General features: G+C 44.5%; 2 pseudogenes across 1 annotated transcript; one reads left to right on the top strand and one right to left on the bottom strand.

Moving 5' to 3' along the window:
- The first annotated feature begins 9330 nt into the window (after window positions 1-9330).
- Window positions 9331-25538, top strand: LOC124000868 (annotated as a pseudogene).
- Window positions 25539-27583: 2045 nt separating this feature from the next.
- Window positions 27584-36370, bottom strand: LOC123998670 (annotated as a pseudogene). The gene is made up of 11 exons (XR_006832312.1): window positions 36168-36370; window positions 34600-34727; window positions 34393-34488; window positions 33699-33894; window positions 32188-32492; window positions 31849-31979; window positions 31579-31763; window positions 31290-31381; window positions 30977-31089; window positions 30737-30847; window positions 27584-30474 (listed from the first exon to the last, which is right to left on the bottom strand). The product of XR_006832312.1 is annotated as a glutathione hydrolase 5 proenzyme-like (transcript).
- Between the last annotated feature and the right edge of the window lie 24578 nt (window positions 36371-60948).

Genomic DNA, 60948 nt, shown 5'->3' with positions numbered 1-60948 from the left:
ATGTGGCAGGGTCTACAGTCAATCACGGATTACAAAAAGAAAACCAGCCCCGTCGCGGACCAGGATGTCTTGTTCCCAGACAGACTAAATAACTTTTTTTTGCCTGCTTTAAGGACAATATAGTGCCACGGACACGGCCAGCTACCAAAACCTGGGGACTCTCCATCACTGCAGCCAATGCGAGTAAAACATTTAAACTTGTTAACCCTCGCAAGGCTGCAGGCCCAGATGGCATCCCCAGCCGCGTCCTCAGAGCATGCGCTGACCAGCTGGCTGGTGTGTTTACGGACATATTCAATCAATCCTTATGCCAGTCTGCTGTTCCCACATGCTTCAAGAAGGCCACCTTTGTTCCTGTTCCCAAGAAAGCTAAGGTAACTGAGCTAAACGACTACCGCCCCGTAGCACTCACTTCCATCATCATGAAGTGCTTTGAGAGACTAGTCAAGGACCATATAACCTCCACCCTACCTGACACCCTAGACCCACTTCAATTTGCTTACCGCCCAAATAGGTCCACAGACGATGCAATCGCACCCACACTGCACACTGCCCTAACCCATCTAGACAAGAGGAATACCTATGTGAGAATGCTGTTCATCGACTACAGCTTGGCATTTAACACCATAGTACCTTCCAAATTCGTCATCAAGCTCGAGACCCTGGGTCTCGACCCCGCCCTGTGCAACTGGGTACTGGACTTCCTGACGGGCCGCCCCAGGTGGTGAGGGTAGGTAACAACATCTCCACCCCGCTGATCCTCAACACTGGGGCCTCACAAGGGTGCGTTCTGAGCCCTCTCCTGTACTCCCTGTTCACCCTCAACTGCGTGGCCATGCACGCCTCCAACTCAATCATCAAGTTTGCGGACGACACTACAGTGGTAGGCTTGATTACCAACAATGACGAGACGGCCTACAGGGAGGAGGTGAGGGCCCTCGGAGTGTGTCAGGAAAATAACCTCACACTCAACGTCAACAAAACAAAGGAGATGATTGTGGACTTCAGGAAACAGCAGAGGGAGCACCCCCCTATCCATATCAACGGAACAGTAGTGGAGAGGGTAGTAAGTTTTAAGTTCCTCGGCGTACACATCTCGGACAAACTGAATTGGTCCACCCACACAGACAGTGTTGTGAAGAAGGCACAGCAGGGCCTCTTCAACCTCAGGAGGCTGAAGAAATCCGGCTTGTCACCAAAAGCACTCACAAACTTCTACAGATGCACGATCGAGAGCATCCTGTCGGGCCGTATCACCGCCTGGTACAACAACTGCTCCGCCCACAACCGTAAGGCTCTCCAGAGGGTAGTGAGGTCTGCACAACGCATCACCGGGGGCAAACTACCTGCCCTCCAGGACACCTACACCACCCGATGTCACAGGAAGGCCATAAAGATCATCAAGGACAACAACCACCTGAGCCACTGCCTGTTCACCCCGCTATCATCCAGAAGGCGAGGTCAGTACAGGTGCATCAAAGCAGGGACCGAGAGACTGAAAAACAGCTTCTATCTCAAGGCCATCAGACTGTTAAACAGCCACCACTAACATTGAGTGGCTGCTGCCAATATACTGACTCAACTCCAGCCACTTTAATAATGGAAATTGATGGGAATTAATGTAAAAATGTATCACTATCACTTTAAACAATGCCACTTAATATAATGTTTACATACCCTACATTACTCATCTCATATGTATATACTGTACTCAATATCATCTCCTGCATCTTGCCATCTTTATGTAATACATGTATCACTAGCCACTTTAAACTATGCCACTTTATGTTTATATACCCTACATTACTCATCTCATATGTATATACTGTACTCTATACCATCTACTGCATCTTGCCTATGCCGTTCTGTACCATCACTCATTCATATATTATTTTTGTAAATATTCTTTATCCCTTTACACTTGTGTGTAAGGTAGTAGTGGAATTGTTTGGTTAGATTACTCGTTGGTTATTACTGCATTGTCGGAACTAGAAGCACAAGCATACACTCGCATTAACATCTGCTAACCATGTGTATGTGACAAATAAATATGATGTGATTTAACAAGCAAAAATAAAGCAGGAAACACCAGTGACTCAGTCAATAAAAAAGTGTCCAGATGAAGCAGATGCTACAGCACTGTTTTGCTAGCACAGACTGGAATATGTTCCAGGATTCTTCCGATGGCATTGAGGAGTACACCACATCTGTCATTGGCTTCATCAATAAGTGCATCGATGACATCGTCTCCACAGTGACCGTACGTACATACCCCAACCAGAAGCCATGGATTACAGGTAGCATCCACACTGAGCTAAATGCTAGAGCTGCCGCTTTCAAGGAGCGGAACTCTATCCCGGAAGCTTATAAGAAATCTCGCTCTGCCCTCCGACAAACCATCAAACAGGCAAAGCATCAATACAGGACTAAAAGTGAATCATACTACACTGGTTCCGATGCTCGTCAGATAAGGCAGGGCTTGCAAACTACATCGTCGAGCTGCCCAGTGACACAAACCTAGATGAGCTAAATTACTTCTATGATCGATTCAAGGCAATTGACACTAAAATGTGCATGAGAGCATTAGCTGTTCCGGACGACTGTGTGATCTCGCTCTCTGTTGCCGATGTGAGTAAGACCTTTAAACAGGTCAACATTCACAAGGCCGCATGGCCAGATGGATTTCCAGGACGTGTACTCCGAGCATGCGCTGACCAACTGCAAGTGTCTTCACTGACATTTTTAACCTGTCCCTGACTGAGTCTGTAATGCAAACACGATTCAAGCAGACCACCATAGTCCCTGTGCCCAAGAACACTAAGGTAACCTGCCTAAATGACTACCGACCTGTAGTGCTCACGTCTGTAGCCATGAAGTGCTTTGAAAGGCTGGTCATGGCTCACATCAACACCATTATCCTGATCACCGACAACTATGAGACAGCCTGTAGGGAGGAGGTCAGAGACCTGGTTGTGTGGTGCAGGACAACCTCTCCCTCAACGTGATCAAGACAAAGGAGATGATTGCGGACTACAGGAAAAGGAGTACGAGCACGCCTCCATTCTCATCGACGGGGTTGTAGTGGAGCAGGTTGAGAGCTTCAAGTTCCTTGGTGTCCACATCACCTACAAACTATCATGGTCCAAACATACAAAGACAGTCGTGAATAGGGCACGATAAAACGCTATTCCCCCTCTGGAGACTGAAAAGATTTGGCATGGGTCCTCAGATCCTCAAAAGGTTCAACAGCTGCACCATCGAGAGCATCCTGACTAGTTGCATTACTGCCTGGTACGGCAACTGTTCGGCCTCCGACCGCAAGGCAATACAGAGGGTAGTGCGTACGGCCCAGTACATCACTGGAGCCAAGCTTCCTGCCATCCAGGACCTCTATACCAGGCGGTGTCAGAGGAAGGCCCTGAAAATTGACAAAGACTCCAGCCACCCTAGTCATAAACTGTTCTCTCAGCTACCACACGGCAAGCGGTAACAGAGCGCTAAACAGCTTCTACCTCCAAGCCTTAAGACTCCTGAACAGCTAATCAAAGGGCTACCCAGACCCCTCTTTTATGCTGCTGCTACTCTCTGTTTATTATCTATGCATAGTCACTTTAACTGTACTTACATGTACATATGTGAGCTGATTCAGGAAACTAGGCGTATGTCGCAAGTCACAACATCACAGGAGAGCAGTTTGAACTTAAACATTTTTTAAAATAAAAATGTGTTTTTTGGCAGAAATGTCTTCTTGAACATGTGTACTTTCATGTGCCTTAATAACAGACTTGTATGCCATCTGTAAATATACAAACAGAAATTACGAGCCTTGTTTAAACCACCTAAAAAGACAGCAACCTTCCCACTAGCTATGATTGGCTGACATAATGAGTGGGCTGGACATGCTGAGAGATGAGTTCTAATTGGTCTGCCATATAGAAGGCTTTTGTTTATTTGAGCTGGTCAGTCTCTGTCTTTTTAAATGTAGCTGCATAAATGTTGCTCTCCACTTTCTGGAGGATCAAATTTAGAAATCAATTGAAATAGAGTACGATAGCTAAAGAGATGGGAAAACACCTGTTTCCAGATTACGCTTTCAAGCTAAGGACGTTTGTGGCATGGATCCGTGACAGGGAGGGCCAACCATGCATGATGATGATGTATGTAAGATAGTTTAGCTAGCTACATTTATAGATAATACACATTTCTAATTTTGACAGAAAGTTGTTTAATTTCAAGCTAAAGTGTACTGTTAGTTAGGTGGCTGGCTCGTTAGCTAACGTTGTGACATGATGTGTGTGATATATATATATGCCATTTAGCAGACGCTTTTATCCAAAGCGACTTACAGTCATGTATGCATACATTCTACGTATGGGTGGTCCCAGGGATCGAACCCACTACCCTGGCGTTACAAGCGCCATGCTCTACCAACTGAGCTACAGTTGTACCTAGCTAGGTTAATCGTTTACCTAGCTAGCTAAATTTCTTAAGCTAAAGTGTACTGTTAGCTGGCTGGCTCCCTGGAGAACGTTGCGTGTATGACATTATTATTATTGTCATTATTATTCATGCACGGGTAGTAATGACATGATTTGGCAGTGTTCATTGTTGTTTAACTAGCTAACTTTAGATGGCGTGACGTGATGTGTGTGAACGTACATGTTGTTTACCTAGCTAGGTTAATTGTTTACCTAGGTAGCTAGCTACATGTCTTAAGCGAAAGTGTACAACACCCGTTGAATATGGTCGGTGTCAGTAAACGTCGGCAAAAAAGCATCATGAAATTGTTGCCAGCAGAGCTGGTTAGGCTGTTTTCATGTTATCCAGAGGTAAACAAATTATCGGCAAGAGCGTCAAGCGTGCGCTCTGAATGCAACAAGATATGTGGGGCTAAAGCTTAAGAGGGTGTGAACGATGCTGAATGGGTGTAGACAAAGAAGAGCTCTCTCACATAAACACTAAAATGCCATTTACTCAAAAGTGTGTTTACAAGTGTATCAACTTTCAAAGCAGAATTACTTACCCATTGTTCCTCAAAAATGCAAAGTATGATATACCATTTGGTAGCTCTGAGTCTCTGTTTTACCAATGTAAAAAACACAATTAAACATTTTGATACATAAGACCAAATCCAGGTAGAGTCACATATTACCTCAATTACCTTGACTAAACCTTGACATTGACTCTATACCTGTACCCCCCCTGTATATTGCCTCACTATTGTTATTTTACTGCTGCTATTAAATTATTTGTAACTTTTAGTTTCAATTTTTTACTTATCTATTTTTTACTTAACACTTATTTTTTAAAACTGCATTGTTGGTTAAGGGCTTGTAAGTAAGTATTTCACTGTATGGTCTACTACACCTGTTGTATTCAGCGCATTGATTTGATCAAATCACAATTGATGTAGAAAATATGGATTCATTAATGTTTTCATTTGATGAATTTATTTTTTGGACTCTCTTTCTCTCTCACATTTAGCCATCAGAGTATTACAGAGTATTCTATACTTAAATAATATACACTACCGATCAAAAGTTTTAGAACACCTACTCATTCAAGGGTTTTTCTTTATTTTTTTACTATTTTCTACATTGTAGAATAATAGTGAAGACATCAACACTATGAAATAACACATATGGAATCATGTTGTAACCAAAAAAAAGTGTTAAACAAATCAAAATATGTTTTATATTTGAGATTCTTCAAATAGCCACCCTTTACCTTGACAGCTTTGCACACTCCTGGCATTCTCTCAAGCAGTTTCACCTGGAATGCTTTTCCAACAGTCTTGAAGGAGTTCCCACATATACGCTGAGTACTTGTTGGCTGCTTTTCCTTCACATTGCTGTCCAATTCATCCCAAACCATCTCAATTTGGAGGCCAGGTCATCTGATGCAGCACTCAATCACTCTCCTTCTTAGTAAAATAGCCCTTAGACAGCATAGAGGTATGTTGGGTCATTGTCCTGTTGAAAAAGAAAATGATAGTCCCACTAAGCCCAAACCAGATGAGATGGTGTATCGCTGCAGAATGCTGTGGAATACATGCTGGTTAAGTGTGCCTTAAATTCAAAATAAATCCCAGACAGTGTCACCAGCAAAGTAACCCCACACCATAACACCTCCTCCTCCATGCTTTACGGTGGGAACCACACATGCTGAGATCATCCGTTCACCCACACCACATCTCACAGAGATACGATGGTTTGAACCAAAAATCTCAAATTTGGACTCCTGACCTAAGGACATATTTCCACCGGTCTTGCTCATGTTTCTTAGCCCAAGCAAGTCTCTTCTTCTTATCGGTGTCCTTTAGTCGTGGTTTCTTTGCAGCAATTCGACCATGAAGTCCTGATTTACACAGTTTCTTCTAAACAGTTGATGTTGGGATGTGTATGTTACTTGAACTATTTGAAGCATATATTTGGGCTGCAATTTCTGAGGCTGGTAACTAATGAACTTATCCTCTGCAGCAGAGGCAACTCTGGGCCTCCCTTTCCTGTGGCGGTCCTCATGAGAGGCAGTTTCATCACAGCACTTGATGGTTTTTGCAACTGCACTTGAAGAAACTTTAAAAGTTCTTGAAATGTTCCGTATTGACTGATCGTCATGTCTTAAAGTAATGATGGACTGTCGTTTCTTTTTGCTGATTTGAGCTGTTCTTACCATAATATTAACTTGGTATTTTACCAAATATAACTATTTTCTGTATACCACCCCCACCTTGTCACAACACAACTGATTGGCTCAAACGCATTAAGAAATTAAGAAATTCCACAAATTAACTTTTGAAGAACGCACACCTGTTAATTGAAATGTATTTCAGGTGATTAAATGAAGTGTCCAGAGATGTTACATGCATTGAACACTGTTTTGACAGGCTAAGGAATTTGCATGGCAGTAAATACATAGCACTGAAGGGAGGAGGTATTATCTGATTCCAGTCTATTGTGTTGTTGGTTTAATTTTGTTGGCATCAGGCAGGATGAGCTTCACAGAGGAAGGTTATCGTCTTTTGTCATGTTCTGGGATTTAGTGATGAATGTGACACACAATCTCAATTCAAAAGTGCTGCGGACCAATGTTCTTTAAACACATAGAGAAACCAAATGAAATACCTTGGGAATGGGCACAGGACAAAACCATTATTTATTTTTATCAACACTGAACAGAAATATAAACGCAACATGTAAAATGTTGGTCCTATGTTTCATGAGCTGAAATAAAATATCCCTGAAAATTTCCATACGCACAAAAAGCTTGTTTCTCTCTAATTTTGTGCACAAATTTGTTTACATCCCTGTTAGTGAGCATTTCTCCTTTGCCAAGATAATCTATCCATTTGACAGGTGTGGCATATCAAGAAGCTGATTAAATAGTATTATCTTTATACAGGTGCACCTTGTGCTTGGGACAATAAAGTCCACTCTAAAATGTGCAGTTCTGTCACACAATGCAAATTTAATCACCATTGTATTATTCGTAGGCCTATGCATGTCTCTACGGATAGCTTTAATATTTAGACTCATGGAATAAGTCCGAACAGTGCTACTGAAGTTGTAGATTCCTCAACATTACTGGGTGTGGTTAGGCCTTCCCCAAACTCTTTCATTTGGAGGTGTCTTCGTTTTGTCGGCGTCATTTTTAAAATAAATTTAAAATGTACGCTTACAATGCTGCACCTTGGTCCAGTCCTTCAGCCAGCCGTGACAGAACTTCCCACCACCAATGGACCAAGCAGCATGGTAAGGTGGACTTCTGGACATGGGAGGACGTTCTGGACGGCAAGGGAGTCTACACATGGGAGGAGATCCTGGCGGGAAGGGATCGCCTTCCATGGGAACAGGTGGAGGCAGCTAGGAGAGCAGAGGCAGCCGGAGAGAGGAACCAGCGGTACGTGGGAACACGGCTGGCAAGGAAGCCCGAGAGGCAGCCCCAAAACATTTCTTTTTGGGGGGGGCACACAGGGAGTTGGCAGAGTCAGGAAGCAGACCTGAGCCAACTCCCCATGCTTACCGTGGCGAGCATGGGACTGGTCAGGCCCCGTGCTATGGGGTGATGCGCACGATACCGAGGCGGAGTATTCACAGGCCGGTATGCTCGTGCCACCGTCTTGCATTTGCCAGGGGGAAGCTGGCATCCAGCCAGAATGGGTGGGGCCAGCTCTGCGCTCGAAACCGCCAGTGCGCCTCCATGGCCCTGTGTATCCGGTGCCTCCACTACGCACGTGGCCTCCGGTGGCAGCCCCACTCACCAGGCTGTCTCTCCGTCTCCTCCCTCCAGGTGCTCCCGTCTGTCCGGAGCTGCCAGAGCCGCCCGCCTGTCCGGAGCTGCCAGAGCCGACCGCCTGTCCGGAGCTGCCAGAGCCGCAGCCCCTCAGTCCAGAGGCGCCCCTCAGTCCAGTGACTGAGGTGGAGCGGGGTCCACGTCCGGTACCCGAGCCTCCGCCGTAAGAAGGCCCACCCGGACCCTCCCCTTTAGAGTCAGGTTTTGCGGCCGGAGAAGGTCACGCCCTGGCCATAGAGAGGCTTTTTATTCCCTATTTTGGTTAGGCAAGGGTGTGACTAAGGTGGGCATTCTATGTCCTTTTTCTATGTTTAGTATTTCTATGTCTTGGCCTGGTATGGTTCTCAATCAGGGACAGCTGTCTATCGTTGTCTCTGATTGAGAACCAATCACTTAGGTACCCTTTCCCCCACCTGTTTTGTGGGACTTTAACTTTGTAGTTGTTCAGGGCACATAGCCCAAAGCTTCACGGTTGTTTTTTTGTTCTTTGTTTTGTCGTCTTCATTTTTAAATAAAGTTCAAATGTATGCTTACCATGCTGCACCTTGGTCCAGTCCTTCAGCCAGCCGTGACAGTACGTTTACAATGGCAGACAAAAAACTTTCACCAGTAATTGGTCTTCTGACCCAGATCAGATTTTTTGCCAATAAAGGGGCACAGAAATCAGAGTTGGGCTGCTTGTGTAAACACAGTCTCAGGTTTCAACAAAATAAACTAGTTCGGAGGTAACTGTATCTTATTGGGTTGAAATACCAAAGGATTACTATCGAGTTTACTCTCTAGATAAGGTTAGGAGGACACACTGTTGAATGAGGTGAGTTGTAATGGCCTGGTTTTATATCTGAAAAGAATGTTAGAGAACTTAGCCACAACTCACATTTTATAATTGTGATACACATGTTTGAAAAAATCGTCTTTGCTGTTTTTCTATTTTGAAGGTATATTTGTGTGGGGGTGTTTCTGTGTGTTTATACTTGTCTAACTCTTTTCAATTGAGATTGACTCTACTGTGATGTCCTGTGTTTCCCTGATAGAAAGATGGTCCATAAGTCTATAGTGGTGGTTCTGGTGGTGCTGCTGGTGGCAGCCGTGAGCACCTTTGTGGGAGTTTTCTTTGGTTTGGGAAGCAGGACGTCTTCGAATGGCCATTCCTACTCAAGGGCTGCCATGGCAGCCGATGCTGGCCGATGCTCAGAAATCGGCAGGTTAGAATTCTCTTTCACACACAAACACAAACATACTATACATACAGTACTAGTCTCAAACGTTTGTACACCGGTGAAATGACTAATTTAAATGTTTTTGTAGACATTCAGATACAATTACAAAGATCCCTGTTTCAAAACACGCTGTCTCAAGTAGGCCGTTAAATAGCAGATACCAGGCTCAAATGTTTCTTTGTCTGAACATAAAAATATGCTCCTTCTTCTGAGTGTATGTATATTCATCCATCATCCCAAATCCTTCTGATTTTGTCATCATAATTCATTCTGTCTGTGTAAACTGCCTGCTGTTTCTTCACAAACTAGCGCTTGTGTATGCAAATCAGGGCCACTGAATATAAACTTTTGTCTGTGTGTTTGTGTGTCCAATATAAATCTCGGAGACACGTTGCAGAAAGGGGGCTCTGCAGTGGATGCATCTATTGCTGCCTTGCTGTGTGTTGGGCTGGTGAATGCCCACAGCATGGGCATTGGAGGAGGTCTCTTCTTCACCGTCTATAATGCCACAACTGGTAGAGTCTGAGCCCTAATCCTTGACTTAAAGCTAAACCAACTGTATCTTTAATGATGTCAACAAATCAAACATTGACTGGCACAACTGAACTAAAAACAGGAAATGTAATAGCTCACACCATTGTAACTTGGTGTGATGTAATGATTCTGTCTTCCTTCACAGGAAAAGTAGAGACCATTGATTCCAGAGAGATGGCTCCCGCCAATGCAACAGAGGACATGTTTGGGAATAGCACCCAGTTAGCCAAGAAGGGTAATATTTGATCAGTTACCTAACAAAAAGATGAAAGTTGCACATTTACAATGAAAGATGGCCTTGCAAAGTTTTATTGTCACATCCACTAGTACAGTCTTTCTTGCTAGCTCTTTCCCAACAATGCAGTAATCAATATCAGTAGTACTATTAAATAAAGTAAAGTACTATACTGAACAAAAATAAAAACGCAACATGCAACAATTTCAAAGATTTTACTGAGGTCCAGTTCATATGTGAAAATCAGTCAATTGAAATCAATTAATTAGGCCCTAATATGTGGATTTCACATGACTGGTCAGGGTTGCAGCCATGGGTGGGCCTGGGAGGGCATAGGCTCAGCCAATCAGAATGAGTTTTTTCCCCACCAAAGGGCTTTATCCTCAGCCCGCCCCCATCCCCCCTCAGACGCTCCCACAGGTGAAGAAGCCAGATGTGGAGGTCCTGGGCTGGCGTGGTTACACATGGTCTGCGGTTGTGAGGCCGCTTGGATCTACTGCCAAATTCTCTAAAACGACATTGGATGCAGCTTATGGTAGAGAAATAAACATTAAATTCTCTGGCAACAGCTCTGGTGGACATTCCTGCAATCCACAAGCAAATTGCATGCTCCCTCAAAACTTGAGACATCTGTGGCATTGTGTTGTGTCACAACTGCACATTTTATAGGGCCCTTTTATTGTCCCCAGCACAAGGTGCACATGTGTAATGACCACACTGTTTAATCAGCGTGTTGATATGCCACACCTGTCAGGTGGATGGATTATCTTGGCAAAGGAGAAATGCTCACTAGCACTAAACAAATTTGTGCACACATTTTGAGAGAAATAAGCTTTTTGTGTGTATGTAACATTTCTAGGATTGTTTATTTCCGCTCATGAAACATGGGACCAACACTTTACATTTTTGTTCAGTGTAGAATAAAAACACACAAGAAATAGAAATAAGAAGAACACAAGACAGTAAGTAAGCGATATTGACAGGTTCAGTGCCAATACCATATTAACAATGTGCAGGGATACTGGAGTGGTAGGGGTAGATACTGTATGTATAGGGGTAAGGTGACAAGGCATCAGGATATGATAAATGGAGTATAAGTAACTTATATAATGATTGTGTGTGAGTGTGTTTGTGTGTGTAGTGTCAGTATGAATGCGTGTTATGTGTGTGAGCCAATGAAGTGTGTATGTGTGTTGAAGTGTGAGTGAGTGTGTAGAGGCCTGTGAGTGTGCATAGAGTCCATAGCAGGCAGTGATGCAGTCAAGATGCTCTCAATGGTGCTGCTGTAGAACTTTTTGTAGAACGTTTTGAGGATTTGAGGTCCTATTCCAAAACTTTTCATCCTCCTGAGAAGGCGCTGCCGTGTCCTATTAATGACTGTGTGTGTGTATGGACCATTTTAAGTCCTTAGTGATTTGGACACCAAAGAATTTGAGGCTCTTGACCCGCTCCATTACAGCCCTATCGATGTGGAAGGGTGTGTGTTGGCCCCCCTGTTTCCTGTAGTCCACAATAAGCTCCTTGGTCTTGCTGATGTTGAGGGAGAGGTTGTTGTCTTGGCACCATGCTGCCAGGTCACTGACCACCTCCCTGTAGGCTGTCTCATCGTCGCCGATGATCAGGCCAACCACGGCCGTGTCATCAGGAAACTCGATGATTGTGTTGGATTCGTGGTTGGCTACACAGTCGTGGGTGAACAGGGAGTACAGGAGGGGTCTAAGCACACACCCCTGTGGGGCTCTCGTGTTGAGGGTCAGCATGGCGGAGGTTTTGTTTCCTACCCTCAGGAAGTCCAGGATCCAGTTGCAGTGGGAGGTGTTCAGTCCCAGGGTCCCGAGCTTGGTGATGAGCTTGGAGGGGACTATGGTGCTGAACACGGAGCTGTAGTCAATGAACAGCATTCTCACATAGGTATTCCTTTTAACTATTGTACGTGGGTGAGGGCAGTGTGGAGTGCAATTGAGATTGCATTGTCTATGGATCTGTTGGGGTGGTATGCAAATTGGAGTGGGTCTAGGGTGTCTGGGATGATGGAGTTGCTGTGTGCCATAACCAGCCTTTCAAAGCACTTCATGATTACAGATGTGCTACAAGGCGATAGTCATTGTGGCAGGTACCCTTAGAGTTCTTGGGAACAGGAATGAAGAGTAGTACATTAGAGAAGATCAAAAGCTGCACTCCAACCTATCATCTTCCAATATATCCTTTCACAATCTGTTACATTACATTAAGTGTAATGTTTGGCAGGAAGGTTGTCCATCGCCATACCAGGGGAGATCCGTGGGTATGAGATGGCACACGATCGCCATGGAAAATTGCCATGGAGAGAGCTTTTCCAGCCTGCAATCCAGTTGGCACGGAAAGGCTTTCCTTTGGGCAGGGCATTGGCCACCGCTATTTCCAAGAACAGGGAAACCATCATCTGTGACACAGCTTTATGGTGAGAATGCCTACAAGGGAGGGGTAATATGTGTCTCGTATGTTGTCTCTGACATGACATCTCTTTTTTTGGTCTCTCTTTCAGTGAGGTATTTTGTGACAAAAACGGTGGCATCCCTAAGGAAAATGACATCATCACCTTTACTAAACTCGCTGACACCTATGAAATAATAGCAAATGAGGGACCTAATGCTTTTTACGAAGGGTCGCTGGCAGAGAACCTTGTGAAGGACTTTCAGGCTTCAAGTTGGTTTCACCCTTATATCTACCAAATATGAACAAACTGCAATTTTGATATAATTTCATTCAGGGTCTGCTGGCTGTACGTGCTACAGAATGTGTTTATGTGTATGTGTTTCAGATGGTACAGTATCATCACACTGGATGACCTAAAGAAATACAAGCCTTTTTTGGATGAGAATCCTCTCAATGCTACTGTGGGGGGGTACACCATGTTTGTACCCAACGCCCCCACCAGTGGCCCTGTCCTGTCCCTCATACTCAACATTCTGGATGGTAAGCCTTCCCATTGATGCCACAGAGTTGTATTCAATATCAAACTGTGGGTCACATTTGGACAGCCTATGCTACATTATAAATGTATAAGGACCGAAGATAATTGTTTTCCGAGCCATCACACCTGAGGCGCTCTGCTTTGCAGGCCTGATGCTGTTCACATAAGAAAAGTATCCTGTTAATTTACATTATAGCAGTGCTGGTTTACAGTGGCTTACGAAAGTATTCACCCCCTTGGCATTTTTCCTATTTTGTTGCCTTACAACCTGGAATTAAAATTTATTTTGGGGGGGGTTGTATCATTTGATTTACACAACATGCCTACCACTTTGAAGATGCAAAATATATTTTTATTGTGAAACAAACAACAAATATGACAAAAAAAACAGAACTTGAGCGTGCATAACTATTCACCCCCCCCAAAGTCAATACTTTGTAGAGCCACCTTTTGCAGCAATTACAGCTGCAAGTCTCTTGGGGTATGTCTCTATAAGCTTGGCACATCTAGCCACTAGGATTTTTGTCTCTTCTTCAAGGCAAAACTGCTCCAGCTCCTTCGAGTTGGATGGGTTCCGCTGGCGTACAGCAATCTTTAAGTCATACCACAGATTCTCAATTGGATTGAGGTCTGGGCTTGGACTAGGCCATTTCAAGACATTTAAATGTTTCCCCTTAAACCACTCAAGTGTTGCTTCAGCAGTATGCTTAGGGTCATTGTCCTGCTGGAAGGTGAACCTCCGTCTCAGTCTCCAATATTGTCACGTTCTGAGTTATTTTATTATGAGAGATCAACATCCGACGAGCTTCTCCTTCACGTCTCTATGGATTAAAATGACAATTTTATTTTATTTTATTATGTCTTTGATTTAGTATGGTCAGGGCGTGAGTTTGGTCAGGGCGTGAGTTGGTTGGGTTGTCTATGTTAGTTTTTCTATGATTTGCTATTTCTGTGTTTGGCCTGGTATGGTTCTCAATCAGAAGCAGCTGTCTATCATTGTCCCTGATTGAGAACCATATTTAGGTAGCCTGTTTTCTATTGTGTTTCCTGGGTGATTATATTCTGTTGTCTGTTGTGTGTCTGCACCAGTCAGAACGGTTTTCGGTCGTTTCTCTTAGTTATTTTGGTTATTTCCGTGTTCATTCTAATACAGTGCCTTGCGAGAGTATTCGGCCCCCTTGAACTTTGCGACCTTTTGCCACATTTCAGGCTTCAAACATAAAGATATAAAACTGTATTTTTTTGTGAAGAATCAACAACAAGTGGGACATAATCATGAAGTGGAATGACATTTATTGGATATTTCAAACGTTTTTTAACAAATCAAAAACTGAAAAATTGGGTGTGCAGAATTATTCAGCCCCTTTACTTTAAGTGCAGCAAACTCTCTCCAGAAGTTCAGTGAGGATCTCCAATGTTGACCTAAATGACTAATGATGATAAATACAATCCACCTGTGTGTAATCAAGTCTCCGTATAAATGCACCTGCACTGTGATAGTCTCAGAGGTCTGTTAAAAGCGCAGAGAGCATCATGAAGAACAAGGAACAAACCAGGCAGGTCCGAGATACTGTTGTGAAGAAGTTTAAAGCCGGATTTGGATACAAAAAGATTTCCCAAGCTTTAAACATCCCAAGGAGCACTGTGCAAGGGATAATATTGAAATGGAAGGAGTATCAGACCACTGCAAATCTACCAAGACCTGGCCGTCCCTCTAAAATTTCAGCTCATACAAGGAGAAGACTGATCAGAGATGCAGCCAAGAGGCCCATGATCACTCTGGATGAACTGCAGAGATCTACAGCTGAGGTGGGAGACTCTGTCCATATGACAACAATTAGTCGTATATTGCACAAATCTGGCCTTTATGGAAGAGTGGCAAGAAGAAAGCCATTTCTTAAAGATATCCATAAAACGTGTTGTTTAAAGTTTGCCACAAGCCACCTGGGAGACACACCAAACATGTGGAAGAAGGTGCTCTGGTCAGATGAAACCAAAATTGAAGTTTTTGGCAACAAAGCAAAACGTTATGTTTGGCGTAAAAGCAACACAGCGCATCACCCTGAACACACCATCCCCACTGTCAAACATGGTGGTGGCAGCATCATGGTTTGGGCCTGCTTTTCTTCAGCAGGGACAGTGAAGATGGTTAAAATTGATGGGAAGATGGATGGAGCCATATACAGGACCATTCTGGAAGAAAACCTGATGGAGTCTGCAAAAGACCTGAGACTGGGACGGAGATTTGTCTTCCAACAAGACAATGATCCAAACATAAAGCAACATCTACAATGGAATGGTTAAAAAATATACATATCCAGGTGTTAGAATGGCCAAGTCAAAGTCCAGACCTGAATCCAATCGAGAATCTGTGGAAAGAACTGAAAACTGCTGTTCACAAATGCTCTCCATCCAACCTCACTGAGCTCGAGCTGTTTTGCAAGGAGGAATGGGAAAAAATTTCAGTCTCTCGATGTGAAAAACTGATAGAGACATACCCCAAGCGACTTACAGCTGTAATCGCAGCAAAAGGTGGCACTACAAAGTATTAACTTAAGGGGGCTGAATAATTTTGCACGCCCAATTTTTCAGTTTTTGATTTGTTAAAAAAGTTTGAAATATCCAATAAATGTTGTTCCACTTCATGATTGTGTCCCACTTGTTGTTGATTCTTCACAAAAAAAATACAGTTTTATATCTTTATGTTTGAAGCCTGAAATGTGGCAAAAGGTCGCAAAGTTCAAGGGGGCCGAATACTTTCGCAAGGCACTGTAAATATGGACACATACCACGCTGCCCCTTGGTCCTCACCTTCTTCCACCAACAACGGCTGTTACAGAATCCCCCACCACAACTGGACCAAGCAGCGTGGTATCTGGCAGCAGGGAGATCTGGACTATGTCACAACTTGAGACAAAATTGAAAGGTGGTCGGTCGACCCAGGGAGAGTGCCGGAGCCCGCCTGGGATTCGCTGGAACAGTGTGAGGAGAGATACCGGCGTATGGAGTTGGCACCACGTACACGGCAGCGCAACAGGCACGAGAGGCCATCCATCATTCCTTCAATTCTGACCAGTTTCCCAGTCCCTGCCGAGGAAAAACATCCCCATAACATGATGCTGCCACCACCATGCTTCACGGTGGGGATGGTATTCTCGAGGTGATGAGAGGTGTTGGGTTTGCGCCAGACATAGCATTTTCCTTGATGGCCAAAAAGCTACATTTTAGACTCATCTGACAGAGTACCTTCTTCCATATGTTTGGGGATTCTGTCATGTTTTGTCTTATATTGTCTTGTCATTTTGCTTTTCCCTCTGTTCGTTTTCCCCCTGCTGGTCTTTTTAGGTTCGTTCCCCTTTTTCTCTCTCCCTTCCTCTCTCTCTTCTCTCTATCGTTCCGTTCCTGCTCCCAGCTGTTCCTATTCCCCTAATCAATCATTTAGTCTTCCCACACCTGTTCCCTATCTTTTTCCCTGATTAGAGTCCCTATTTCTCCCCTTGTTTTCCGTTTCTGCCCTGTCGGATCCTTGTCTATTGTTCACCGTGCTGTGTCTGTGTATCGCCCTGTCGTGTCGTGTTTCCCTCAGATGCTGCGTGGTGAGCAGGTGTCTGAGTCTGCTACGTTCAAGTGCCTTCCCGAGGCAACCTGCAGTTCATGATCGAGTCTCCAGTCTGTTCTCGTCATTACGAGTGGAATTGTGCTTTATGATTGTATATTTACTTTACTGGATTAAAGACTCTGTTTTCGCCAAGTCGCTTTTGGGTCCTCATTCACCTGCATAACAGAAGGATCCGACCAAAGAATGGACCCAGCGACTACAGACGCCTTTCGTAACACTGCCGTCGAGATCCAAGGAGCCATGCTCGGCAGACACGAGCAGGAATTGTCTGCTGCTCGCCATGCCGTGGAGAACCTGGCCGCTCAGGTTTCCGACCTCTCTGGACAGTTCCAGAGTCTTCGTCTCGTGCCACCTGTTACTTCCTGGCCTGCCGAGCCTCCGGAACCTAGGGTTAATAACCCACCTTGCTACTCCGGGCAGCCCACGGAGTGCCGCTCCTTTCTCACCCAGTGTGATATTGTGTTCTCTCTCCAACCCAACACATACTCTAGAGAGAGAGCTCGGGTTGCTTACGTCATTTCACTCCTTACTGGCCGGGCTCGAGAGTGGGGCACAGCTATCTGGGAGGCAAGGGCTGATTGCTCTAACAATTACCAGAACTTTAAAGAGGAGATGATTCGGGTTTTTGACCGTTCAGTTTTTGGTAGGGAGGCTTCTAGGGCCCTGGCTTCCCTATGCCAAGGTGATCGTTCCATAATGGATTACTCTATTGAGTTTCGCACTCTTGCTGCCTCTAGTGAGTGGAACGAGCCGGCGCTGCTCGCTCGTTTTCTGGAGGGACTCCACGCAGTGGTTAAAGATGAGATTCTCTCCCGGGAGGTTCCTTCAAGTGTGGACTCTTTGATTGCTCTCGCCATCCGCATAGAACGACGGGTAGATCTTCGTCACCAGGCTCGTGGTAGAGAGCTCGCGTCAACGGTGTTTCCCTGCTCCGCATCGCAACCATCTCCCTCCTCTGGCTCAGAGACTGAGCCCATGCAGCTGGGAGGTATTCGCATCTCGACTAAGGAGAGGGAACGGAGGATCACCAACCGCCTGTGCCTCTATTGCGGATTTGATGGACATTTTGTCAATTCATGTCCAGTAAAGCCAGAGCTCATCAGTAAGCGGAGGGCTACTGGTGAGCGCTACTACTCAGGTCTCTCCATCTAGATCCTGTACTACTTTGTCGGTCCATCTACGCTGGACCGGTTCGGGTGCTACATGCAGTGCCTTGATAGACTCTGGGGCTGAGGGTTGTTTCATGGACGAAGCATGGGCTCGGAAACATGACATTCCTTTCAGAGAGTTAGACAAGCCTACGCCCATGTTCGCCTTAGATGGTAGTCATCTTCCCAGTACCAGATTTGAGACACTACCTTTAACCCTCACAGTATCTGGTAACCACAGTGAGACTATTTCTTTTTTTATTTTTCGTTCACCTTTTACACCTGTTGTTTTGGGTCATCCCTGGCTAGTATGTCATAATCCTTCTATTAATTGGTCTAGTAATTCTATCCTATCCTGGAACATTTCTTGTCATGTGAAGTGTTTAATGTCTGCCATCCCTCCCGTTTCTTCTGTCCCCACTTCTCAGGAGGAACCTGGCGATTTGACAGGAGTGCCGGAGGAATATCATGATCTGCGCACGGTCTTCAGTCGGTCCCGAGCCAACTCCCTTCCTCCTCACCGGTCGTATGATTGTAGTATTGATCTCCTTCCGGGGACCACTCCTCCTCGGGGTAGACTATACTCTCTGTCGGCTCCCGAACGTAAGGCTCTCGAGGATTATTTGTCTGTGTCTCTTGACGCCGGTACCATAGTGCCTTCTTCCTCTCCGGCCGGGGCGGGGTTTTTTTTTGTTAAGAAGAAGGACGGTACTCTGCGCCCCTGCGTGGATTATCGAGGGCTGAATGACATAACGGTTAAGAATCGTTATCCGCTTCCCCTTATGTCATCAGCCTTCGAGATTCTGCAGGGAGCCAGGTGCTTTACTAAGTTGGACCTTCGTAACGCTTACCATCTCGTGCGCATCAGAGAGGGGGACGAGTGGAAAACGGCGTTTAACACTCCGTTAGGGCATTTTGAGTACCGGGTTCTGCCGTTTGGTCTCGCCAATGCGCCAGCTGTTTTTCAGGCATTAGTTAATGATGTTCTGAGAGACATGCTGAACATCTTTGTTTTTGTCTATCTTGACGATATCCTGATTTTTCACCGTCACTCGAGATTCATGTTCAGCACGTTCGACGTGTTCTACAGCGCCTTTTAGAGAATTGTCTCTACGTGAAGGCTGAGAAGTGCTCTTTTCATGTCTCCTCCGTTACTTTTCTCGGTTCCGTTATTTCCGCTGAAGGCATTCAGATGGATTCCGTTAAGGTCCAAGCTGTCAGTGATTGGCCCGTTCCAAGGTCACGTGTCGAGTTGCAGCGCTTTCTAGGTTTCGCTAATTTCTATCGGCGTTTCATTCGTAATTTCGGTCAAGTTGCTGCCCCTCTCACAGCTCTTACTTCTGTCAAGACGTGTTTTAAGTGGTCCGGTTCCGCCCAGGGAGCTTTTGATCTTCTAAAAGAACGTTTTACGTCCGCCCCTATCCTCGTTACTCCTGACGTCACTAGACAATTCATTGTCGAGGTTGACGCTTCAGAGGTAGGCGTGGGAGCCATTCTATCCCAGCGCTTCCAGTCTGACGATAAGGTTCATCCTTGCGCTTATTTTTCTCATCGCCTGTCGCCATCTGAACGCAACTATGATGTGGGTAACCGCGAACTGCTCGCCATCCGCTTAGCACTAGGCGAATGGCGACAGTGGTTGGAGGGGCGACCGTTCCTTTTGTCGTTTGGACAGACCATAAGAACCTTGAGTACATCCGTTCTGCCAAACGACTTAATGCTCGTCAAGCTCGTTGGGCGTTGTTTTTCGCTCGTTTCGAGTTTGTGATTTCTTACCGTCCGGGTAGCAAGAACACCAAGCCTGATGCCTTATCCCGTCTTTTTAGTTCTTCTGTGGCTTCTACTGATCCCGAGGGGATTCTTCCTTATGGGCGTGTTGTCGGGTTGACAGTCTGGGGAATTGAAAGACAGGTTAAGCAAGCACTCACGCACACTGCGTCGCCGCGCGCTTGTCCTAGTAACCTTCTTTTCGTTCCTGTTTCCACTCGTTTGGCTGTTCTTCAGTGGGCTCACTCTGCCAAGTTAGCTGGTCATCCCGGTGTTCGAGGCACTCTTGCGTCTATTCGCCAGCGCTTTTGGTGGCCGACTCAGGAGCGTGACACGCGCCGTTTCGTGGCTGCTTGTTCGGACTGCGCGCAGACTAAGTCAGGTAACTCTCCTCCTGCCGGTCGTCTCAGACCGCTCCCCATTCCTTCTCGACCATGGTCTCACATCGCCCTAGACTTCATTACCGGTCTGCCTTTGTCTGCGGGGAAGACTGTGATTCTTACGGTTGTCGATAGGTTCTCTAAGGCGGCACATTTCATTCCCCTCGCTAAACTTCCTTCCGCTAAGGAGACGGCACAAATCATCATCGAGAATGTGTTCAGAATTCATGGCCTCCCGTTAGACGCCGTTTCAGACAGAGGCCCGCAATTCACGTCACAGTTTTGGAGGGAGTTCTGTCGTTTGATTGGTGCGTCCGTCAGTCTCTCTTCCGGGTTTCATCCCCAGTCTAACGGTCAAGCAGAGAGGGCCAATCAGACGATTGGTCGCATACTACGCAGCCTTTCTTTCAGAAACCCTGCGTCTTGGGCAGAACAGCTCCCCTGGGCAGAATACGCTCACAACTCGCTTCCTTCGTCTGCTACCGGGTTATCTCCGTTTCAGAGTAGTCTGGGTTACCAGCCTCCTCTGTTCTCATCCCAGCTTGCCGAGTCCAGCGTTCCCTCCGCTCAAGCGTTTGTCCAACGTTGTGAGCGCACCTGGAGGAGGGTGAGGTCTGCACTTTGCCGTTACAGGGCACAGACCGTGAGAGCCGCCAATAAACGTAGGATTAAGAGTCCAAGGTATTGTTGCGGCCAGAGAGTGTGGCTTTCCACTCGCAACCTTCCTCTTACGACAGCTTCTCGTAAGTTGACTCCGCGGTTCATTGGTCCGTTCCGTGTCTCCCAGGTCGTCAATCCTGTCGCTGTGTGACTGCTTCTTCCGCGACATCTTCGTCGCGTCCATCCTGTCTTCCATGTCTCCTGTGTCAAGCCCTTTCTTCGCACCCCCGTTCGTCTTCCCTCCCCCTCCCGTCCTTGTCGAGAGCGCACCTATTTACAAGGTACGTAGGATCATGGACATGCGTTCTCGGGGACGGGGTCACCAATACTTAGTGGATTGGGAGGGTTACGGTCCTGAGGAGAGGAGTTGGGTTCCGTCTCGGGACGTGCTGGACCGTTCACTTATTGATGATTTCCTCCGTTGCCGCCAGGATTCCTCCTCGAGTGCGCCAGGAGGCGCTCGGTGAGTGGGGGGTACTGTCATGTTTTGTCTTATATTGTCTTGTCATTTTGCTTTTCCCTCTGTTCGTTTCCCCCTGCTGGTCTTTTAGGTTCGTTCCCCTTTTTCTCTCTCCCTTCCTCTCTCTCTTCTCTCTATCGTTCCGTTCCTGCTCCCAGCTGTTCCTATTCCCCTAATCAATCATTTAGTCTTCCCACACCTGTTCCCTATCTTTTTCCCTGATTAGAGTCCCTATTTCTCCCCTTGTTTTCCGTTTCTGCCCTGTCGGATCCTTGTCTATTGTTCACCGTGCTGTGTCTGTGTATCGCCCTGTCGTGTCGTGTTTCCCTCAGATGCTGCGTGGTGAGCAGGTGTCTGAGTCTGCTACGTTCAAGTGCCTTCCCGAGGCAACCTGCAGTTCATGATCGAGTCTCCAGTCTGTTCTCGTCATTACGAGTGGAATTGTGCTTTATGATTGTATATTTACTTTACTGGATTAAAGACTCTGTTTTCGCCAAGTCGCTTTTGGGTCCTCATTCACCTGCATAACAGATTCTCCCACATTCCTTTTGGTGTTTACTTATTTTTTTCTTTAATTAAGCAATGGCTTTTTTCTGGCCACTCTTCAGTAAAGCCCAGCTCAGTGGAGTGTTTGGCTTAAAGTGGTCCTATGGACAGATACTCCAATCTCCACTGTGGAGCTTTGCAGCTCCTTTGGCCTCTTTGTTGCCTCTCTGATTAATGCCCTCCTTGCCTGGTCTGTGAGTTTTGGTGGGCGGCCCTCTCTTGGCAGGTTTGTTGTGGTGCCATATTCTTTCCATTTTTTAATAATGGATTTAATGGTGCTCCGTGGGATGTTCCAAGTATCTGATATTTTTTTAGAACCCAAGCCTGATCTGTAGTTCTCCACAACATTGTCCCTGACATGTTTGGAGAGCTCCTTGGTCTTCATGGTGCAGCTTGCTTGGTGGAACCCCTTGCTTAGTGGTAATTGCAAACTCTGGGGCCTTTCAGAACAGGTGTGTATATATACTGAGATCATGTGACACTTAGAATCCCACCTATGTGGACTTTTATTTAACAGAGTGTGTGACTTCTGGAGGTAATTGGTTGCACCAGATCTTATTTAGGGGCTTCAGAACAAAGGCGTTGAAAACATGTGCATGCACCACCTTTCCGTTTTTTATTTTTTAGAATTTTTTGAAACATGTTCATTTTTTTCATTTCACGTCACCAATTTGGACTATTTTGTGTATGTCCTTTACATGAAATCCCAATAAAAATCCATTTAAATTACAGGTAGTAATGCAACAAAATAGGAAAAATGCCAAGGGGGATGAATACTTTTGCAAGGCACTGTATCTCATCCTATTACTGTGTGCACCATACATGTATAGCTCTCTTGACCATGCAAATTAAGATAGATAACCACCTTTTGTTCGTGGTGGTGCTGCTGAGTGACCAGTTATTGGGGTGTAGAAATAAATCTCCTCTTCCAAGCTCTGTTTCAGCTCCACATTCATGCAGGGTCTATTGGATATATAGTCCATAGATGTCCTCCTCCAGACTTCCTCTCTCTGCTGGTACCCAGTACAATGGCTATATAATGTGACAGTGTTTGTCTCAGAGGATTAGATGAAAAATGTATTCCAGAGTATTTAAACTGCCTGAACCTCGTCTTCCTGTGGTTCCTCTGCCTGGCCACCCACTCACCGTGGCCCCCTGCCTCTACCGCAAACTCTAATCTTTCCAATTTACCTCTAATTGGACACTGATGAGTGGCGGGGGAATCATGTAACACTGGCATGTCAAGGCCCACTCAAGCCCTTCATCCTGACGGTTCATCATGACTTCTGCTAATGGCATGTCAGGGCCCGCTCAAGCCCTTCATCCTGACGGTTCATCATGACTTCTGCTAATGGCATGTCAGGGCCTGCTCAAGCCCTTCATCCTGACGGTTCATCATGACTTCTGCTAATGGCATGTCAGGGCCCGCTCAAGCCCTTCATCCTGACGGTTCATCATGACTTCTGCTAATGGCATGTTAGAGCCCGCTCAAGCCCGCCATCCTGATGGTTCATCATGACTTCTGCTAATGGCATGTCAGCTGAAATTCATCAAATATTTCCATTTGGTTTTAGCTTTCTTTCCTTTCTCCCATCCTCTCCTCTACGGCTGTGAACTGAAACAGTTGTAACACTGATAGACTGGGACTGGGAGACAGAATGAACCATACTTTTATATTGAGCTTTTACTGTATATGGGGAACACCTTTTCAATGTCCACTTCAGAGTCAAAGTGTATATTGACGTGATCAAATTAAATATACTGTATTATTGTTTAATAAATGTAGGGATTGTGGTTATGGCTGATTACCAGGTTTTCTCCCATGCATGATACAACTTCACCTCAGACAAGTGTCTCCAGCACTGAGAAGAAGATCCTCACGTACCACCGCATGGTCGAGGCCTTCCATTTTGCCTATGCCAAGTGAAGCATGCTGGGAGATCCACAATCCCTCCGCATCTCGGATGTAACTCTCATCCCCATCTTTCCCAGAGCTTATATTGAATAGTTCTCTAATAGGATGTCTCTACTAGATGTATACTCTTTCAAGAGTTTACTCCAATCAGGTACTTACTAATCATATTCAATCAACTGGTCCTAGTATGTGTTGAAACGTCATGTTCGTTGGAGACAGAGTAAATATGTATATGCTCATATAAGAGAGTTGATTAGACTATTGTAAAGCTGCTATGTTGAAATGTCAGTAAATGCAAACCAGTCCATCTTCAACATTCTACACTGTTTCCGTATGGTGGAATGGGCATTCATTTGAATGGCAGAGCTTCATTCTCCTGTCCCCTCACCTCTTCAGCTCATCCACAACATGACTTCAGATTACTTTGCCGATGCCTTCCGTCAGAAGATTACAGATGATACCACCCATCACATGAACTACTATGAGACGGAGTACTTTGTCCCCGAGAACCACGGGACAGCACATCTGTCTGTGGTGGCAGAGGACAGGAGTGCAGTGGCAGCCACCAGCACCATCAACCATTTGTAAGAATCAAGTCCCAGTTTTGATTTAAAAAATGTACTGGAAGTAGTCCTCATTACTCACCTGTCTTCATTATCTTTCTGTTCTACTTCCTCCCTAGGTTTGGCTCCAAAGTCATGTCGCATTCTACAGGAATCCTCCTCAACAATGAAATGGATGACTTCAGCTACCCCCTCATCACGAATGGCTATGGAGTGCCCCCTTCACCAAGCAACTTCATCAGACCAGGTAAAGGGTTCATCTGACTACAGACACCAAAGTTTTCAGTGCATCAGCCGACTCGGATAACCAGAAATTGGTACTTGATGGTGGATCTGGATTGACCTCATTCCCTAGTTGCCTCTCTCCAGGTAAGAGGCCCTTGTCCTCTATGTGTCCAGCCATTCTCTTTGACAAGGGGAGCAAGGAAGTCACTATGGTGTACTACACTGTACTATGGTGGTGGGGGCCTCAGGAGGAACAAAGATCACCACGGCAACTGCCACGGTGAGCCAGGCTACCATGCCCTTTCATTGCTGTGTGAAAATACTCTTTAATACTTTCTTTGCATTCTGTGACTGAATAGTTGGCTGTTCGTTCTGCAGGTGATTCTCAATGCGCTGTTCTTTAACTACGACCTGAAGAAAGCTGTGGCAGATCCCAGAATCCACAACCAGCTGAGTCCCAACACCACACAGGGAGAGCCCGGGTTTGACGAGGTGGGTTAAATGGCTGACGATCTTCAATACACATGCCCTATAGTGTGTCAAGATCGTGGCTGGTTATCATGCTAGTGATGCAGGGTGTCTATTTGAATAGAAGTTTCACAGTGTTCTATATGCTTTCCTTACAGAGGGTGATGGCTGGTCTGGCCTTGAAGAACCATGAGACAGAGTTCCTGACAGCCACATGTGCTGTGGTTCAGGCGGTAATGCCCTCATCTCGGTAATGCCCTTTAACCTTAGTCCACTCTGGTAAACCAGGTCCACCTTTCTACGCTCATTGGTGTCATAAAGTGGAGAGAAACTACCCTCCAACATCTCCTCTCAACATCCTGTCTTTGATGACCAAGTATACCTCAGTCTGATATAAAGAAATAGAGCAATTCATTATACACAGTTCTCCTCCACATTGTTTTAATTGGATTATTAATCGCTACGGTCTGTACCATCTCAATATTTCATATTCCAATTAACAGTGCCATCTCTATATTCATGTTTGTCTTTCATCGGTCAGAACAGGAAAGGTAATGACTGGTGCTTTTATTTTGAGATTATTATTAATCATCATCACAGTTAGCCTAATATATATATATATATATATATATCAATTGTGTTGCTTTTGGTTCAAGATCAATCATTTACAATATATATCCATGGAACAGTGTAAGGATGTAATAATGTTCACAAGACTACAACAATTGGATCAGCATTGACCAACAATGAAAACACAGGTAATCAGAGAGTTTCAAAGAGAAAAAGAGGGCTACTTCAGGGTTGAATTGTTCTCACGAGTGAACATGTAGACATATTTATTGATGATCATCTTGTAAGGTGTTCCATAACATTTTTTTCCACAAAAATGTATTTACTTGATCCATTTTTTGACAGTAAACATGAAACCTTGATTTATATTCCACAAATGTTAGAAAATTATGTCATAACATGAAAGCATATGTAAAGCAACTATTATTAGTGCCACTCAGGGGTATAGTGAATGCGTAACAGACCATACACTTTAAACAAATATAGCAAAAAGGGACAATGTCTGTTAGAAAATATTTAACCTGTCTATTGGCATCACATTTTGGACATAGTATCTGTACTATGGTCAATGGGCAAAGTGTGTATGTGGGGATGAATTAACCTACCGTAAAAGGCTAAATGTCACAGTAGGAAACGCATGTGGTAGCGAGCTATACTATATGACTAACAATTTCCCATCAACAACAGCTCATGACATGACCTCATTAATACTGTAACTTCTGACAGGGTCATATCACATCTCTTACTGTATAGTTAGAAAGGAACAAAGTCCTTAAAGTTTGGAAAGCAGGATATAAAACAGAGACAAAAACTCAAGAGGCAAAGCTTTTAACAACTATTTTACCGCATCAATTTTACAGCTTTGAAATGCCCTGGACAGAGAACATTCTGTATTAAGCATTTTCCTTAATATCATTTAGCTAAACCTGATGAAACACCCTAGATGTAGGATCTTAATTTGTTCACCCTGTTGCAGGAAAAACATCCTGCAATGCAGGAAATGTAAAACAAAAAAGTGTATTTCAGACTTGATTTTCCATTATGGAAAATGTATCAACCCCTACAAAAATGTCCATTAATTATAATTCACATTGCCTGTTGCTGCAGGATTAACACTGGGTAGTATATTTGCATGTTTTCATAATTCACATCTAGTGCCTGGGAGGATCCAATTTAGAGATCCTTACTCATTCACAAGCTCTACTATTGAAACATCACATTACTATTACTGCATTTGTTAAAAAAATAAGCTATTCTCACTTCCTTTAAGGCAAAAATAATAAATCAAAGTAATTAGTTATCATCACAGACATGACAGAGCCAAATGCTGAAAGTTAACACTGGTTGAATTGTTAATAGACCTGGAGGGGGATCAATATAAACCTGTACATGTGACACCAGGCCCTGGTGATGTCAGTGCAATACATCAAAAGCTAATACAGTACCGTACTCTCACTGTGTGTACATTATTTTTCACACGTGTTATTATAGCTTCTGTAAGATTGCGTAATGGCATTCAGAACTCTTACCAATTTACTTGTTAGTTCGGACATTGATTTTATTATATGTACCGTTTTTTCTTTGGATCCCCATTTAACGTTGGCAGAAGCTACTCTTCCTGGGGTCCACAAAAAACTACATCTGAGTAATTGGAGATTCAAGGGAGTTCTGGCTCTGTATAATACAGTGCATTGCCGTGAATACGTCTTGAACTTGAGGACTGTGAACATTGGTGGCATGTATGGGTGTCTGAGCTGAATGTTATTTGATTATGCAGACAATCTGCAATTTTCATTACAGTCATTACAGTAATACTTCTCATAACTAAAAGAGAATCACTTAATCTCTCATCAACCTTCAACCAGAAAAGACTGGCATGCATGTTGATGTTAGCTCTATATGTGCAGTTAAGGGCAAGGCGTGTGCTCTATTTTCAGCCAGCTGCAGCTTTGCTAGGTCATTGTTTGCTGCACTTGACCATATTACCGGACAGTAATCAAGATGGGACAAGACCCGAGCCTGAACAACTAGTATAAATCAAACTTTATTTATACAGCACATTGCAGACATGGAATGCAACGCAATGTGCTTCACAGGAAAAACCAACTTAAATATTTACTACACAATAAGAGGATAAAAAGAATAACAAAAACTAAATGACTAAAAAGAACTAAGGAAAAGCAAAGCTAAAAAGGTGTTTTAAGATCTCTTTTAAATATGTCCACAGTTTCAGCCCACTGAGGATCTCTGGCAGGCTGTTCCAGAGGCTGGGGGCATAGTAACTAAAGGCTGCCTTTCCATGCCTCTTAATCCTAGGCTTTGGAATAGTTAAAAGGCCAGTACCAGAGGACCTGAGGGACTTACTGGGTACATAACTTAAAAAGTATGTCCGACATGTATTGGGGTACACAATTATGGATTGATTTAAAAAGCAATATAAGAATCTTAAAATGAATTTCTAAAACTCACAGGCAGCCAGTGCAGAGACCGTAAAAACCAGTGTAATGTGTGCTATCCGTCTGGTCTTGGTCAGTACCAGTGCAGCAGCATTCTATATGTTTTGCAGTTGACCAATAGCTTTCTTGGGTAGACCAAACAGGAGAGCACTAAAGTAGTCAAGCCTGCTTATAATAAAAGCATGGACGAGTCTCTCTGTATCAGCCTGAGAGAGAAATGGCCGCGCCTTGGCAATGTTCCTCAGGTGGTAGTATTTTCTCTGAGTTATGTTCACCATGAGTCACAAAAAAACTCAACCTGTCAAATAGGTCCTGAACCAATTTAGAATTGGACCTGAGAGGCCAACCCACCTCTCCAGTCTTTCCAGAGGACATCATGGTCAACAGTGTTGAATGCAGCACCTAAATCCAAGAGTACAAGGACGGAGAGCTGTTTGGCATCTGTGTTAGCGCTAAGATCATTTACCACCTTAACAAAGGATGTCTCTGTGCTGTAGTGGGCACGAAAACCAGATTGGAATTTTTCTAAAATACAGTTGTCACTTGATACACAACTTTACATTTGTGTCACCGGAGGATTTTAGCTACACTGATAAATTATTAGACTATTAGTGATTTAAATACTTGGATGTCTTACAACTTCCTCCAGCTAAATCAAGACAAGACTTATTGTTGGCGCCAAACCACAGAGAGAATCTGGCCGCATATTTTAATTAAAGTGGAATAAAGATAAAACACCAGATGAAAAGCTAGGTGTTATTTGAGCTTTTAGCTGTGGAGGAAAGTTTGCAGGTTTGCTTGCAGGGGTAGGATTAAATCAGGTCATCAATGGTTGTTATACATGCCAAGTTGATTTGTCTCAAACACATTCAGATTATGTTTAAATTTTACCTTGGCAAGCCAGATAAGAACAAATTCTGCCTGTTCAGGGGCAGAAGGACAGATTTGTACCTTGTCAGCTCAGGGATTTGAACTTGCAACCTTTTGGTTACTAGTCTAACGCTCTAACCACTAGGCTACCCTGCCACCCCGATCTTAGTGATCAAGTTAGAAAACGAGCTTGTCTGGAATTTCTAATTGCCTTGTTATACATGCCAAGTTGATTTGTCTCAAACACATACCCTCTTTTTATAAAAGACATACCCCTCCCCATCTTCACAACAACTTTGCCAATATGACTTGCCCATGATAATTGACCATCCAGTGTTATTCGTACTGTGCATAGGAGTTCAGCTTTCTCAACTTGCTCAATGGTCACACCCTTTATGTACAACTCCAGTTGAGGTTTAGGGCCTAGAGAATGTTTTGAACCAAATAAAATGCTTTTAGTTTGAGATTTATTTAAGACCAGTTTATTATTATTATTATTCACTCATTCTAAAGCTGACAATCTTTTATTTATTTTGTGAGCTCACCAAGCTCACTTTGGGTGCTGACATGTAGAATGTGGAATTGTCCAACCATGTGATGTCCAACCATGTGATGGCAAGTGATGTAAAGCCAATGTGAGTTTCTTCAATAACAATTTATGATCGAACATCAAAGGCTGCATTGAAATCTAACAATACAGCTTCAACTACCATCTTATTATCCATTTATTTTAACCAATCATCTGTCATCAGAGTCAGTACAGTACAAGTTGAGTGCTTTTCTGTATATGCATGCTGAAAGTCAGTAGTTAATTTGTTCTCTTAAAAGTAGCATTGTATTTGGTCAAACACAATTCTCTCCACCAGTTTAATAAGATTAGGCAGCAACTGATTGGGTAGCTGTTAGAGTCAGCAAAGGGTGCTTTAGTATTATTAGGCAGTGGAGCTCCTTTCTGACACTGAAGGGGGCTGCAAAAAGCCTGTTTTATCTCAAAGTGTGCGTCTAAAAGTATTGCTGCAACACTCCGGAGAGGGACTAATAAATGAACTTGTAGGATTGAGTTGTAACATGTTGTACCATGTCCTGTCCTGAATCTGACAAGTCCTTGTGGTCACAGTATGAGTCCCATGTTAGTACAGGCTGTACTGACCTTCTCTTCCCATTTGAGTTCCTTCGGGACCTCCCTTGTGCTATAATCTATGTGTACTGTACAGTTAGTCATGAAGAACAAGCATGTAATTGTTTGTACTTGGTAAAATGAGAAACTCCAGTATTTTGTCAAGAGGGCCATTTGATTCTGTTTAAGGCTCTGGACTGTTGGTTTAGATAAAAATGTTCATATATGAAGATAATAGAATTACAAAAAATAAATCTCACTAAAAGTACTGTCCTCTGGGACCTACTGTACAGTGTTCTAAAGCCAACTAATTGGCTGTAAACCTTTGGTCAGTAGCCAGCAGATTTGCCCTGCTTCCTGGCATCTGACACGGCTGTGATGCATCCGTCCTCCTTGGCCACAGCATTGACCACATTGAAGAAGTATTCGTAGTCTGTCACTCTGTGTCCAATGATCTTAAGGGCCTCTATCACAGACTGAGAGCAGACAGACAGAGTTAGTCAGGCTAAAAAAAGCACCACTCACTGTCCCTTACTCATCCCATTTTTAAATCATAATTTGACTGTATTTCTCTCAAAATGGCCATTACAATCAAACCAATATTAGCTATAAAATATATATATATATATATATATATAAATATATATACACACACATCACTTTGTCATCACTCAACAGCCAATTGCAGTGACATTGGCTGTCATTGATTTACTGAAAGGATAAGAACAGAGGAATTACCTTATCAAAGCCATTCTCAAACTTCACATTGTTGTTGCCATCGACGAACACTATGGGAGCAGCAATGGAATCTTTCAAACTCATCCCCAACCAAAGGTGGTTCATTATGGACTGAAAGGGGAGAGATTTGATGAGGCTCTATGTATCCTTTTCTAAAAAAAAAACATTTTTTTGCTGTGTTGAGAAGGAACGGTGAGACATGTGGTAGAAATGGGTTAAGACACCTGAATCAAGACTCACCAGGGCCATGGCGGTCATGATCATGCTACCCCCTGATCCCCCAATTACAAGGGTGTTTTTCCCAGAGCTGGAGCTTAGTATAGCTGGAGCCATTGAAGATGGAGGCTGTTCACCTGTGAGGAATGAGACAATGTAATATACACAGATATCACCCATAGACTTATACACAGATATCACCCATAGACTTATATAAGATATCACCCATAGACTTATATAAGATATCACCCCATGAAGACCAGTTAAAGGTTAGACAAGTAGTCCTGAGTGATACATTCATTTAAAACGGTTACTAAATTATAAAGTTTATATGTACCTGCACTCAATCTCTCTGCTCTAAAACAGAAGTCAGCCAGCTCGTTGTTGAGGATGATGCCTGTTCTACTGGAGTAAATCCCTGCACCAAAACTGGAGAGAGAGAAAAAAAGACTGTTAGCCTAGAGAAAAGAGTACACAACTCCAAAACCTGCAGTTTTAGCTGGTTTGTTTGCTGTCGAGACATTGGCCATATTACTATTTAGAAGGAGACTTTGTGTTAATATATTAGACAGTGTTCTATTTAGAGGGATGTGCTGTTCCGCATTTCAGTGAGGGTAGAGGCTCACATTTGGTTGATGGTACTTGTGACAGAGACTGCAGATCCATCTTCAGCCAGGACTGACACGTGTGTGGTCCCAAAGCGGTCAGGGGAAGGTGTGATGTTGTAGTAGGAGTCATTATAGGTACGGTTTTTACTGATCAATACCCTGATCCGATCAGCAAAGTCAGAGTCCACCATATACGATGCATCCTACATTTAAAAAAAGTATGATTTCACATATTAGTGTGTAAAAGTACAGAATACACTTAGAGAGCCAGTTTTCTTAGATCCTTACTTTTTTAGTGTTGAAAACAGGATCGTGAGCGCTCTTCCTCTGTCCGTTAGCAAATTTAGCTGCCTCTATGTAGCAGTGATAGGTCAGGACCTTCTGGTCCTCCTCCATGGACCTGGGGGTGAAATGGAACCCTGGGAAAGGTCAAAAACAGCCAGTCAAACCTCCACAACCTGGTGAAGGTACCTTTTGGAACTGTCCAATGATTGTGCACTACCATGATGACACACCATCAACACACATTAAACATAATGGTTACAAAACAATAGCTCTAAATTGTGGATATAGCTGTAGCCTGACTTGACTTGAAACACTTGGAGAAAGTGTTAACACCTAAGGTACCTTTAACAAGGTTGAGGATGAAGGCAAGCATGACTCCCCCTGCAGGAGGTGGAGGGATGTCCATCTGGTAATCGCCAAGAGGAACAGTCCAGGCATCCTCCACTCTGACTCTGAATGACTTCAGATCCTCCATGGTAAGGGTCCCACCTAAATGGGGAGACAAGCATGTCCATCCATGTTAGCAATCCTTAAACGGACAAGAAAATATAACAATCTGGAGTTTATTCATGGTTTCTGCCAGTTTAGGGAACTTCAACATGTCTCCTATGCCCAGCACAGTCTTGTTCTTGTGGCAGAACACCTCACTGAAAGAGCGGCATGTCTTTAATATACCATACCAACCACAAACAGAAAAAAGACCAGAGAACAAACATATGCATTATCATACATATGCAAATGCATTATCATACAGTGCTTTCCGGATGTTATCTGACTTATTTTTTTTTTACTTTAGTTTATTTAGTAAATATTTTCTTAACTATATTTCTTGAACTGCATTGTTGGTTAAGGGCTTTTAAGAAAGCATGTCACGGTAAGCCTGTTGTATTCGGCGCGTGTGAGAAATAAAATGCGATTTGATTTATTGGATTACAGTGATAGAACAGAACATTTGCAACTGTCAAACATTAGATCTCTGTCATTTCATTGCCATCTCCATTCTCAAATTATCCATGAGTATATGTGAATCCCCCTCTCCATCTGCTGGGGTGCCAAGGGCACATTCCCCACACATCTCCTGTGCTACTGCTCACACTTCTGTTCTGTAAGAGGAGGAAGAGAGATGGGAGGAGAGGAGCCGAGACGAGGAAATGCCTCTGCAGTCTGTGTCTGCAGTCTGTATTCAGGAAAGCCTCTGCAGTCTGTGTCTGCCGCACAGAATGTCAGTGGCACCTTAATTGAGGAGGATGGGCTTGTGATAATGGCTAGAGCGCAATAAGTAGAATGGTATCAAATACATGATTTCCAGCCATTATTATGAGCCGTCCTCCCCTCAGCAGCCTCCACTGGTCTACAGTCTGTACTCAGGAAAGCCTCTGCAGTCTGTCTGTGTATAGTACTGGCACAACCATACAGATGAGAACTTGATCTGAGCCCACAGACTACAGTGGAGGTGTCAATCTCTAAACAAGTTTATTAGCTTCATGCTAGGATAATAGGACTGGATATCTGGACTTTCTGACTGAAAAGTCCTCAGATACATGTACTGCACTGTTAACAACTTTGCTGACCTGACATTTGGACAAATGCAGTTTTAGCGTCTTTCTTTATATATATATTATTCTTACTTGTATTTATTCAGGGGATCCCAAATGAGACCAAAGTCTCATTCATAATTTACATTAAAAAATTAAGAAAAAAACAACAAGGTACAATTACAAATAAACCACTACAATCAAGCGAAACAAGTGCAATCCTCAATGACTTCATTTAACACCAGAGTCCTTAAGTGTATGAAAACTAATGTACACATTGAGTTCCTGTCTGTAAGTGTGAGTGAGATCTCTTACTACCAGAGTGATGTTGCTTTCACCAGGTTTCCTATGAGTGTGATGTTAAGGAGGGATCCCAGGAAGGGTGGCATAGGAAATCCTTCTCTGGCCAGTCTAATGGTGGGCTCAAACAGCCTGGCCCAGGGCAGCTTCCCGTACATTCTGTGAACCACCTCATACCCACGCAAATCTCCAGGAACGCCAATCCACTGACTACCTGCCAGGGTCCACACAAGCAAAAAGAGATGTTAAAGCTTGCACACACCGTACTGAATGTGGATTTAGCGTGTCTGCGCCGATCATTCAGCGTGCTGTGTTTTAGGGACCACCTGCTGTAAACGTCCGACTGACAACATTTTCACGCAATGATACATGTAAAATCATGCACACTCAGTAAACAAATTAGAGCTGGCACTCTGAACAGAGGTGCTAAGTAGGTCAGCAAACGCTACTGGACTGTATGGGCCCTAATACACAAACAAAAAGAGAGGTGTTACATCATGCCACATTCCAGGACAGAAAGGAAGAGTAGACAAGGGGTAGTGTTTGGTGTTGTAGTTTGCTCACATTTGATGTTAGAACGACTAAAAGGCATTACTCTTTCACCTGTCAGCGTTATTTGAATTTTAAAAATCTGTTAATTGTTGTCATACAATGTACACACATTGATACTGTATATGGATCCATCCATCCATTTTTTGGCAGGTCTAACTACCTGTGATAAATGTGACAGATGTTGGACAGCCCTTCAGCAAATCAGCTTTGAATGACTGTGGAACAGTCTCTCTCGAACTGAAGGTTTTCACCTTGCCTGAGGATAGATAAAGAGATGCATAGGTTATACAATTCCACCACAAACCTTATTGGCTAAACCCCACAGTAAAGTACCACAAAAGCAAAGACTATAAAAGAACAGACTCACCAGTTTTGTCCCTAACAGTGAATATGGAGCCTCCTCCCAGGCCCATGCTCTGAGGGTTTACCAGTGAGGTGCACAACAGAGCTGCAATGGCGCCATCTACTGCCGATCCTCCTTGTTGCAGTATATCTCTGGAAACAGCCCACATTACAGCAGAGGTTCCCAAACTTTTTTGTTGGCAAATGACCCCATTTGGATTTTTAAAATGTTTGCGACCCCACCTTGTAAAAAAACTTGATCTAATCAACAGCCAATGTTTACATTTTTTATTTTGGTCCTTGACAGTCTATTACAAATCAGTCTGACAGTACTTTCAAAGTTTTTAAATCTGAAGAAAGTATAGTTTGAAGTGACTAAAATGCACCAGAAAGGTATTGGGAAGTTCAGAAGATCATCATGCAATAATTGTCATCATCTGTATATAAAAGCAAAAGCTCAGCTACAATTAAAGAAATGTGTATCTGAATGAAAGTGAGCAGAGACTTTTTCCTATTTCTCCAGTTTAGCCTTTTGCCTCCAGCACCTTCACCAATCAGCCCTGGATGTGCGGTAGACTCTGCCTACTATACACAATACTAAAATAATAACTTCCATTCAAGTGCTAATAAAGGGCTTTCAAAGGATAGGGTCAAAAAATATATATTTTTAAATATTATGACACAGGTATTAAAAGCCTTGTGTCCTTTCTCAGTGTTAAACAACAGAGACAGTAGGGGGATCTAAGAGGCCATGGTGTCAACACAAAGCTTGCTTACTATGTAAACCCTGCAGAAATGCCCCATCACATAAAAGTAGGTTCAACTTTAAATGTGCTTACATCCTCTCTCCTCCAGTGTAGGCATGTTGGGTCATCTGGACCTCTACACTATTAGAAAAAAGATGCTATCTAGAACCTAAAAGGGTTCTTCAGCTGTCACCATAGGAGAACCCTTTTTGGTTCCAGGTAGAAGAACCCTTTTGGGTTCCATGTGGAACCCTTTCCACAGAGGGTCCTACCTGGAACCATAAAAGGTTCTCAAATGGGGACAGCTGAAGAAGTGAAGAGTGTCTTCATGCCTCATTTATTGCTTAAAATAAGAGATGTTCACATAACTTCACACGACTGAACAAGTAAGTGCATTGCTGATGAGTGACAACTCTTGGCAGGTGGTAGGGGAAATAGATGACCTATAACACAGAGACGCAAGCTGATCGTTGTGCGCTACCGGTTCCGCTAACAAAGCTGACCATTTTGTGTTGAGGTACATGTTTTTGCTGGGGGAGCTGACTATTGGCCATGCTTGCTAGGGGTTATATCAAAGGAATGGAAAGCTCAAACCAACTGAGTATATGCAAAAGTGTCAGTATGCTTAAAATACATGGGAAAAGTCACTGATAAAAAATATAACAAATACTTACTGTAGGCATCATTTTGGTAAAATAACACCAAACAACGCCTGTTCAATCAGACTACCAAATCCAATTATCATAGGTAGCCCATTAGAGCAGTGAAACTTTAGATAACATGTTTTAAATCAATTATAATTTATTATAACGAGCTGTACGATCGAGGCGACCGTATTCTACTTTACCTGCCAATGTCCGAGCAAAGTTTAGAGTCCGCAGAAACCGCCGCGTGCTTGTACGTGTCCTCGGAGCATCCTCGGTGGATAAATACGCCGAAGGCTAGTATGCAGAGACAGATTAATATTATAGCACCAAATAAACCGATACAGAGACAGCAACCAACATGCCATGGCTTATATATGGACATGCTTTCAAGAGAAAAACTTTTCCAAAAATACTATTCTCCGCTGGGCAGAAAGTGTTGTCCCGTTCCAAGAGCTCACCGCTTAGTAGTCAATGAGCCTTCATACTCCTCCTCCACCCCACTCGATCAAATTGTTGCACTTCTGAAGTGAAAGTGAACGTTGTTTCCCCTTGAGCCATACTGAAACTGAACAAAAATATAAACGCAACATGTAAAGCGTTGGTCCCATGTTTCATGAGCTGAAATAAAGGATCCCAGAAATGTTCCATATGCACAAAAAGCTTATTTCTCTCAAATGCTGTGCACAAATTCTTTGCATCCCTGTTAGTGAGCATTTTTCATTTGCCCAGATAATCGATCCTCCTGAAAGGTGTGGCATATGAAGAAGCTGATTAAACAGCCTGATCATTAAACAGGTGCACCTTGTGCTGGGGACAGTGAAAGGCCACTCTAAAATGTGCAGTCTTGTCACACAGCACAATGCCACAGATGTGTCAGGTTATGAGGGAGCTTGCAGGTGGCATGCTGATTGCAGGAATATCCACCAGAGCTGTTACCAGATAATGTAATGTTAATTTCTCTACCATAAGCTGCCTCCAAGGTCGTTTTAGAGAATTTGGCAGTACGTCCAACCGGCCTCACAACCGCAGACGATGTTGGGGACACTATGTCACCGCAAAATCTACAGGAAGAGCTAAAAAAATTCAACCCTATTGGGTGCTGCCATGGAGTTACATTAGCAGTGCCCATCCAACAAGGTCATTGACCACAGATAAAATGTCAAATCACGTTATATGTACCATAGCTTTGATTGGACTGATCATGTCAACATCATACTTTCAAAATATTAGCTAGCAAACTAGACAAGCAGTCATCATCATGAATCAAGTCGATAATCTACTGGCAAATCCTTTTCAAACCTGGTCATATGAAGAGAAATGATGAACAGAAATTATAGATAAAACATATTGGCCACTGGACATAAACATTTTACAACAAGTTGGAAATCACATATTCAACAATGAGTGGTTTGGAAGGAATCAGTGGCTAACTGCAAACGTTGCAAAGCAATCACTAGCCTGCTATTCAGTGGAGCGGGTGTGTGGTCCAAGTTTGGGTTTAAGGGTATTTTTTCCAAGCTTAAAAGGATAAACATTCAACACCATGGGCCAGAAAATGTTGAATACATTGGCCATGCTGTCAATCCAGCATGACTTCATGATTTAACCTTGTTTTTTCCAGAGTTCCCAGTTGTCTTGAAAGCACCATAAATCCAGAGAATGCCAGACTTTGATGACAAAGTTTGATGACAACATTTTCCCACATGAAGGACCTCTGAGCCACCTTCCTGTTCAAGAGAGCACAGCACAACAAGGTGAGTCCAAAAATGTATTGTATGCTGCTGCATAAATAATGTGATATGCCCAGGGAGATACGTTAATGGTAGCTAAGAAAGTAATATTAAGTGTATGTTGTGTAGTAAGCTGTTAGTAGCTCATGTGCCTCACCCTAATAATTTGGTCCATTTCCCCCTCATAACTTAGCCTACTGTTCTGACAGAATGCCCAATGAGGTTAAGAAGAATCCTAGAGTGTCAGCTAAAGACTTGCAGAAATCTCTGGGAGATGCTAACAACTCTGTTGACGAGTCTACGATATGTAAAACACGAAGCAAGAATGGTGTTCATGGGAGGACACCACAGAAGAAGCAACTACTGTCCAAAAAACCCCATTGCTGCACGTCTGAAGTTTGCAAAAGTGCACATGGATGTTCCACAGCACTACTGGCAAAATATTCTCTGGACAGATGAAACTACAGTTTAGTTGTTTGGAAGGAATACTCAACACTATGTGTGGAGAGAAAAAGGCACAGCATACCAACATCAAAACCTCATGGTGGAGGGAGCATCGTGGTTTGGGGCTGCTTTGCTGCCTCAAGGACTGGACAGCTTGCTCTATCATCAACGAAAAAACGAATTCCCAAGTTTATCAATACATTTTGCAGGAGAATGTAAGGCTATCTGTCCGCCAATTGAAGCAACAGGACAATGACCTGCACCAAGGCCTCCCACTCCTCTTTCTATTCTGGTTAGAGACCGTTTGCGCTGTTCTGTGATGGGAGAAGTACACTGCGCTGTACAAGATCTTCAGTTTCTTGGCAATTTCTTGCATGGAATTGTTATGCAGGTGAGTGAGGACCCAAAAGCGACTTAACAGAAACAGAGTTTATTCAAGTCCAAACAGAAAATAACAAATCCTGAATCCTTAACAGGAAATGTCCAAATGGGGATAACAGAAATCCTCTAGTTTGTAGAGGGGAATAAAGGATAAGCGGCCACAGACTGCAGGTCCCTTCGGGTAGGCGCAGGCCGTAGCTGACAGAGACACCTGCTCACACGCAGCATCTGATGAAGGCAAAACACGACAGGACGGAACAAGAACACAGCACAGCAAACAAGGATCCGACAAGGACAGAAGCAGAAACAGAGAGAGAAATAGAGACTTAATCAGAGGGCAAAATAGGGGACAGGTGTGAAAGAGTAAACGAGGTCGTTAGGAGAATGAGGAACAGCTGGGAGCAGGAACGGAACGATAGAGAGAGAGAGGGATAGAGAGAGGGAAAGAAACCTAATAAGACCAGCAGGGGGAAACGAATAGAAGAGAAAGCACAGGGACAAGACATGACAATATATAACAATACATGACAGTATCCCCCCCACTCACCGAGCGCCTCCTGGCGCACTCGAGGAGGAACCCTGGTGGCAACGGAGGAAATCATCGATCAACGAACGGTCCAGCACGTCCCGAGATGGAGCCCAACTCCTCTCCTCAGGACCGTACCCCTCCCAATCCACTAAGTACTGGTGACCACGTCCCCGAGAACGCATGTCCATAATCTTCCGGACCCTGTAGATAGGTGCGCCCTCGACAAGGACGGGGGGGGGGGGGGACGAACGGGGGCGCGTAGAAAAAGGCTTGACACAGGAGACATGGAAGACTGGGTGGACGCGACGAAGATGTCGCGGAAGAAGAAGTCGTACTGCGACAGGATTAACGACCTGAGAAATACGGAACGGACCAATGAACCGCGGGGTCAACTGTCGTAAGGGGAAGGTTACGAGTGGAAAGCCATACTCTCTGACCGCGACAATACCTAGGACTCTTAGTCCTACGCTTATTGGTGGCTCTAACAGTCTGCGCCCTATAACGGCAAAGTGCAGACCTGACCCTCCTCCAGGTGCGCTCACAATGTTGGACAAAAGCCTGAGCGGAGGGAACGCTGGACTCGGCGAGCTGGGACGCGAACAGAGGGGGCTGGTACCCAAGGCTACTCTGAAAAGGAGATAGCCCGGTCGCAGACGAAGGAAGCGAGTTGTGAGCGTATTCTGCCCAGGGGAGCTGTTCTGCCCAAGACGCAGGGTTTCAAAAAGAAAGACTGCGTAAGATGCGACCAATAGTCTGATTGGCCCGTTCTGCTTGACCGTTAGACTGGGGATGAAAACCGGAAGAGAGACTGACGGAAGCCCCAATCAAACGACAAAACTCCCTCCAAAACTGAGACGTGAATTGCGGACCTCTGTCCGAAATGGCGTCTAACGGAAGGCCATGAATTCTGAACACATTCTCAATGATGATTTGTGCCGTCTCTTTAGCGGAAGGAAGCTTAGCGAGGGGAATAAAATGAGCCGCCTTAGAGAACCTATCGACAACCGTTAGAATAACAGTCTTCCCCGCTGACGAAGGCAGACCGGTAATAAAGTCTAAGGCGATGTGAGACCATGGTCGAGAAGGAATGGGAAGCGGTCTGAGACGACCGGCAGGAGGAGAGTTACCTGACTTAGTCTGCGCGCAGTCCGAACAAGCAGCCACGAAACGGCGCATGTCACGCTCCTGAGTAGGCCACCAAAACCGCTGGCGAATAGAAGCAAGCGTACCCCGAACGCCGGGGTGGCCAGCTAACTTGGCAGAGTGAGCCCACTGAAGAACGGCCAGACGAGTAGAAACGGGAACGAAAAGAAGGTTACTAGGACAAGCGCGCGGTGACGAAGTGTGAGTGAGTGCTTGCTTTACCTGTCTCTCAATTCCCCAGACAGTCAACCCGACAACACGCCCTTCAGGGAGAATCCCCTCGGGGTCGGTAGAGGCTACAGAAGAACTGAAGAGACGGGATAAAGCATCAGGCTTGGTGTTCTTAGTGCCCGGACGATAAGAAATCACGAACTCGAAATGAGCGAAAAACAACGCCCAACGAGCCTGACGCGCATTGAGTTGTTTGGCAGAACGGATGTACTCAAGGTTCTTATGGTCAGTCCAAACGACAAAAGGAACGGTCGCCCCCTCCAACCACTGTCGCCATTCGCCTAAGGCTAAGCGGATGGCGAGCAGTTCGCGGTTTCCCACATCATAGTTACGTTCCGACGGCGACAGGCGATGAGAAAAATACGCGCAAGGATGGACCTTATCGTCAGAATGGGAGCGCTGGGACAGAATGGCTCCCACGCCCACCTCTGACGCGTCAACCTCGACAATGAATTGTTTAGTGACGTCAGGAGTAACAAGGATAGGAGCGGATGTAAAACGCTTCTTGAGGAGATCAAAAGCTCTCTGGGCGGAAACGGACCACTTAAAGCACGTCTTGACAGAAGTAAGGGCTGTGAGAGGAGCTGCCACTTGACCGAAATTACGAATGAAACGGCGATAGAAATTTGCGAAACCGAGAAAGCGCTGCAACTCGACACGTGACTTAGGGACGGGCCAATCGCTGACAGCATGGACCTTAGCGGGATCCATCTGAATGCCTTCAGCGGAAATAACAGAACCGAGAAATGTGACGGAGGAGACATGAAAAGCGCACTTCTCAGCCTTCACATAAAGACAATTCTCTAAAAGGCGCTGGAGAACACGTCGAACGTGCTGAACATGAATCTGGAGTGACGGTGAAAAAAAATCAGGATATCGTCAAGGTAAACGAAAACAAAGATGTTCAGCATGTCTCTCAGTACATCATTCACTAATGCCTGAAAGACAGCTGGAGCATTAGCGAGACCGAACGGCAGAATCCGGTATTCAAAATGCCCTAACGGAGTGTTAAACGCCGTTTTCCACTCGTCCCCTCCCTGATGCGCACGAGATGGTAAGCGTTACGAAGGTCCAACTTAGTAAAGAACCTGGCTCCCTGCAGAATCTCGAAGGCTGACGACATAAGGGGAAGCGGATAACGATTCTTAACCGTTATGTCATTCAGCCCTCGATAATCCACGCAGGGGCGCAGGGTACCGTCCTTTTTCTTAACAAAAAAAAACCCCGCTCCGGCGGGAGAGGAAGAAGGCACAACGGTACCGGCGTCGAGAGCAACAGACAGATAATCTTCGAGAGCCTTACGTTCGGGAGCCGACAGAGAGTATAGTCTACCCCGGGGGGGAGTGGTCCCCGGAAGGAGATCAATACTACAATCATACGACCGGTGAGGAGGAAGGGAGGTGGCCCTGGACCGACTGAAGACCGTGCGCAGATCATGTTATTCCTCCAGGCACCCCTGTCAAATCATCCGGGTTCCTCCAGTGAAGAGGGGACAGAAGAAACAGGAGGGATAGCAGACATTAAACACTTCACATGACAAGAAACGTTCCAGGATAGGATAGAATTACTAGACCAATTAATAGAAGGATTATGACACACTAGCCAGGGATGACCCAAAACAACAGGTGTAAAAGGTGAACGAAAAATCAAAAAAGAAATGGTCTCACTATGGTTACCAGATACTGTGAGGGTTAAAGGTAGTGTTTCACATAATATACTGGGGAGAGGACTACCATCCAAGGCGAACATGGCCGTGGGCTCCCCTAACCGTCTGAGAGGAATGTCATGTTCCCGAGCCCATGCTTCGTCCATAAAACAGCCCTCAGCCCCAGAGTCTATCAAGGCACTGCAGGAAGCTGACAAGGTAGTACAGGATCTTGATGGAGAGACCTGAGTAGTAGCGCTCACCAGTAGCCCTCCGCTTACTGATGAGCTCTGGCTTTTACTGGACATGAAATGACAAAATGTCCAGCGGAACCGCAATAGAGACAGAGGCGGTTGGTGATTCTCCGTTCCCTCTCCTTAGTCGAGATGCGAATACCTCCCAGCTGCATGGGCTCAACACCTGAGCCAGTGGGGGGAGATGGTAGTGATGCGGAGAGGGGGGACACTGTTAACGCGAGCTCTCTTCCACGAGCTCGGTGACGAAGATCTACCTGTCGTTCTATGCGGATGGCGAGTTCAATCAAAGAATCCACGCTGGAAGGAACCTCCCGGGAGAGAATCTCATCCTTAACCTCAGCGTGGAGTCCCTCCAGAAAATGATCGAGCAACGCCGGCTCGTTCCAGTCACTGGAGGCAGTAAGAGTGCGAAACTCTATAGAGTAATCCGTTATGGATCGATCACCTTGACGTAGGGAAGCCAGGGCCCTGGAAGCCTCCTTCCCAAAAACTGAACGATCAAAAACCCGTATCATCTCCTCTTTAAAGTTCTGATACTCGTTAGTACACTCAGCTCTTGCCTCCCAGATTGCCGTGCCCCACTCACGAGCCCGTCCAGTAAGGAGAGATATGACGTAGGCGATACGAGCTCTACCCCTTGAGTATGTGTTGGGCTGGAGAGAGAACACAATATCACACTGGGTGAGAAACGAGCGGCATTCAGTGGGCTACCCAGAGTAACACGGTGGGTTATTAATTCTGGGTTCTGGAGACTCGGAAGCCCAGGAAGTAGCTGGTGGATCGAGACGGAGATTGTGAAACTGTCTTGAGAGGTCGGAGACCTGAGCGGCCAGGGTCTCAAGGGCATGACGAGCAGCAGACAATTCCTGCTCGTGTCTGCCGAGCATCGCTCCCTGGATCTCGACGGCTGAGTTGCGAGGATCCGTAGTCGCTGGGTCCATTCTTGGTCGGATCCTTCTGTTATGCAGGTGAGTGAGGACCCAAAAGCGACTTAACAGAAACAGAGTTTATTCAAGTCCAAACAGAAAATAACAAATCCTGAATCCTTAACAGGAAATGTCCAAACGGGGATAACAGAAACAAAAACACGACAGGACGGAACAAGAACACAGCACAGCAAACAAGGATCTGACAAGGACAGAAGCAGAAACAGAGAGAGAAATAGAGACTTAATCAGAGGGCAAAATAGGGGACAGGTGTGAAAGAGTAAACGAGGTCGTTAGGAGAATGAGGAACAGCTGGGAGCAGGAACGGAACGATTGAGAGAGAGAGGGATAGAGAGAGGGAAAGAAACCTAATAAGACCAGCAGGGGGAAACGAATAGAAGAGAAAGCACAGGGACAAGACATGACAATATATGACAATACATGACAGGAATAGCCTTCATTTCTCAGAACAAGAATAGACTGACGAGTTTCAGAAGAAAGCTCTTTGTTTCTGGCCATTTTGAACCTGCAATCGAACCCACAAATGCTGATGCTCTAGATACTCAAATAGTCTAAAGAAGGTCAGTTGTATTGTTTCTTTAATCAGAAAAACAGTTTTCAGCTGTGCTAACATAATTTAAAAGGGTTTTCTAATGATCAATTAACCTTTTAAAATGATAAACTTGGATTAGCTGACACAACGTGCCATTGGAACACAGGAGTGATGGTTGCTGATAATGGGCCTCTGTACACCTATGTAGATATTCCATAAACAATCTGCCATTTCCAGCTGCAATAGTCATTTACAACATTAACAATGTCTATTCTGTATTTCTGATCAATTTGATGTTATTTTAATGGACACATCTTTTAGCAAGGACATTTCTAACTGACCCCAAACATTTGAACGGTAGTGTAGCTAACATTGCACATGAAAGGAAGTTGGGCTAGCGAGCAAGTATTTTAGCCAGGTAGCCTAGGATAACAAAATATAAAACCTGTACTGTATGACAGATTTAAAGACTGTTTTGTCAACATGAAAGAGAGGAAGATGGTATTGGCGTTTCCCTACATGTAGGGTGAGTCAACATGCTTTATCTATTTGCAAGAACGCACCATGGACAACCACATCATATTTAAATTACGTTGATTGGACTGAATTGTTTAGTTGTCACTGTATTAGACTAAGAAAGCATATGTGACTTGATGATGTTGAAATGTTGAAGTCGAAATAGTGCTGGAATGGTGGCTCCTGTTTTCTTTGCGACTTGCGGTATCTCTCCATGGTTCTAAATCAATAGTTGTTTTGTATCCTGATAATGTCAGAAACATTAACTTGCTTGACCATGCTGTAGGTCATGTAACTGTTTGTTACATGCAATAATATGCTTTGTGGACTTCAGCCGACAGAGGTTGCTCTCCGGTTTTGTGATGAAACAAAGGTGTGGTTGAATTTATTCTGCCACTGTGTCTTCTTATTGTCTCGGCCTCATGTGAAATACATAGATTAGGGCGTAATGAATTTATTCTGCCACTGTGTCTTCTTATTGTCTCGGCCTCATGTGAAATACATAGATTAGGGCATAATGAATTTATTCTGCCACTGTGTCTTCTTATTGTCTCGGCCTCATGTGAAATACATAGATTAGGGCGTAATGAATTTATTCTGCCACTGTGTCTTCTTATTGTCTCGGCCTCATGTGAAATACATAGATTAGGGCGTAATGAATTTATTCTGCCACTGTGTAATGGGCGTAATTAATTTATTCTGCCATACTGTGTATTCTTATTGTCTCGGCCTCATGTGAAATACATAGATTAGGGCGTAATGAATTTATTCTGCCACTGTGTAATGGGCGTAATGAATTTATTCTGCCACTGTGTCTTCTTATTGTCTCGGCCTCATGTGAAATACATAGATTAGGGCATAATGAATTTATTCTGCCACTGTGTCTTCTTATTGTCTCGGCCTACATAGATTAGGGCACTGTGTCTTCTTATTGTCTCGGCCTCATGTGAAATACATAGATTAGGGCATAATGAATTTATTCTGCCTCTGTGTCTTCTTATTGTCTCGGCCTCATGTGAAATACATAGATTAGGGTGTAATGAATTTATTTCAATTGACTCATTGCCTTATATTAACTGTAAAATCATTGAAATTGTTGCATGTTGCGTTTATATTTTTGTTAAGTGTATATTAGATGACATTGGCAGGGAATGTGGCATATTATCTTAATACAAACAGTCTATGCATATTATACATGTAATAGGCTTATCATCAACCATGTTTTAAAGATGTTGAACTGGGCCTACTTGAAATCGTTTTAGAATTTGTTTTTGAAAATAAAGAACAAATCTTTTTCAACGTATTCATTGTGCTCTCCATTTGCTGGCTACATGTGTATTATGCTTAGGTCCACTATTTCTAATCAGCTAATACAGTTTTTTTGTTTTCAACTCCAGGAAATAGTGAATACTGTGTCCGTGTGTGTAATGTGTACACACATAGTACCACTCCTGTTACTTTAATCTGTCACTTTAATGTTACTCTTGTGCTGACCCTTGATACCCTTATCCTGTCATTTGTTACAGTAATGTCAAATGCAGAGTATGCATAAACAACAGTTACTATTATCCTCGACAGAGTACAATTTTAGTATGTAAACTGGATGTCAATGACACAGAGGAGTCTTTATGTTGAGGATATCCAGATGCTTCTCAGAACATTGCCCCTCTGTTGGCTATTTTGTTCTATCAGCAGTATACTATGTATAAAAAGCAGCACTCTGTTCTGTCCCCAGCTTTCTGTCAATGTTAAGTGCAGCAACGTGGCAAAAGTTCCTTCCTGTCCCATACGTAACCTAAAGATCAGGGTAATTGAGACGGTTATTTTGAGACAACCACATCTGTGTTGACAGTCCTGATCAGCACACTTTAACTACTCTTGTTTCATTGCATCCTCAACATGTACTGTAGCATGACCTATGTACCCATTTACATTTTAGTCATTTAGCAGACACTGTTATCCAGAGCGACTTACAGGAGCAATTAGGGTTAAGTGTTTTGTTCAAGGGGCACATCATCATATTTTTTACCTAGTTTGCTCAGGGATTCGAAACCAGCAACCTCTTACTGCTGAGGACTATTTTTGTCCAGTGCCAGTGCAAAAAAAAAATTCTGATTTATCAGGGGGTGCTACAGCACACTCAGCACCCCTACATCATGTGACTATGCAGACCCCCAAATATTCTGATTTATCAGGGGGTGCTACAGCACGCTCAGCACCCCTACATCCTGTGACTATGCAGACCCCCAAATATTCAGATTTATCAGGGGGTGCTACAGCACGCTCAGCACCCCTACATCCTGTGACTATGCAGACCCCCAAATACTATGACAAAATGGTTTTCATCATGACTCATTGTCATGCTCCACTTGATTCGTTTTGAAATTGACAAGCGTTAGGAAGGTGTAATCAGCTCAGTTCATATTGGAACTAGACATGATTTAAAACTTTTTTTTAAATTTAGCACACTGGCCATGTGACTCTGAGGGGGCACAAAGAAGGGGGTGGCTGGGGGGTGGTCTGGAGGGGGACTAGGCCCCCCACATGTGGAAGTTGGAGATTTCTGAAAAAAAATAAAACTGAATTAGCCTTCTCTAGAGCCATAATCATTATGCTTAATTCTATGTAAAAAAAACATTTAAAAAAAATATTTCGGCATATCTGTCTGTATCTTCCTGACTGGAGGTTCATTTTGAAACTAAACAAAATATACTTATCTGCATCTCTGCTAAAATCTGGGTAAAAGATTGAAAATAATGTGAGTCTTATTCAGTACATGTCAGGATTTGGCCAGGGTTGTTCCGGTTTTTGGTCACTAGATGCCCCCATTGTGCCTTTTGACCTTTTGTTTTCCCTTGATCCCCATTATTATTTGCACCTGTGCCTCGTTTCCCCTGATTGTATTTAAACCCTTTGTTTTCCTTAGTTCTTTGCTCTGTGTTTGTATGTTAGCACCCAGCCCTAGTACTCTGTGAACTCTTGTTGATCCCGGTGGACTCTATTGTGGAATTCTGTTTTTTGTTCTTGTTTGTTTGTTTTTGAGTATCTTTTGAGGCTTTTTGTGCTATACCTTCCACCTTGTGGATTTACCCTTTTTGTCTTGGAGGATTACCTTTGTTCTTGTGGAATTCCTTTTGAGGTTGTGGAGTTACAAGTTTTCCTGAAGAACTTCTCTTTTTACTTCATTAAATACACCATCTCAAGTACTGCTGTGTCTGCCTCATCTTCTGGGTTCTGCCGACTATTCGTGGCTCAGTTGGTTAAGTGACTGTTTCTCACTCCGGAGACCCGGGTTCGTAACCGGGTCCTGACAGAAACACAGAGCCAATAATGAACCCAGAGGCAGCCAGTTCCCAGGACCTTGTTGTCATGCTGTCCCACCACCAGGAGACTGTCCAATGCCACGAAGCCGCCCTGGTTCAGCAAGAGGCCTTAATGGCTAGACATTCTCATCTTCTGTTGGAGATGCTGACTTCCATAAAGCAGATATCTGATCGACTTACCCCGGCAACAGTTCCCGTCCCAGTACCTCTGATTCATGTAACCATGGCAGTTAACCCTCTGGTTGAACCTCATCTTCCACCTCCCCAACGGTTCTCAGGTGATCCAAGTGCTTGTAAAGGGTTTCTCACCCAATGTTCTCTCTCCTTCGAGCTGCAACCCTCGTCGTTCCCCACCGACCGGTCTAAGATCGCATATATCATCACCCTGCTGTCGGAAAAAGCCCTGGCCTGGGCTACTGCTGTGTTGGATGCCCATAGTTCCTGCTGTGCCAGCTACTCTGCCTTAGCTGAGGAATTCAAACGAGCATTTCAAGGCCCAAGCAGTGGTTCTGACTCAGCCAAACAGCTCCTGACTCTCCACCAAGGTCGGCGCAGCGTGACGGACTATGCCATCCAGTTCCGCACGGTGGCAGCAGCGAGTGGCTGGAACAACGAGGCGCTCACGGTGTGCTTTCTGAAAGGCCTTTCCGACACTATCCAAGATGAACTGGCCACTCGGGGACCACCGGACAATCTCGAGTCCCTGATCAAGTTGGCCTCACGCATTGACCAGCGTCTGAGAGAGAGAGAACTCAACCGTAGACCTCTAGCCCCTATCAGTCCCAGCTCCGAGTCCCCACCTTTATCCTCGCTGGCTCCACCGGAACCCATGCAGATTGGACGCATCTCCCAGGCTGAGAGAGACCGCCGGATGAGGGAGCGACGCTGTCTATATTGCGGCAAACCGGGCCATTTCCGTTCCACGTGTCCCGGGCTCCAGGGAAACGCTCTGTCCCGTACAGACCGGGGGGAACTGTAACGGGAAACATAACCTCCTCCCATCCGTCCAACTCCCGTCTGCTCATTCCAATCACCCTTTCCTGGGACAACCACAAGCTTCACCTTCAAGCCTTGGTAGACTCTGGAGCCGCAGGTAACTTCATGGATGGTGTCTGGGCGAAGGAGAATGGCGTTCCCTCTGAACCTCTAAGTGACCCCATGAGGGTTACTACATTGGATGGAAGCCCTTTGGGATCTGGACTTGTCACTCATGTCACTACCTCCTTGCGACCTTCAGTTTCACAACACCAGGAATTGATGAACTTTCATTTGATCTCCTGTTCCGAGTTCCCTCTCGTCCTTGGATACCCCTGGCTTCACAGCCATAACCCTCAAATTGACTGGTCTGTGGGCACTATCAAGCAGTGGGGTCCTACGTGCCAAGCTACTTGTATTTTCCTGAATTCCCGAGTTCTACTCCCGAGTCTTTAGAATCCATCGACCTGACCCAAGTTCCCGAGTGTTACCATGACCTCAAACTGGTATTTAGCAAACAGAGGGCCACCATGCTACCACCCCATAGACCTTATGACTGCCCCATCGAACTGTTTCCGGGCACTTGCCCCCCCAGGGGTCGGATCTTTTCCCTATCTTTTCCCTATCTCCCTATCTGTTTTTGTGGGGAAGTGAAGCTGAGACGGCCTTCCAAGGACTCAAGCAGCGCGTCCTCTCTGCTCCCATCCTCTCTGCTCCCATCCTTGTTCTTGTTTGTTTGTTTTTGAGTATCTTTTGAGGCTTTTTGTGCTATACCTTCCACCTTGTGGATTTACCTTTTTTGTCTTGGAGGATTACCTTTGTTCTTGTGGAATTCCTTTTGAGGTTGTGGAGTTACATGTTTTCCTGAAGAACTTCACTTTTTACTTCATTAAATACACCATCTCAAGTACTGCTGTGTCTGCCTCCTCTTCTGTGTTCTGCCGACTATTCGTGGCTCAGTTGGTTAAGTGACTGTTTCTCACTCTGGAGACCTGGGTTCGTAACCGGATCCTGACCGTACATTTAGTAATTGCTTGCTTTTCTAAAGTCTACCAACCTTTCAAGCAGGCATGCCATCTAAGATATTAGACAAGCTACCTACTCTAACTTGATTGATAGCCTGAAATGGCTTCTTGGTAGCTAGTTATGAGGTTGGGAGATTGAGAACCTATCTGGGCTAGCTAAAGACAACTTCATAAAATTGCTAAGTGGCTAGTAGTATTAATATATATAATATATGGTTATTATTATGATTTTTTTAAACGAGACAAATCACGTGTCCCTGTGCCCCTTATGGGCATGACGCCTCTGATATGACTCCTGTCCAAACAGGCTGCCAGGGGCTAATGGACAAAATCTGCTATGGCACGATAGCCAGAAATACTTGTTTAGGCATGTCTTAGCTGAGTGTGAAATTTGGTGCCTCTCACAAAAGCCACAATAACAATATGTGTAAATTGGGGAGCCATACTTGAACCATCCTGCCTCTTTCTCCATCATTTCTTTTGAGAACTTGTCACACCCTGATCTGTTTCACCTGTCCTTGTGCTTGTCTCCATCCCCCTCCAGGTGTCGCCTATCTTCCCAACTTATTCTCTGGGTATTTATACCTGTGTTTTCTGTCTGTGCCAGTTCGTCTTGTTTGCCAAGTCAACCAGCGTTTTCTTTCTCTCAACTCCTGTTTTTCCCAATCTCTCTTTTCTCGTTCTCCTTGTTTTGACCCGTGCCTGCCCCTGACCTCAAGCCCTGTACCGTTTGGACTCTGCCCTGGCTCCCCGACCTGCCTTTTTTCTATCCCTTGGATTGTAATAATACCAGAGCTCTAACCATCTGCCTCCTGTGTCTGCATCTGGGTCTCGCCTTGTGTCGTGATAGTACAAACTGGCCCTGACTGACGCAGCAGACTTGGACCAGCTCCGTCACACAGTCTCCCAGCAGGGAGCTACCATTAAGAGACAGGAGGAGCTACTTTAGAACCTGATGGAGGGGTTCTGATATCTGACGGAACGCAACGACCTGGGGTTCATGGCGTTGATGGAGCAATTCCGTGAATTAGCTCGCAAGCAGCTGCCACATCCGGCTCCCCGAGAACCCCGCTTACCTCCCCCGGAGCGATATGCTGGCGATCCGGGAACCTGCCAGGCATGTCTTTCCCAGTGCTCCCTCATTTTTGAGCGACAGCCTTCTTCGCTCCCTTTGGATCGATCAAAGATAGCGTATCTAAAACCGCTGTTTGCCATAACCTGGAAGATTTCATAGCGGTGTTGAGGAAGGTTAGATTCTCTTGTGCCCGGGAGAGAGGCATCCCGAAAACTACTGAAGGGACATCAGAACTCCCGTACTGTGGCAGAATACGCAGTAGAGTTTCGCACATTGGCTGCCGAGAGTGCTTGGAATCAGGAGGCTCTATTCGATTCCTTCCTTCACGGGCTGTCGGAGGAAATAAAAGACGAGCTCACCGAGCGGGAGTTATCATTGGACCTTGATTCCCTTATCGCCCTCATGATTACGATTGATGGGCGTCTACGAGAACACCGGAGTGAGAGGAGGTCGGGTCTCACGAACATTTGTTCATCCGCTGCTTCAATCCGGAAGTCCCAAAATTTAACAGTGCAGACCCCTGTTAGCATGCTTTAAATAGCTAACCTAAATCAGTGTCCATTAGCTTCGTTCTAGATTTCTGTAAAATTGTGTACATTTTTCATTTGGGTGAATTTGAACTACACCTCACAATTTAAGGCTGAACATTTTACAGAGTGATTGTGAGATTCAATTAAACAAACATCCCCAATTGAACTAAATATGTAACGGTTGTCATTTTCTCTTCTGAGGAGGAGTAGGAAATATCGGACCAATATGCAGTGTGGTAAGTGTTCGTCATATTTATTACACTGAACACAGAGAACAAACGAACAAGCAAATAAAGAAAAACCGAAACAGTCCCGTATGGTGAAAAACACTGAAACGGAAAATAACCACCCACAAACAAGAGTGAGAAAACAGGCTACCTAAGTATGGTTCTCAATCAGAGACAACAATTGACAGCTGCCTCCGATTGGAAACCATACCAGGCCAAACACCTAGAAATATAAACACAAGAACAAAACATAGAATGCCCACCCCAACTCACGCCCTGACCAACCTAAAATAGAGACATACAAAAGGAACTGAGGTCAGGACGTGCAAAACCTAACCCCATAGGGGAGGGTCTGGGTGGGCATCTGTCCGCGGTGGCGGCTCTGGCACGGGACGTGGACCCCACTCCACCATAGTCTTGGCCCAATTAAGTGGCGCCTTTGGAGTGGCGACCCTCGCCGCCGACCTCGGACTGGGGACTCTTGCAGCGGGCCTCGAATAGATGGGAGACTCCGGCAGCGCCGGAGTGAAGGGCGGCTCTGGCAGCGCCGGAGTGAAGGGCGTTTCTGGCAGCGCCGGAATGAAGGGCGGCTCTGTCAGCTCCTGACTGGCGGGCGGCTCTGGCAGCTCCTGACTGGCGGGCGGCTCTGGCAGCGCCGGACAGGAGGGTGACTCTGGAAGCCCTGGACAGGAGGAAGACTCTGGAAGCGCTGGATAGGCGGGAGACTCTGGAAGCACTGGACAGGAGGGAGCACCTGGAGGGAGGAGACGGAGAGACAGCTTGGTGCGTGGGGCTGCCACAGGAGGCCTGGTGCGTGGAGGAGGCACCGGATGGACCGGACCGTTGAGGCGCACTGGAGGTCTCGAGCACCGAGCCTGCACAACCTGTCCTGGCTGGATACTCCCCGTAGCCCGGCAAGTGCAGTGGGGTGGAACAGACCGCACTGGGCGGTGCTGGCGAACCAGGGACACCATATACCCCGGGCTGAGGAGACGCACTGGAGACCAAATGCCGATACGAGGAGCTGCAATGTAGCGCACCGGGCTATGCCTGCGCACTGGGGACACCGTGCGCCTCACGGCATAACACGGTACCTGCCCGGTCCACCTCTCACTATGGTAAGCGCGAGGAGTTGGCTCAGGTCTCCTACCTGACTTAGCCACACTCCCCATGTGCCCCCACCCCTCCAATAAACTTTTTGGGCTGCCTCTCGTCCCTGTTGCGCTGCTGTGCTAACTCCTCATAATGCCGCCGCTCGGCTTTGGCTGCCTCCAGCTCTTCCCGGGGGCGGCGATATTCCACAGCCTGTGCCCAGGGTCCCTTACCGTCCAAAATCTCCTCCCATGTCCAGGAGTCCAGAACCCTCTGCTCCTGGTTACCACACTGCTTGGTCCGGTTGTGGTGGTGGTGGGTAGTTCTGTAACGGTTGTCCTCCTCTTCTGATGAAGAGTAGGAAGGATTGGACCAATATGCAGCGTGGTTAGTGTTCATCATTTTATTCAACTGAACTGAAAAATACAATATAAAGTAAACAAAAAGAACAACCGAAACAGTTCCGTCTGGTAACTAATACAAAAACAGAAAACATAGAACACAAAACTTAGAATGCCCACCCCAACTCACGCCCTGACCAAATAGAGACATCAAAAAGGAACTAAGGTCGGGACGTGACAAAATTGTTGAATTAATCCCCATTTAATAGTATACAGTGCATTCGGAAAGTATTCAGACCACTTGACATTTTCCACATTTTGTTACATTACTGCCTTATTCTAAAATGGATTAAATCTACAAACAATAACCAATAATGACAAAGCAAAAAGAGGTTTTTATAAATATTTGCACATTTATAAAAAATCTAAACAGAAATATAACATTTACATAACTATTCAGACCTTTTACTCAGTAGTTAGTTGAAGCAACTTTGGCAGCGATTACAGCCTTGTGTCTTCATGGGTATGACGCTACAAGCTTGGCACACCTGTATTTGGGGAGTTTCTCCCATTCTTCTCTGAAGATCCTCTCAAGCTTTGTCAGGTTGGATGGGGAGTGTCGCTGCACAGCTATTTTCAGGTCTCTCCAGAGAGGTTTGATTGGGTTCAAGTTCGGGCTCTGGCTGGGCCACTCAGGGACATTCAGAGTCCCGAAGCCACTATTGCGTCGTTGTTGTGTTAGAAGGTGAACCTTCACCACAGTCTGAGGTCCTGAGTGCTCTGGAGCAGGTTTTCATCAAAGATCTCTCTGTACTTTGCTCCGTTCATCTTTCCCTTGATCCTGACTAGTCTGCCAGTCCCCGCCGCTGAAAAACATCCCCACAGCATGATGCTGCCACCAACATCGTTCAGCGTAGGATGCCAAGTGTCCTCCAGGCGTGATGCTTCAATCTTAGTTTCCTCAGACCAGAGAATCTTGATTCTTCTCCCTCGATTGCTCAGTTTGGCCAGGCAGCCAGGTGAAGGAAGAGCCTTGGTGGTTCCAAACTGCTTCCATTTAAGAATGATGGAGGCCACTGTGTTCTTTGGGACCTTCAATGCTGCAGAAATGTTTTGGTACCCTTCCCCAGATCTGTGCCTCGACACAATCCTGTCTCTGAGCTCTATGGACAATATCTTCGACCTCTTGCTCTGAGATGCACTGTCAACTGTGGGACCTTCTATATAAAGGTCCAATCAATTGAATTTACCACAGGTGGAGTCCAATCAAGTTGTAGAAACATCTCAAGGATGATCAATGGAAACAGAATGCACCTGAGCTCAATTTCGAGTCTCATAGCAAAGGGTATGAACACTTGTGTAAATAAGGTATTTCTGTTTTCACTTTGTCGTTATTGGATATTGTGTGGAGATTGATGAGGATTTTATTTATTTAATCCATTTTAGAGTAAGGCTGTAACATAACAAAATGTGGAAAAAGTCAAGGGCTCTGAATACTTTCCTGAATGCACTGTAATTACAAAGTGCACCATCCTTTCATTGCCCCAGTGTTAACCCAGTATCACTAGCACCAGCTACATCTGCAAGCCCCATTCCACACCATCACAGACTATGCATACACAGCATCTCATCAACAAAATATTATAGGATAGGAGTCTTTGTATGTCCAGTCTGTAGAAGATCCCGTTCTCATGTTAATTAGCTGTTTAGGACCTGTTCATTCAGGAAGTCCTGGTACCCTTTTCATATGGCGTCTTGCTTCAGGTAAAACACTGGGCTAGAAATATGCACAAACATACTTATCAGGTATTTAATGTAGGGTCATGTGCTATATTTCACACCCTGCAGTCATATGACCTGAATTGTTGGCATACTGTAAAGGTTTCTATTCTAATGATGAATTGTGTTTGAAAGCAAGGATCAATTCATCCAAATACAGTAGGTGCCTGAAAGAAAGCACCTCATTTGAATGGGATTTTATATATCCTATTGTGCAGCTTAGTATAGTCGTCTTATCATTATCATAACCTGAATCAGTAACTACTGTATAATTGTATGTTGATGTTATAATGACTGTTGTTATACAAATTGTGTAATTGAAAAGGAGAACACCCAGAGACAGGGTAGGCGTATGTGTTGAAGCAGAGAGACAAAGGTCTTTATAATTCTATAAATAGCATCAGCTAGTTATCATTCTGCACTCTTTTGCGCCACACCAACCCCCAACCAAATCCCCTCTTCCACACCCACCTCCCCTGCATCCCATCCTTTAGTTTTTGGGGCTATGAAGCTACTCATCAAGTCATTTTTGCAATTTCTGTTTCCTTTCTTTTCTTCCATAAATCATTAAACCCAAATAATATACTACTTTATCCTCTCTTCAACACTTAAAAATGTTCTTTACCCTTTTGTTTTTCGGTGCATTTTGGTTATTTTTGTAACGAGATGGCAACAACCATTACTGTATAGTATACTTGGAAGCTGATAGACAGCCAGACAGATGAATGAGCAAAAAACTGCCTTTATTCCATTGATGCGGAAATATAGTTCCAGAATAATATTCGTCCAACTGAGTCACTCCTGGAAAGAAAGAGAGCGAGGGGGCAAGATTAGAACATGGAGTAGTGGAGAAACACAGTACACAAAACAGTGTGAGCGCAACACCAAACTATTGGAGAACAAAAAAAGTACAAGTGGATGGTTCATTAAGATATAAATCATGATATTCTACAATAGCAACTAAAAACCTGTATGGCACAAGCTGCTGTGTGGTTAATTATTAAAGCAATCGATTAATTTTTCAGGGGTACCAAACTGTGCCAAGGGACCGGGTTAATGGGGGTGCAAGATGTGGTCAGAGATAAGAGACCAACAGTAGGGAGAGGGCTGCATGGACAACAACACACACCATTCAAGAACACACATATCTCGCTATAGGGTGACATGTCCAGGAACACACATATCTCCCTATAGGGGGACATGTCCAGGAACACACATATCTCCCTATAGGGGGACATGTCCAGGAACACACATATCTCTCTATAGGGGGACATGTCCAGGAACACACATATCTCCCTATAGGGGGACATGTCCAGGAACACACATATCTCCCTATAGGGGGACATGTCCAGGAACACACATATCTCCCTGTAGGGGGACATGTCCAGGAACACACATATCTCCCTATAGGGGACATGTCCAGGAACACACATATCATAGCACATTAAGTGCTTTGAGAGACTAGTCAAGGACCATATCACCTCCACCCTACCTGACACCCTAGACCCACTCCAATTTGCTTACCGCCCAAATAGGTCCACAGACGATGCAATCTCAACCACACTGCACACTGCCCTAACCCACCTGGACAAGAGGAATACCTATGTGAGAATGCTGTTCATCGACTACAGCTCGGCATTCAACACCATAGTACCCTCCAAGCTCGTCATCAAGCTCGAGACCCTGGGTCTCGACCCCGCCCTGTGCAACTGGGTACTGGACTTCCTGACGGGCCGCCCCCAGGTGGTGAGGGTAGGCAACAACATCTCCTCCCCGCTGATCCTCAACACGGGGGCCCCACAAGGGTGCGTTCTGAGCCCTCTCCTGTACTCCCTGTTCACCCACGACTGCGTGGCCATGCACGCCTCCAACTCAATCATCAAGTTTGCGGACGACACAACAGTGGTAGGCTTGATTACCAACAACGACGAGACGGCCTACAGGGAGGAGGTGAGGGCCCTCGGAGTGTGGTGTCAGGAAAATAACCTCACACTCAACGTCAACAAAACTAAGGAGATGATTGTGGACTTCAGGAAACAGCAGAGGGAACACCCCCCTATCCACATCGATGGAACAGTAGTGGAGAGGGTAGCAAGTTTTAAGTTTCTCGGCATACACATCACAGACAAACTGAATTGGTCCACTCACACTGACAGCGTCGTGAAGAAGGCGCAGCAGCGCCTCTTCAACCTCAGGAGGCTGAAGAAATTTGGCTTGTCACCAAAAGCACTCACAAACTTCTACAGATGCACAATCGAGAGCATCCTGGCGGGCTGTATTACCGCCTGGTACGGCAACTGCTCCGCCCTCAACTGTAAGGCTCTCCAGAGGGTAGTGAGGTCTGCACAACGCATCACCGGGGGCAAACTACCTGCCCTCCAGGACACCTACACCACCCGATGTTACAGGAAGGCCATAAAGATCATCAAGGACATCAACCACCCGAACCACTGCCTGTTCACTCCGCTATCACCCAGAAGGCGAGGTCAGTACAGGTGCATCAAAGCTGGGACCGAGAGACTGAAAAACAGCTTCTATCTCAAGGCCATCAGACTGTTAAACAGCCACCACTAACATTGAGTGGCTGCTGCCAACACACTGTCATTGACACTGACCCAACTCCAGCCACTTTAATAATGGGAATTGATGGGAAATGATGTAAATATATCACTAGCCACTTTAAACAATGCTACCTTATATAATGTACTTACCCTACATTATTCATCTCATATGCATACGTATATACTGTACTCTACATCATCGACTGCATCCTTATTACATTTACATTTAAGTCATTTAGCAGACGCTCTTACATGTATCACTAACCACTTTAACTATGCCACTTTGTTTACTTTGTCTACATACTCATCTCATATGTATATACTGTACTCGATACCATCTACTGTATGCTGCTCTGTACCATCACTCATTCATATATCCTTATGTACATATTCTTTATCCCCTTACACTGTGTATAAGTCAGTAGTTTTGGAATTGTTAGTTAGATTACTTGTTGTTTATTACTGCATTGTCGGAACTAGAAGCACAAGCATTTCGCTACACTCGCATTAACATCTGCTAACCATGTGTATGTGACAAATAAAATTTGATTTGATCTCCCTATAGGGGGACATGTCCAGGAACACACATATCTCCCTATAGGGGGACATGTCCAGGAACACACATATCTCCCTATAGGGTGACATGTCCAGGAACACACATATCTCCCTATAGGGGGACATGTCCAGGAACACACATATCTCCCTATAGGGGGACATGTCCAGGAACACACATATCTCCCTTTTTATGTTTTATTTTGCATGTAAACTCTGAGAAAGAAATGTCCAGTAAGTATGAAATAGGAGACTGTGCACAAAGAGAGAGAGCGAGATCCTTGAGAATTAATTGAACCATGTCATTGGTGTAAACTGATCGTGAGGGTGAGAGAAAGGTTACTTCAAGTGTTACAGTAACTGTTACATGGCTTACTAGAGGTACTTTGTCTCGAATTTCACACGTCATGTTGAGTTGGTATATTTAGACCAACAGTTGTATATTACTATATGATATTGTTGTCAAATTACTAAAATTAACACACACATTGATGTAGATGTGCTTTTTTGGTTCTTTACTGAGCTGGAAATGGTTTCACATTGTTTAGTTTCCGTGTGTGTGGACTGTAAATAGGCCATATTGAAGCCTGAGGCTCATGTCCCCTGCTGCTGGAGCCCAACGTTTTCTAAAGAGATAAAAAGAAAGGGAGAAGGGGGGGCTAAGAGAGAGGAGAGAGAGAGGGGAGCAGCTTTGATATAATCAGTGGGGGCTCCTCATAGGAGAAAGGGGAGGACCATCCTACTCAGTGAATTTCATAAAAATAAAAATAGTGAAACATTCAAAAAAGTTATCCTTTGTAGATAAAACTATACTAAATATATTCACGTTACCAAATAACTGATTAAAACAGACAGTGCAATGAAGGTCTCTAGTAGCCTCAACAGCATTCTGTAGGGTAGCACCGTGGTGTAGTCAGAGGACAGCTATTTTCTGTCCTCCTCTGGATACAAATGTCTGCTAAATGACTTAAATGATACATTTACTTCAATACAAAACCTTGGTGGCTCTTGTATCTCACCCCCTTCCAAAGACTTACACAGTAATTATGATGACTTCAGGAGGACGTCCTCCAACCTATCAGAGCTCTTGCAGCATCAACTGACATTTTGTCAATCCAGTCAAAGAATCAGAGAATGAAACTAGTACTGAAAGCATAAGATTCAGCTAGCTAGCACTGCAGTGCATAAAATGTGGTGAGTAGTTGACTCAACAAGAGAAAAATAAAATAGTTGAACAGTTTTGAACAAATTAATTTCTTCAAAAATTAAGGAGAAGCAGCAAAGAGAGAGCGAAAGAGAGAGAGAGATTTCTCCCCGCTCTTCTGATGAATATTTTGCTTTGCTCATACAGGAGTAATAAAGGCCTAGTGCACTATTTTAGTGAATTTTGGTGCTGCAGCCCCCTTAGCAACTCTACTTCCCGCGGCTATGCTGTCACCTTGATTACTCCAATTTGTCCCTTGACCTGTGCACTTACTTTATAAATGTTCATTTTAAGGCTAGGTTCCAGCAACCTAATGATGGGTATAGGGCAAATTTGAGTATAATGTCATACTGTAGCCTAAACCTAGCAATGTTACATTAAGCTAGGTGAATGGAATATGAATGACAGTCATCCAATAGGCTGAAATAGAAATAAAATCATGCTCATTAATAAAAATTGTTCTTCCTAATCTTAACCGTCACTGGTATAAATATGTTATTATGTTAAGTTTTAATATCTATAACTCCTCCTCCCCATAAATATCAGGCCTACATACATAAGAGTGACATGTCAACATTTGGTGACATTTCTCACCAAAAAAGCAGAACAGAGAAGAAACAGGAAAGACAGGGAAAATTAGAAATAGCAAAATTAGAAATAGCTGGAACAAGAGCAGGAGAAGAAGGCGATGAAATCAGGGAATGCATGGGAAAGAAATGAAAAGAGAAGCAAGATATTCTGCCGACTATCCCTGGAGCAGGGGATACAGAGACACAGATGTCAGAAAACACAAACTCCCAAGAGACAGGGGAGAGGAGGCTCACTTCTCAGCTTTGCACACTGAAGCACAGTTAGGAGGGGTTGTGTGTCTAATTGTGTCTATATATTAACAGAATTTGACATGTGACTGGATCCCTGGACATCTGTTGTGTGAGTAAAGACCATGGGCATACAGATACTGTCACATTTTACTTCAGCTATCTGACTACACTTTCAGCACTCACTTAGTTCTTCTTTCATTAATGATGCAATTGTAAATGACTTCACGCTCTTGCTTAGCAAGTACCACTTACACCTGATTTGACTCACACCGAGGCTCAAACCCAGCACTGCTTTGCCAGCACACGTGACCGCGTTACCAGTCACGCCACGTGGAAAGCTAACTATTTCATGGTGCAAGTGGGGACACTTCAAGCTGAGGAGTAAGTTTCACACATCCCCATGTGCTACATAATCATAACAGAAATTGGTTATTATGTTTTTTATCTGAAGACCTGCTATTGATAAAGAGCTTCAGATCTACTGTCCCCCACCTGTTAGATCTTCTGGTCTATCATTAATGGGTCATTCCATGAAATTAGTTCCTTTTGCATCCCTTTGATATTTTAAGTAGAATTTGTGGACCAATATTGAATATTTTGAAAGCCTGTTACATTAAATGAAGAGCCCTTTAATATAGACCATATAGATTATTCATATTGAAAAGGAGATTTACTGAATTAAGACTTGCTAAAGTGCCAAAATTCTGCATTTTGACATGTCCATCTGTGTACCGTCTCAGACCTCTAGGAAGATTTTAACCAACTTAACCCCAACATTTCTCCAAGTTTCCACCATCATTGTAAAGCCCTAGCTATTTTGTTTCTTTGACAAAATAATTTCTAAAGATTATTATTTATTTATGTAATGTTATTAGTGATTCATTTACATCTTTCCATTTACATCTGTTTAAAGTTAAGCCTGTTAGGTGAACTGAACTCTCGTTTTAATATGGTGAAACTATTCATTTTTCAAGACTTTTTTTCAATAGACACATTGGAAAACTGAGCGGGTGTAAGGGGTGCGTAACTGGTGGCAGGGAAGTCAGACGCAGCAGAGCAGAACTAGGTAATAGCTGGAGCAGTTTAATTCCAAAACCAACGGCATCAAGAAAATAACAACT

Source organism: Oncorhynchus gorbuscha, linkage group LG16 (assembly GCF_021184085.1).
Source record: "Oncorhynchus gorbuscha isolate QuinsamMale2020 ecotype Even-year linkage group LG16, OgorEven_v1.0, whole genome shotgun sequence".
NCBI classification, from domain to species: Eukaryota; Metazoa; Chordata; class Actinopteri; order Salmoniformes; family Salmonidae; genus Oncorhynchus; species Oncorhynchus gorbuscha.
This window is presented reverse-complemented; position numbering and strand designations above follow the sequence as displayed.